General features: G+C 40.2%; 1 protein-coding gene across 1 annotated transcript; it reads left to right on the forward strand.

Moving 5' to 3' along the window:
* Positions 1–11,981: 11,981 nt before the first annotated feature.
* ints1 (integrator complex subunit 1) lies at positions 11,982–55,864 on the forward strand. Its single transcript, XM_034189773.1, is given in 49 exon segments — positions 11,982–12,036; positions 12,128–12,418; positions 12,489–12,685; positions 13,135–13,272; positions 13,407–13,566; positions 13,658–13,763; positions 14,619–14,805; positions 16,177–16,322; positions 16,539–16,680; positions 17,250–17,426; positions 17,511–17,619; positions 17,706–17,826; positions 17,915–17,992; positions 18,070–18,227; positions 19,068–19,164; positions 19,248–19,258; positions 19,261–19,338; positions 19,433–19,493; positions 19,574–19,771; positions 21,588–21,717; positions 21,906–22,085; positions 22,295–22,444; positions 22,516–22,695; positions 22,793–22,897; positions 22,987–23,154; positions 24,492–24,603; positions 24,700–24,858; positions 24,945–25,091; positions 25,197–25,295; positions 25,504–25,628; positions 27,740–27,994; positions 28,075–28,234; positions 28,672–28,803; positions 31,159–31,327; positions 40,965–41,091; positions 41,187–41,302; positions 41,436–41,523; positions 43,613–43,863; positions 45,568–45,697; positions 50,861–50,994; positions 51,089–51,281; positions 51,383–51,507; positions 51,924–52,033; positions 52,171–52,284; positions 52,373–52,443; positions 52,528–52,619; positions 54,369–54,478; positions 54,651–54,838; positions 54,872–55,864. Coding segments are annotated over 48 exon segments (6,558 nt in total). The 3' UTR covers positions 54,767–54,838; positions 54,872–55,864.
* The last annotated feature ends 16,225 nt before the right edge of the window (positions 55,865–72,089 follow it).

Genomic DNA, 72,089 nt, shown 5'->3' on the forward strand with positions numbered 1-72,089 from the left:
TTGGGCAGTTTGGTCCATTCATCTTTGCAGCACCTCTCAAGCTCCATCAGGTTGGATGGGGAGCGTCGGTGCACAGCCTTTCTCAGATCTCTCCAGAGATGTTCAATCAGATTCAGGTCTGGGCTCTCACTGGGCCACTCAAGGACATTCACAGAGTTGTCCTGAAGCCACTACTTTGATATCTTGGCTGTGCGCCTAGGGTCATTATACTGCTGAAAGATGAACCGTCGTCCAGTCTGAGGTCAAGAGCGCTCTGGAGCAGGTTTTCATCCTGGATGACTCTGTACATTGCTGCATTCATCTTTCCCTTAATCCTGACTAGTCTCCCAGTTCCTGCTGCTGAAAAACATCCCCACAGCATGATGCTGCCACCACCATGCTTCACTGTAAGGATGGTGTCTGGTTTCCTCCAAACATGCCACCTGGCATTCACACCAAAGAATTCAATCTGTGTCTTATCAGACCAGATAATTTTGTTTCTCATGGTTTGAGAGTCCTTCAGGTGCATTTTGGCAAACTCCAGGTGGGTTGCCATGTGCCTTTTACTCAGGAGTGGCTTCTGTCTGGCCACTCTACTATACAGTCCTGATTGGTGGATTCCTGTAGAGATGGTTGTCCTTCTGGAAATTTGTCCTCTCTCCACAGATCAATGCTGGTGCTCTGACAGAGTGACCATCGGGTTCTTGGTCACCTCCCTGATGAAGGCCCTTCTCCCCCGATCACTCAATTTAGATGGGAGGCCAGCTCGAGGAAGAGTCCTGGTGGATCTGAACTCCTTACATTTCTGGATGATGGAGGCCACTGTGCTCATTGGGACCTTCAAAGCAGCAGAAATACTTCTGTACCCTTCCCCAGATTGGGTCTCTCGAGATAATCTTGTCTTGGAGGTCTACAGACAATTCCTTTGACTTTATGCTTGGTTTCTGCTCTGCCATGCACTGTCAAACTCAAAGTGTCCGGATGTTTGGTTCCATCATCTCTGTTTGGCATGTTGGACATTTCTCTGTTGTATAAGTTATTGATTTTAGTCATTAGCATTATGACCAAAGCAGATGACCACCCCTCTGAGTCTGGGTTGCTTAAGGTTTAGAGTATTTTTCTTGACTACTCGATCAAAAGAGAAGAACAAACTGGTGGCACCATAACATATCCAGATTCTCAGTGAATAACAGTCCATGAGGACTGGTGACCTACATTCTGTCCAATAACGCAAAGAAGCATGTGAGGCACAGATGTTCTGGTTCCTCAGGTTGACTTGTTGTGGGATCTGACTACTCACATGCAGTTTAGGATTACAGGAAGTATCTGTGACTGAGTAATCTTGCTTCTTTTCATCTCAGACTTGTTGAACTCAGAAATCTGATCTGTCTTAAAGAGGCCACATGTTGTAACCGAAACATTCATTCCAAATGTTCGTAACTGTTTGAGGCTGATAGCAACCATCTATTGAACAATGTATAAAAACAATTAGTGACGAAAGCTTTAAACCCTTTAGGCATATTTAACTAAAAAAGTTGTTAAACAGCTCCGTCAGACTCCTTCAGTTCAGTCGTCATTTCAAAATGAATTGTTTGTACAAATCTGTAGCCTCCCCATATGACATAAGATTTAATTTAGGACTCTGACCCAGCATTCCACTGACTTCACCAAAATGTGTTTCCCATGAAAACACTTTACGTAAGCAACTGCAGAGAAACTTACGTGGTGAAGTTCCAATAGTAGCAGCTGTGACAGGCTGTAGAAAATACAGCAGTACTGTGTAAAATAGTCTTACAGAGATGCCCAAGTAGAAAGATGATCACAATTTAACACAGTAAGCAAAAAGAGAGCAGTCGTCATTAATCATTTCTCTCAAGTATTAGTGGATTCAGTTCCTGCTGAAGCAGTCTCCAGAGAAAGACTAAATCAATGCATCACCCTGGACACACGCTAAAGCTTTGATGGACTGACTTTGAGTTCCTCAAATGTTACAAGAATGAAAACAGCTGACATAAGACTCCCTTTTATTTTTGATCGACATGCACACAATCAGGTTTTTTGGGGGTCCTATTGTTTCGTAGAAGCCATCAATCAATCAATCAATCAATTTTTTTTATATAGCGCCAAATCACAACAAACAGTTGCCCCAAGGCGCTTTATATTGTAAGGCAAGGCCATACAATAATTATGTAAAACCCCAACGGTCAAAACGACCCCCTGTGAGCAAGCACTTGGTTACAGTGGGAAGGAAAAACTCCCTTTTAACAGGAAGAAACCTCCAGCAGAACCAGGCTCAGGGAGGGGCAGTCTTCTGCTGGGACTGGTTGGGGCTGAGGGAGAGAACCAGGAAAAAGACATGCTGTGGAGGGGAGCAGAGATCGATCACTAATGATTAAATGCAGAGTGGTGCATACAGAGCAAAAAGAGAAAGAAACAGTGCATCATGGGAACCCCCCAGCAGTCTACGTCTATAGCAGCATAACTAAGGGATGGTTCAGGGTCACCTGATCCAGCCCTAACTATAAGCTTTAGCAAAAAGGAAAGTTTTAAGCCTAATCTTAAAAGTAGAGAGGATGTCTGTCTCCCTGATCTGAATTGGGAGCTGGTTCCACAGGAGAGGAGCCTGAAAGCTGAAGGCTCTGCCTCCCATTCTACTCTTACAAACCCTAGGAACTACAAGTAAGCCTGCAGTCTGAGAGCGAAGCGCTCTATTGGGGTGATATGGTACTACGAGGTCCCTAAGATAAGATGGGACCTGATTATTCAAAACCTTATAAGTAAGAAGAAGAATTTTAAATTCTATTCTAGAATTAACAGGAAGCCAATGAAGAGAGGCCAATATGGGTGAGATATGCTCTTTCCTTCTAGTCCCCGTCAGTACTCTAGCTGCAGCATTTTGAATTAACTGAAGGCTTTTTAGGGAACTTTTAGGACAACCTGATAATAATGAATTACAATAGTCCAGCCTAGAGGAAATAAATGCATGAATTAGTTTTTCAGCATCACTCTGAGACAAGACCTTTCTGATTTTAGAGATATTGCGTAAATGCAAAAAAGCAGTCCTACATATTTGTTTAATATGCGCTTTGAATGACATATCCTGATCAAAAATGACTCCAAGATTTCTCACAGTATTACTAGAGGTCAGGGTAATGCCATCCAGAGTAAGGATCTGGTTAGACACCATGTTTCTAAGATTTGTGGGGCCAAGTACAATAACTTCAGTTTTATCTGAGTTTAAAAGCAGGAAATTAGAGGTCATCCATGTCTTTATGTCTGTAAGACAATCCTGCAGTTTAGCTAATTGGTGTGTGTCCTCTGGCTTCATGGATAGATAAAGCTGGGTATCATCTGCGTAACAATGAAAATTTAAGCAATACCGTCTAATAATACTGCCTAAGGGAAGCATATATAAAGTGAATAAAATTGGTCCTAGCACAGAACCTTGTGGAACTCCATAATTAACTTTAGTCTGTGAAGAAGATTCCCCATTTACATGAACAAATTGTAATCTATTAGACAAATATGATTCAAACCACCGCAGCGCAGTGCCTTTAATACCTATGGCATCAATACCAGAAGCCATCATTAACGTCACTGTGATTCAAGTACTTTGGAATAGTGAGAACCCTTGACAATCTATCTTGACGTCATCTATCATCTTGACAAGCTATGGCACACAGTCGAAAGCACAGAACACAAGTATAGCACGCGACAAAAAAACAAACTCAACAATTTCATTTTTGCTACCATTTTTACCCAAGGTCACCAAATATGGCTATCGGGTATTACGAAGACTTTTCGTCCATCCATCCATCTGTCTGTCTGTACTCAGCATAAGTCCAGTCCAATTAACTTCAGGGACCATTCTTGGGACACAGACCTTGAACAAGTTTAAAGATGGCTAACCTTGACCTGTTTTAAGAGGTATTATAAGGGGTTAAAAAGTCACATTCTGTTTCAGTCTGTTCCATTTTTTTGTTTTGAGTGGTGGAGGTGACAGCCAATCATCAATGACTAGACTTACTGAAAAGACAATAAAACCCACAGTATTAGATAGATCTGCTGGCACTAATGGCAGCTCCTTGACACCTTTTCTTGTTGTATGTTGCAGTCTTCAAAATAAGGATTATAATGATAATTGTATCATACAGTAAGCTACAGTTGCCTGTTGCAGTTTTACGGCAAAATGTTGAAGTCAGATATAGCAAATACTTTGGCTCAGAAATCAGGTAAAGGGGGTACTGAAGCCAAAAATGTTTGGGAACCACTGCTTCATTGTAAAAAGGTTCTAATGATAGAAATCAGTAACTGACTTACATGTACAATGGCAGCTCTTTCACTCTATCAGAATTCTTCTCAAACAGTACCCTACAAAGTTACTTCATGGTCATCTGATGATTGTTCAATATCTACTCTATTGTGGAGATGCTTACAGAGTTGACATAGTTTAGACTGAAGTATGCTAAGGACAACCTGGTCCTTGGCATAATTTGGTCATATGAGAAGAAACTAGAGTTCTTTGGCCATAGAGATGTTGCTTATGTTTGTAGAAAGAAGGGAGAGGAGTATAACCCAAAGAACACCATCCCCACAGTGAAACACAGCGGTGGGAGTATTATGCTGTGAGGATGCTTCAGTGTGCCTGGAGCTGGGAATCTCCTCAAGGTGGAGGAAATTATAAAGAAAGAAGGATATGTGAAGATTTGGAAAGAAAACCTCAAACAGTCACCAGCAAAGCTGGGTATGGGTCATCGCTTTGTCTTCCAACACGACAACAACCCAAAAGATATGCCACTCCTGGTGAAAAACTACCTTCAGAACACCAAAGTGAACATTATTGACTGGCCTGAACAAAGTCAGGATGTAAATTCCCTTAAAACAGAGGTGATTTCAAACCAGGTGATTTCACTGATTAACTGATTCCACCTGCTCAAAGTGATATTAGTCAGTGAAATCACCTGGTGGAGTGGGTGGTTGCAAAGAAAACCTGCACTCTCTTGGCCCTTTCTGGAATCAGTTTGAGACCTCTGCCTTAAAATTTTGTGAGTGAACTGAATACCAAGGTCCATGCAAGAAGCCCATCAAGTCTGGAGGAGCTTGAGAGATTCACCAAAGAAGAATGGGCTATGATTCCTCAGGAGACATGTCTGAGACTTGTTGAAAACCACAACAAACGACTGCAGGCTGTCGGCAGCACGGTGGATAAGTGGTTAGCACTGTTGCCTCACAACAAGAAGGCCATGGGTTTGATTCCCACCTGTGGTCTTTCTGTGTGGAGTCTGCATGTTCTCCCTGTGATTGCGTGGGTTTCCTCCGGGTGCTCCACTTTCCTCCAACATTTAAAGACATGCAGGTGAATTGGAAACTTTATAATTGCCCAGGTCTCCCTTGTAAAAGAGATCTTGATCTCAGTGGGACTAACCTGATTAAATAAAGATTAAATTAAATCCAGCAAAAATGGACACAGAATTGCTGACTATTAGCATCAGGGAGATTAACAATTTTGATCCTGGTAGTTTTTGTTTTTTATAATTTTGTTTGTGCATGGAAAGTAAAATAATATAAGCATCCAAAATACAACTAGGATGTTTAGAAATGCTGTGTTAAAAAAAGCACTTGGGAAAAGTTTGAAGAAAATGTTACATTACATAAGGAGGTTAATAATTTTGTCCAGTGGCGGCGCCAGGAAGTTTATTTTGGGGGGCTGGGGGGGGGGGGGGGGGGGGGGGGCTGGGGTAAAAGTTGGAGGGGCTCCAAAAATGTCATAGAAATGAACAATATATAGTAAATTGCTTTATGAATACCAAGGTATATGTTTTAGTCACCCATGCTCCTCTAAAATGTGGTATCAATGCACACACATATCACTTCGAATGATTGCAAGTTCAGTAAACTTGCACATCAAATCAAATCAATTCAAATCAATTTTATTTATATAGCGCCAAATCACAACAAACAGTTGCCCCAAGGCGCTTTATATTGTAAGTCAAAAGCCATACAATAATTACAGAAAAACCCCAGCGGTCAAAACGACCCCCTATGAGCAAGCCCTTGGTGACAGTGGGAAGGAAAAACTCCCTTTTAACAGGAAGAAACCTCCAGCAGAACCAGGCTCAGGGAGGGGCAGTCTTCTGCTGGGACTGGTTGGGGCTGAGGGGAGAGAATCAGGAAAAAGACATGCTGTGGAAGAGAGCAGAGATCAATCACTAATGATTAAATGCAGAGTGGTGCATACAGAGCAAAAAGAGAAAGAAACACTCAGTGCATCATGGGAACCCCCCCAGCAGTCTAAATCTATAGCAGCATAACTAAGGGATGGTTCAGGGTCACCTGATCCAGCCCTAACTATAAGCTTTAGCAAAAAGGAAAGTTTTAAGCCTAATCTTAAAAGTAGAGAGGGTGTCTGTCTCCCTGATCTGAATTGGGAGCTGGTTCCACAGGAGAGGAGCCTGAAAGCTGAAGGCTCTGCCTCCCATTCTACTCTTAAAAACCCTAGGAACTACAAGTAAGCCTGCAGTCTGAGAGCGAAGCGCTCTATTGGGGTGATATGGTACTATGAGGTCCCTAAGATAAGATGGGACCTGATTATTCAAAACCTTATAAGTAAGAAGGGAAATTTTAAATTCTATTCTAGAATTAACAGGAAGCCAATGAAGAGAGGCCAATATGGGTGAAATATGCTCTCTCCTTCTAGTCCCCGTCAGTACTCTAGCTGCAGCATTTTGAATTAACTGAAGGCTTTTCAGGGAACTTTTAGGACAACCTGATAATAATGAATTACAGTAGTCCAGCTGAGAGGAAATAAATGCATGAATTAGTTTTTCAGCATCACTCTGAGACAAGACCTTTCTAATTTTAGAGATATTGCGCAAATGCAAAAAAGCAGTCCTACATACTCAACAAAAATATAAACGCAACACTTTTGGTTTTGCTCCCATTTTGTATGAGATGAACTCAAAGATCTAAAACTTTTTCCACATACACAATATCACCATTTCCCTCAAATATTGTTCACAAACCAGACTAAATCTGTGATAGTGAGCACTTCTCCTTTGCTGAGATAATCCATCCCACCTCACAGGTGTGCCATATCAAGATGCTGATTAGACACCATGATTAGTGCAGAGGTGTGCCTTAGACTGTCCACAATAAAAGGCCACTCTGAAAGGTGCAGTTTTATCACACAGCACAATGCCACAGATGTCGCAAGATTTGAGGGAGCGTGCAATTGGCATGCTGACAGCAGGAATGTCAACCAGAGCTGTTGCTCGTGTATTGAATGTTCATTTCTCTACCATAAGCCGTCTCCAAAGGCGTTTCAGAGAATTTGGCAGTACATCCAACCAGCCTCACAACCGCAGACCACGTGTAACCACACCAGCCCAGGACCTCCACATCCAGCATGTTCACCTCCAAGATCGTCTGAGACCAGCCACTCGGACAGCTGCTGAAACAATCGGTTTGCATAACCAAAGAATTTCTGCACAAACTGTCAGAAACCGTCTCAGGGAAGCTCATCTGCATGCTCGTGGTCCTCATCGGGGTCTCGACCTGACTCCAGTTCGTCGTTGCAACGTCGCACAGCCATTGAAGAGGAGTGGACCAACATTCCACAGGCCACAATTGGCAACCTGATCAACTCTATGCGAAGGAGATGTGTTGCACTGCATGAGGCAAATGGTGGTCACACCAGATACTGACTGGTATCCCCCCCAATAAAACAAAACTGCACCTTTCAGAGTGGCCTTTTATTGTGGGCAGTCTAAGGCACACCTGTGCACTAATCATGGTGTCTAATCAGCATCTTGATATGGCACACCTGTGAGGTGGGATGGATTATCTCAGCAAAGGAGAAGTGCTCACTATCACAGATTTAGACTGGTTTGTGAACAATATTTGAGGGAAATGGTGATATTGTGTATGTGGAAAAGGTTTTAGATCTTTGAGTTCATCTCATACAAAATGGGAGCAAAACCAAAAGTGTTGTGTTTATATTTTTGTTGAGTATATTTGATTAATATGCACATTGAATGACATATCCTGATCAAAAATGACTCCAAGATTTCTCACAGTATTACTAGAGGTCAGGGTAATGCCATCCAGGGTAAGGATCTGGTTAGATACCATGTTTCTAAGATTTCAATCAATCAATCAATTTTTTTATATAGCGCCAAATCACAACAAACAGTTGCCCCAAGGCGCTTTATATTGTAAGGCAAGGCCATACAATAATTATGTAAAACCCCAACGGTCAAAACGACCCCCTGTGAGCAAGCACTTGGCTACAGTGGGAAGGAAAAACTCCCTTTTAACAGGAAGAAACCTCCAGCAGAACCAGGCTCAGGGAGGGGCAGTCTTCTGCTGGGACTGGTTGGGGCTGAGGGAGAGAACCAGGAAAAAGACATGCTGTGGAGGGGAGCAGAGATCGATCACTAATGATTTTAATGATAATGATATTGCGTAAATGCAAAAAAGCAGTCCTACATATTTGTTTAATATGCGCTTTGAATGACATATCCTGATCAAAAATGACTCCAAGATTTCTCACAGTATTACTAGAGGTCAGGGTAATGCCATCCAGAGTAAGGATCTGGTTAGACACCATGTTTCTAAGATTTGTGGGGCCAAGTATAATAACTTCAGTTTTATCTGAATTTAAAAGCAGGAAATTAGAGGTCATCCATGTCTTTATGTCTGTAAGACATTCCTGCAGTTTAACTAATTGGTGTGTGTCCTCTGGCTTCATGGATAGATAAAGCTGGGTATCATCTGCGTAACAATGAAAATTTAAGCAATGCTTTCTAATAATACTGCCTAAGGGAAGCATGTATAAAGTGAATAAAATTGGTCCTAGCACAGAACCGTGTGGAACTCCATAATTAACCTTAGTCTGTGAAGAAGACTCCCCATTTACATGAACAAATTGTAATCTATTAGATAAATATGATTCAAACCACCGCAGCGCAGTGCCTTTAATACCTATGGCATGCTCTAATCTCTGTAATAAAATTTTATGGTCAACAGTATCAAAAGCAGCACTGAGGTCTAACAGGACAAGCACAGAGATGAGTCCACTGTCTGAGGCCATAAAAAGATCATTTGTAACCTTCACTAATGCTGTTTCTGTACTATGATGAATTCTAAAACCTGACTGAAACTCTTCAAATAGACCATTCCTCTGCAGATGATCAGTTAGCTGTTTTACAACTACCCTTTCAGGAATTTTTGAGAGAAAAGGAAGGTTGGAGATTGGCCTATAATTAGATAAGATAGCTGGGTCAAGTGATGGCTTTTTAAGTAATTACTGCCACCTTAAAAGCCTGTGGTACATAGCCAACTAATAAAGATAGAGTGATCATATTTAAGATCGAAGCATTAATTAATGGTAGGGCTTCCTTGAGCAGCCTGGTAGGAATGGGGTCTAATAGACATGTTAATGGTTTGGAGGAAGTAACTAATGAAAATAACTCAGACAGAACAATCGGAGAGAAAGAGTCTAACCAAATACCAGCATCACTGAAAGCAGCCAAAGATAACGATATGTCTTTGGGATGGTTCTGAGTAATTTTTTCTCTAATAGTTAAAATTTTATTAGCAAAGAAAGTCATGAAGTCATTACTAGTTAAAGTTAAAGGAATACTCAGCTCAATAGAGCTCTGACTCTTTGTCAGCCTGGCTACAGTGCTGAAAAGAAACCTGGGGTTGTTCTTATTTTCTTCAATTAGTGATGAGTAGTAAGATGTCCTAGCTTTACGGTAGGCACATAGGTATACAAACTGGATTCAATGAAATGGTGCTCAAGACAATGCATGGAATCAACCTTACGTCCTAAATTTTTGGAGTATGGAGTTAAATTTGTCTCATTAATACTTGCAAATGCACAGAGGGTGATTTACAAATATCCTTTGATTTGCATACGTGCTTTGTGATCCACAAACACAAATTTCTGATTTGTAACTTGTGTGTGGGTTTTTACAAATAAATGTTTATTTGCAAAACTGAAAATTCTGTTTGTGAAGGGTGATTCAGCATTGGTGGATCACTGAACACACACATTCATCACTTTGCTCAGTTACACAATATTGAGACATTCTCAGCGCAAAACTGCAGTTGAGATCCACAAATATGTCAGTCGCTATTCACATTATTGGCAGAATTATTGGGGGGCTGAGGGGGTGCTTGGCTCATTATCGGGGGGGCTTAAGTCCCCCACAAGCCCCCTTTGGCGCCGCCACTGATTTTGTCCTCACATATATATATATATATATATATATATATATATATTCTATGTGTTCTATGGTATATATATATATATATATATATATACCATAGAACACAACCTAATGTTCTCCAAAATAAATACATAAATAAATAAATCTACCAGCAAAAATTGTATTTATTTATTTATTTGGTTGTTTAAACATTATAAAATCAGTTTTGGGGCCTTTGTAAAAACTCTGATGAAAGCAGTGCTCTTTTAATTTGCCTGGTTGCTGTTGTTTTTTTTTAGTGCACATACATTGTCTTAGTCAGGACTATGAACTATGCTTTTATCATGGTATAATATTCTGTCAGTGCTGACTGCATTAAATCATTTTTATTTCTCGTTCTGTAACAGAAATCCTTTTCTGTAAAACAGTAACTACAGAACTGTCTGTCTCATAGATCCATATTTTACGGTGACTATATGATTATATTTACCTTCAAGAATAAGACTGTATATGATGTATTTTCATCTGTAATGTATAATTTATTTTGGATGTGATATTTTGCAAATTCATTGGGAGTTTCGTGAAGAACAATGTAACACTGCCCTCTAGTGTTACCTTGGTAAAAAAATGTTCTAGTGTCCCAAAAAGCTTTTTAATGAACAACAAAAAGTTGTATATGTTTGGTCAAATTGAATCCAATTAAATTTTTTTATGACAAAATAATTACTGAAATATGCGTATGCGCATTTAAAAGCGCATGTGACTGTACAGACCTGTTTTCATATTAAATGTTTTTAGATTTCATATATATTGCTTGGGAGTTTGTTAGTTTTATTTATTTATTTTTACTAGTTACTGGGTTTTTATTTTGTTTTGTACGAATGCAGATGATCACGAATCACATTATCTGTGCCATAATTTACATTTACAGACGAGTGTGTCTGTTATTTTTTTTTTTCATTCTGATGCTTTCCAGATATTATTGTGAATGCAATCACTGATAAAGGATTAAAAAAATGTATATATGACCAAGAAAGGATGGGTTTCAAAAGTGAATGGCGAAATAAACAACAACATAAAAGAAACACATAAATACTATGAATATATATAATAATATAAGTATATTAATATAAAGTATGAATTTCGTTCCCTAAATGGACTGCAATTCTATAACTTCAGATCAAAGCTTGGTCCCCTCTGAAGTTGATCTGACAAATCGAAGTGTATTATAGGTACGATGCCAAACAAACAAACAAAAAAATAAACAAATAAATAAACGACCCCCAGCGGCACCAGGTGGCGATGTTGAGTTATCTATCTGTTTCCATGCTACCTTAATTTTGGGAAGAGGAAGAATCTATCATCGCTCAAATCCTTTGCTAACCATAATTTCTGCTATCATGGAATTTTTCAGGCTCTAATTAATTTTACAACACGGATTAAACAGGTGAGCCACGTTAAATGTAACCGTATTTAAGGGTTGGCAATTTAAGCATGTATTTGTGCGATTTACGTAAATACTTGAGCTAAGCCGGCTAGCGTTTGTCTGTTGTTAGCCTAGCCGTACCCAGCGTTAGTTCTTGTTTTATTACTTCTTCAGTTTGAGCATCGTCTTTTCTTCCGTTTCTTTTATTTATAATACCAGTCTTTTTTGTCAGCTAGTTAATTTAACTTAGGCCTGGATTCTGTCTCACCTGTTTTATGTCTTTCCTAACACAGATGTATCAGCTGTATATCACCTGCTCGACCTGACATCCGTCTGGGTTTGACTTTAGACATTTATTCGAGATGAATCGTCCAAAGCCTACAACTCTTAGGCGACCTAGTGCTGCAAAAACATCAGGTATGATGAGACCCACTGTTATCGTTCCTTCATGATATGCTCATAAATAAGAACACAAAAAAAATTTACAGCTGCCTGATCGTTCTGCCAGGTCATCCTCCACCAGGAGATTTCATTGCTCTGGGAACAAAGAACCAAGGAGGGGAGTCCAAAGCCCCTGCTGTCCTCTTGAAGCCAGCATCCACAGGTTTACCTCCTGACCGGAAGCGAGAGAGTTCTTCTACCCTCCCTTCCTCATCAGGTCTGTCCAGCCTTACCAAGAGGCCCAAACTCTCCACCACCCCTCCGGTCAGTGCCTTGGGTCGACTTGCTGATGTTGCAGCTGTGGACAAGAGAGCAATATCACCCTCAATAAAGGAGCCATCAGTGATACCCATTGAAGGTATAGAAGTGAGCTTTGTCTTCTTTTGTAAAGACACAAAGTTGCTTCACATCTCTGTCTCTCATTATAGTCCCACCAGCAGTGCTTTTGGATGAGATTGAGGCTGCAGAGTCAGAGGGAAATGACGATCGCATTGAGGGACTGCTGTGCGGAGCAGTGAAACAGCTGAAAATGAACCGAGCTAAACCTGATATTACGTTGTACCTTAGCCTTATGTTCCTTGCCAAGATCAAGCCCAACGTTTTTGCTACTGAAGGCATTATTGAGGTAAGAGATCTAATGTAGTCATAGTTTTGGAGGAAGCATCATGAAACTGCATTGGCCAGTTAATATGCAAGACTACACATTTAATCAATTTTTTAATTTTTTTTTTTATCAGCAATAACAAGTAAGAATTTTGTCATGTAAGAAAACAGTCATTAAAGCAGCTATAAGATAGAAATGCACAAGTCACTGATTCACTGATGCACATTAAATTCATTAGTTAGTAATTTGTGGTTTGATTTAAATCATTCAATGGTGGTGGTCTTATAGTGCACTTAAAAGGAAACAGTGCCTTTTTCTGTGTTCATACTGCTGTACTTGAGAATTTGAGAACTAAGTGGAATCCTTGATCAGTCAAGGCTTACAGCTGTGCCATTTTTTACATCTGAAATATGCTTTGAATACTGTTGTAGTTTTTGACTGGGTATTGACTACCACCTTTCTCTCCCAAGGCTTTGTGTAGCCTCCTACGGCGAGATGCATCTATCAACTTTAAAGCAAAGGGCAACAGTCTTGTCTCTGTTCTTGCCTGCAACCTGCTGATGGCAGCCTATGAGGAGGATGAGAACTGGCCAGAGATCTTTGTCAAAGTGAGATTTCTCCAAAAGATCTGCTTTTAAAGCCCATTTTTTGGTGTAATGCATTTTGTTTTAGTCCAGTGTGTGTTGCAGGTCCAAGTGTAATTGCTTTTTAAAATTTGTTAATTTTAAAAATGCGTTTTTAGGTTTACATTGAGGACTCCTTGGGGGAACGAATTTGGGTGGACAGTTCCCATTGTAAGAATTTTATTGACAACATTCAGACTGCATTTGGTACAAAGATGCCCCCAAAGAGCATGCTGTTGCAGGTTGACTCTGGCCGCATTGCTGGCGATCACAGTGCAGGTACAGTACAATGAGAATAAACACACACACAGTCAGGGAAATACTTGAAGTTGAAGTTTTGATTACCTTTTTTTAAATGTTTGGTTACCAGGTAGCAGCCCTCATCCTTCAACCCCAGATGAAGATGACAGTCAGACTGAATTGCTGATTGCAGAGGAGAAACTTAGTCCTGAGGATGAAGGGCAGGTGATGCCAAGGTATAAAAAGATATATTAAAATGAGAAGTGGCAGTGCACAGAGCATTGACCAACAGCAGTTGCCAGAATAAGTGGTTTAGATCAAATCTAGCTTGGAATTCATAATACATAGCAGAATGTTGATGTGTAGAATAATGGCTAATGAACAGTGATAAAGGTCAGTTTCTATTTGTACAGGGGTCAAAAGTTAAAGTTGCTCTAATTTTGATAAAACCTGATGCAAATTATTGGTTAAGTTAATAGGATTTTAAAAAGGAATAAATAACCGGAAAACTACTGCATGCACATTTCTGAAATTTGGGTTTCTAATAGATACAAGTGAGGACCAGTGAGCCTCCTCTTTTAGGTCATTATGGCATCTTTTAATTTGCAAGGTGACCATAGCATAAAATAAAGACAGACAGCTCTGTCAAGTTGCCTTGTTGCTAATTGCTGGGTCCTGGGGGGCATAAAGGCCACAATTTCTTGAATTTATTTTGTCCAGTTGCTTATGGCCTCTGAAAATGGAGGGACTATGTATAAAAATAACTAATTCCTAAATAGTTGATGTGATATTTTTGTTGAACCCTTTTGAATTCATTTTAACATTGTGAGTGGTGAACAATTTTAAAAACTGCTGCTGTTCAAATTCTTACAGACCTGACTGTGTTTCATGGTTGAGTAGTTTGGGGCTTCACTCGTTTGCCCATGGACGCTTCGACATTCTTGAGCAACAGGGGATCTAACCAACTTTTCAGTTAATTGTCAACTGACTGTGCCAACAAAGCTGGAGCTACCCCCATGTTACCCCAGCCCTTTGATTCGTATCAAATGATGGAAACGTGTGTCCCTGTTGTCATCTTGTGGAAAAAATAGGTACGAAGAACTGGCAGAAAGCGTGGAAGACTATGTACTGGATGTTTTAAAGGATCAGTTCAACCGCAGGCAGCCAATGGACAACGTTTCCCGAAACCTGTTGCGTCTCCTCACAGCCACGTGCGGCTACAAAGAGGCACGACTCATGGCAGTGCAGAGGCTCGAAATGTGGCTCCAAAACCCAAAGGTGAGCTGTTTATCAAATATCTTGTAAGTACACCCATACCTGCATTGTGTATTTTTACAGACTCTTACTGGCCTTATTTTAGGAGTTTGTTCAGAAATATTGTGCTGTTAATCACAGGATAATTCACATGCGCATTACAATACTCTGTCAGTACTTGACTGTTGGTTTGAGAACTCAGACATTTCTGGGATGACGGTCATTACTAACTTTGTTGTAAATCTGCCATGGAAACGTATCCCAAAATGATTTCCCCTCCAAACGTTAATATTGTTCGTAATCTCATTCCATACCACAGCTCTGAATGGTACATGGACTGCATTTATGTAGCACCTTTCCATCTGCATCAGATGCTCAAAGCACTTTACAATTATGCCTCACATTCACGCACTCACACACCGATGCTAGGGTGCTGTCATGTAAGGTGCTTACTACACACCAGAAGCAACATGGGGATTAAGGACCTTGCTCAAGGGCCCTTAGTGATTTTCCGGTCAGGCTGGGGTTTGACCAGAGGATCCTCTGGTCTCAAGCCAGAGACGCTTCACCACTGGACTATCACCTCCCCAGATCTAAATGTAAATGTTCTGAAAACTATCGCTTACTGTAATCATATTTTTCATTTTGCATCGTTTTGTATTTTTACCACATGTGGACCACCGGCCATTTGTCCGTCTGTCTGTTCATCTACAATATAGAAAGTGCTTTTTTTGCTTCACTACTTGATGGATTTGGATTCTGTGATGGTTTTGTTTGCTTTATCTAAGCACTGGTCATAATTTTTCCTCACAGAATTTTGAAATTTTAAAGGTTAGGAAAATGTGGACTTTTTTGGTGGTGAAAACAAATTCTGCTGCTGCTGCTTCTTCTTATTCAGTTTTTGAGTCTGATGGTTTTGTTGGCTTCATCTAAGAACTGTTCACAATTCTTAAGCTAATTGTTCTCACGGAATTTAAAACTCTTAAATTTTAGGGAAAAATGTGGACTTATTTTGTGATTGAAAACTGTGAAATTTGCTCCTGCTTCTTCACTTTTTGATGAATCTTGATTCCGATTATTTTATTTGCTTAATCTAAGGACTGATCACATCTTTTTTCACCTTGTACTTCAGGTTTCATTCAAAAGTGTATTTGCACATCAGTGTAAATGCTAAAATCACTCTTGGAAAATTTGCAGTTATTGGTGAAGAATTTTATTTACAATGTATAATTTTCTTCATCTGTATAGTGTGGGGAAATAGTTCACAGAGTAAACCCACATGAGCTCTGCATCATTGATGCTCTGCTTTTTGGTGTTGGTAAATGTAAAGTGAATATGAATATTTTAATAATTGCTATTAACGAGTCATAACTAACCCTGTTTTTGTGTGTACAGCTGACTCGACCGGCTCAAGACCTTCTTATGTCTTTATGTATGAACTGCACCACCCACGGAGCGGATGACATGGAAGTGATCTCCAACCTGATCAAGATCCGACTCAAACCGAAAGTCCTCCTGAATCACTACATGCTCTGTGTTCGGTCTGCAGCATCTTTGTTTTGGTCTTACTTTTTATACTTGGTTAATTATGCTATCTCAGTGGTTTGTGTCTGCAGGTTTTCATTGCCAGTGAAAACAGTGCATACAGCGTCCATCAATGCAATTATAGCTGCTGATGTGACCAGTTTTAAGAAAAGCCTCACAGAGCTCGGTTTAAGACCATTGTGCTAACTGTTGCTTTGTATGCGATTCCCCAGAGAACTGCTGAATGCTCACAGAGACAATCTCGGCACTACGGTGAAGCTGGTGATCTTCAATGAGCTGTCCAATGCCAGGAATCCCAATAACATGCAAGTCCTCCACACAGTGCTGCAACACAGTCCAGAGCAAGCTCCAAAGGTAATACTAAGCTTATTTTTTTTTTCAGCGGCACTTGCATTTATCTCTTTATTATTTGCAAGCCTTTTCAATAACTAAACCAATTTCAAATAGCTTGAAGAAAACATGAAATAAAAAAAAAAAACAGCCTTTAAAAACAGACATTTTCTACACTGCTGTGTGGAATATTTTGGGATATTCACAGTAACGCTGGAAACATTATCAATTTACTGGCACAAAGTGAGAGCAAAGTCTGTATGTTACAATCATCTCTGTACTCCTTTCTTATGTTCTTTGAATTTACTTGAAGGATTAATAAGCATAACCACCAGGTAGCAGATTATAGCCGACACCTCTGGCCAACGGCAGGAATGCTGCTGTACCCCCCCCTTGCTTTGTTTGCTATTTAATCTTTTCTGGTAGATTTTTCTGTCTTAAATATCATGACGACAAAAGCTCACTGTGCTTCTCTTCAAAACATTTGAGCATTCTTTATGCATATCCTCCAAAATCATCCATATTAATTTCATTGATATTAAATTTCATTCAACTTTTTTTTTTTTTGTTTTTATGTCCCACTGTTTCTCTAGTTTTTGGCCATGGTGTTCCAGGACCTGCTAACCAATAAGGATGATTACCTCCGTGCATCTCGAGCTCTGCTGAGAGAGATCATCAAACAGACCAAGCACGAGATAAACTTCCAGTCCTTTTGCTTTGGGTTGATGCAGGAGAGGAAGGAGGCCAGCTATGTAGACATGGAGTTCAAAGTAAATTCACACAAAAATCCCCCAGTCACACTTAATTTATTCATCTTTATATACGCTAAAAATATTATAAAATGTCTCCCACAGGAGCGTTTTGTCATCCAGGTGACAGATTTACTAACTGTTTCCATGATGCTGGGCATCACCGCTCAGGTCAAAGAAGCTGGCATTGCTTGGGATAAGGGAGAGAAGAAGAGTGAGTGCAGAGCAGCTGTTTGCATGCTATACTTCTTAAGTGTTTTGTAATATTAACTCGAGCTTAAACATGTGTCATGCGTTCAGATCTCGAGGTCTTGCGGTCATTTCAGAATCAGATCGCTGCCATTCAGCGAGATGCCGTGTGGTGGCTTCACACTGTGGTTCCCACCATCAGCAAAGTTGGTGCAAAAGATTATGTCCACTGGTCAGTATCTGCACAATAATGTAAAATGCCGACTATTCACAGTAAAGTGTGTTATACATAAACTGTCTTATCGCTTCCATGTCTCCAGTCTTCACAAAGTACTTTTCACAGAGCAACCTGAGACCTATTACAAGTGGGACAACTGGCCTCCTGAGAGTGACAGAAAGTCAGTATTTCTCCAGTCATCAGAAATCGAGCAGGCTTTTCTTAAGCAATAACTAATAATGTAACTCCCCCCACAAGTTTCTTTCTGCGCCTCTGCTCTGAGGTGCCTCTGTTGGAGGACACACTGATGCGGATTCTTGTGATTGGGCTGTCACGTGATTTGCCCCTGGGCCCAGCTGATGCCATGGAGCTTGCAGATCACCTGGTTAAGAGAGCTGCTGGAGTTCAGTCTGATGGTATGAAAATCCATTTCAGCAGTAAGTGTTTGTGTTTGTACGGGTTTCTGTCAGAATTTTTTTGGACATTTGGTAAACACACCTGCCTCACACCACATTTCCACACACTGTTTGTGTTCTGTCTGTGACCCGCTGCGTCTGCTATTGGTGTACAGATCAAATCTCTTTTGGATGGATATTGGAACTGAAACAGAAACACAACTGAATGGCCATTCAAATTGTCAGTAATCACATCATCATGCTCTCATCTTAAATATTAAAAGCACGGCACACTTACCCATTCTAGATGTGAACCAAAAAAGAAAAACAAATTGGGGGGAAAAAGAAATTCCACAAAAAGCAGCTTCCCAGCTAGCTTGGGAATGCGCCAGGAAGAGTTAGAGGATTTGGCTGAGGATCGGGAAGTGTGGGATGAGCTGCGTAGTCTACTGCCACCGCAACCCAGACTTGGATAAGTGGCATTATACGTTACACAGCACTTTCTATGCTTGTAGGCCTGTCTGCATGCTTTCTTTTACTCCAAAATCATCTTTTATTTAAGTTGTGTTACTCTCTGCAAACACACTCGCTGGTGCATTTTCTCTCTCTCTCGTCATTCCCCATTCTCATCCACCCATTCCCCAAATGTACTATAGCAAACACATATGCATTGCAAAAGTAGTCTCTGGAAGTCGGCCTCATGATGCTGAGCTGCGTTACATCTCATCAGCACAAAGCAGACAAAGTATATATGCTTGTCATTGCAGTGGCCTGTATGAATCTTTGTGTGATTGCTAAATGCTCCATGATGTGGAATGTAAGGTTCACTTTGGAGCCATTGGCTCAACTGTTTTTAAGCAGATCTGGAGGTTTTGAGAGTGGAAAGGATCCAACTCATTGATGCAGTGCTGAATTTGTGTACATATCACCATCCAGAAAACATTCAGCTGCCTACAGGGTAAATCAAACGTGTCTCACATCTTTTAAATACAGTGATATATGATTTACGGTTCAAAATAACAAATACCTACATTGTTTAAGGTACCAACCACCAATTTGGCGATTTCCACACTGTATTGGAAGGCATGGCTTCTGTTGCTTGTGGTGGCTGCGTTTAATCCGCAGAAAATAGGTAAAAACATCTGTTTTTTTTTGTATTTAATACATACTTATGTGTTCAGTGCCTCTTGACGCTTAATGTAAATACATTGATGTCATTCCTTTAGGATTGGCTGCGTGGGATGGCTATCCTACACTGAAAATGCTGATGGAGATGGTTATGACAAAGTGGGTAAAGGCTGTCACTTACTTTTACCTTGATTTAAGAAGATGAGGCTTAACAGTAACACGTGTCTGTCAAAATGCAGCAACTACACCTACCCTCCCTGCACCATTGCGAATGAAGACACAAAGACTGAGATGATCAGTCGGGAACTGCAGATTTCCCAAAGGGAGAAACAGGAGATACTGGCCTTCGAGAGCCATTTGGCAGCAGCTTCCACAAAACAGACCATCACAGAAAGCAACAGCTTGTTGTTGTCTCAGCTGACCAGTCTGGACCCACAGTACGAGAGCAGTTACTACAATCTTGGAATCATTTCACGTATAACAGATTTATCATAAGGATTCCATTAAGGTTTAGACTGCAGATGTTGCATCTGTGTTCAAGGAGAAAGATTCTACACCACAAGTCCTGATTTATGTGCAGACTTTATATTTGTATTAGTTTTGTTCTCTTTGTAACAACTACTTTGTCTCATTCTGTAGCATAAGCTGTTTAGTGCAGCAGATAACAGAATATTTACAGAGGAATCCTTCAAAAGGTGATACAAGAACCAAAGTCGGCACAAATACTCCTTAGATATTCTTTTGAAAAAACAAAAAAAAAACAAAAACGAATAGCCGCTTCAATTTTCAGTAGGTGGCCTGGTAGGGCTAAACTGGAAGAATTACACAGGGGTCAAAATTTAAAAATGTTCCAATCATATTGAAAGCTCACACACTCATCTGCAACCGCTTAGTCCAATTAAGGGTCACGGGGCGCTGGAACCCATCCCAGCAGGCATAGAGCGTGAGGTGGGGTACACCCAGGACAGGACGCCAGTCTGTCACAGGGCCACATATAGACAAACAAACACAGTCACACCCACTCGCACACCTATGGACAATTTAAAGATTCCAATCCACCTAACCCGCATGTCTTTGGATGTGGGAGAAAACCCATGCAAACACGGGGAGAACATGCAAAGTCCACACAGAAAGGCCACAGGTGGGAATTGAACCCATGACCTCGCTGTGAGGCAACAGTGCTAACCACTAAGCCATCATGCTGCCATATTGAAAGCTATACCACATTATTTGTCTGAACTTAAATATTCCAAAAGGCATAGTTTGGACTGTCTATGACTGAATGTTATGGGGTAAAAACAGCAAGAATGGTGGCAAAGGTCAGTTTCAGTTTGTACAGAGATCAGAAATTAAAGTTGCTACAATTTTGACTAAAGAGGATGCAAATTATTGGTTGAGCTAATAGTTTTTGTAAAGGAATAATTTGTTCCATGTGTCATGCTTAGTTGTCACGTTACGAAGTAACATATGTCACATGCCATAGAATCCAATGGATGTCGACATTGTTTGGCCTTTACCTTGCAGACCAAACATTCAACATAGTCAAAACTATTCCATTTATTAATCCTATTAGCTCAACTAATAATTTGGACCACTTTTTACCAAAATTTGGAGAAACTTTAACTTTTGACCCCTGTACAAACTGAAATTGACTTTTGTCACCATTCTTAATGTTTTTACCCCATAACTCCATAATATTCAGCCATAGATAGTCTGAGGAGTATTTGTGTTTACTTTGGTGCTTGTATCACCTTTTGAAAGATTCCTCTGTAAATATTCTGTTATTTGCTGCACTAAAAAAGGTCAGGGGTATAATTTGGAGTTGCGTCTGGAAGGGCATTCGACGTAAAACTTGTGCCAATTCAACACGCAGATCCAGCTTGGATTTGCTGTGGCGACCCCGAGTGCAAACAACGGAGCAGCCGAAGGGACTTATTATTTGCTGCACTAAAAAGCTTATGCTACAGAATGAGACAAAGTAGTAGTCTGGAATGTTTGTGATCAGTCACATAATGTGATACAGCTTTCAATATGATTGAAACATTTTTTTAAATTTTGACCCCTACCTGGCCGCTTATTGAAATTCAAGTGGCTAGTCGGTTTTTTTCAAGAGGAATGTCTAAGGAGTATTTATGCCGAATTTGTTCCTTGTATCACCATGTGAAGGATCGTTTCAGTTATCTGCTGCGCTGTTTAAGAAAAGTTATCAGTTATGTGGCTGGAAGATGGAATTGTGCTTTTTGTTATTTTTAGGGGTCCTCCTCGCAGACCTCCACCTCAGGTCCAGGAGCAGGTAAAAAGCCTCAACCAGTCTCTGCACTTGGGCCATCTCCTCTGCCGCAGCCGCAACCCAGACTTTCTCCTCAACATAATTCAGAGACAGGTATGGGTGTAAAGATTAAATAATCCATATCTTATCTGGTATAAGAAAATAAACAAGCACATACCTGAACCAAATTGAGTAATTTTGTGTGTGTGTGCATGTGTTCTTCTGTCTTCCAATGAGCATGTGGCCATTTCTTCAACAGAAGCATTTCGAACATTTTATTTATTTATTTTGGTCCTTTACAGGCCTCTTCTCAGTCCATGCCATGGCTGGCTGATTTAGTCCAGTCCAGTGAGGGGTCCTTGGATGTACTTCCAGTGCAGTGCCTGTGTGAATTCCTTTTGCATGATGCTGCAGATGACAGTCTGCAGATAGATGACTATGATGAAGGCGAGAGCAAGGAGCTGAAGGCCAAGAAAAGACAAGTATGTTTGTTTATCAGTGCATCAACTGTTCTAAATTACCACAACTGTGGTAATTTAGACAATTGTCAACCCCCCCCCAAAAAAAAAAAATCCCATTCAGTTCAATGGGAAAGTGTCTCCAAACTTTTGACTGGTAGTGTGTGTATATACTCAAAACAGCAGCAGCCAATTCCAGAGTAATCCTAAATTATTATAATTGTTTCTGTTAGAGACAGCAAAAGCAAAAGCAGCTCCTTGGAAGGCTACAGGATCTTCTTTTAGGTCCTAAAGCTGACGAGCAGACAACCTGTGAAGTCCTGGACTACTTCCTGCGTCGGCTCAGCTCTTCTCAGGTTGCATCAAGAGTCCTAGCAATAAAGGTACTGTATTCGATGCGGAACATACAGGATTCACAGTTCCAGTACACTCATCAAATGTTTTTTGCGTGCAGGGTTTGTCATTGGTGCTGACTGAAGGCGGCCTGAAGGATGGAGAAGAGCGGGATCAGCCCATGGAAGAAGACTCTACAGATGCTGAGCTCCTGCCAGCGTACCAGTGGCTGTTGCAAGACCTTCCAAAGCTACCCTTGTTCGACAGTGTCAGGGGAATGACTTCTACTGCTCTGCAGCAGGTCAGTGTCAGTAAAAAACTTGAACAGTGGCCTCATGAGCAGCTACAGAGTTCTGTTTTGTACACAGTGTGCCTCTTATCTGCCTGCTTTCTCCAAGGCCATTCACATGGAGACCGATCCACAGACGATCAGTGCCTATCTCATTTACCTATCCCAGCATGCACCAGTGGAAGAGCAGGCCTCTCACAATGATTTGGCTCTGGTAATAATGGTAGTTAAGCACTCATCTTTTTATGGTCTTTTTCTTAAGCAGTGCTGTCATGGATGCGGTTTTCTTCTTGCGTTCTGTAGGATGTTGCCCGGTTAATCGTTGAGCGTTCCACCATCATGAACAGCCTGTTTGCCAAACATTCCTGCAGACCCGAGTCAGATGCTGTCCTCTGTGCTTTTCTCACCATCTTTTCTACTTACATCAGGAGGATGAGGAAAACCAAGGAGGGAGAGGACCTCTACAGCTGGGTGAGCACAGGCGAGGGTCACATGACTAACTGTATTACTGTTTGCAGGTGATTTAACTAATAGGTACGCAGGAGACAGCAGGTGGTGACATGGTGTAGACAACCATATGCAAATGACAATTTTGCATACATGTGTTAATGACCATAAGCACAAAACGAAATCCAATCAGCCACTTGCAGGTTTGCAAAAAAATAAGACACACACATTTTAACTCAGTGGTCTCCAAACTATTCCAGAAAGGGCCGAGAGGATGCAGGTTTTCTTTGCAGCCACTAACTTCAGCAGGTGATTTCACTGATTAACATCACTTGGAGCAGGTGGGATGAGTTCATCAGTGAAATCACCTGCTGGAGTCAGTGGCTGCAAAGAAAACCTGCACCCTCTCTGCCCTTTCTGGAATAGTTTGGAGACCACTGCTTTAACTGATTGTTTTGCTGAACATTTACCAAATCAAAAATGTGCTTTGAAAATGGTTTAGCTGCTATTTAATGGGGAGTGCGCTATGTTTGACGCAGGTCCACTTTGAACCCAGGTGCCATGGATACTTTACGAGGTCTGTCAATAAAGTAACGGTCCTTTTTATTTTTTTCAAAAACTATATGGATTTCATTCATATGTTTTTACGTCAGACATGTTTGAACCCTCGTGCGCATGTGTGAGTTTTTCCACGCCTGTCGGTGACATCATTCGCCTGCGAGCATGCCTTGGGAAGGAGTGGTCCTGCCCCCTCGTCGGATTTTCATTGTCTGGAAATGGCGGAATGAAAAGGACTTTTTTTCCATCAGAATTTTTTCAGAAGCTGTTAGAGACTGGCACCTGGAAACCATTCGAAAAATTTATCTGGCTTTTGGTGAAAATTTTACGGGCTTCACAGAGAATAAGGACTGTTACTACAGCTTTAAGGACCCCTTTAAGGACGCTCGGCGCGCCGCGCTCCGAGCTGCGACAACGCGCCACAAGCCACCGGACCATTTCTAAACGGATGGCTCTGTGGATACGAGACCGTCGTGTGCTCTTTCTCTGGTTATCACAAGAGCTGGACATCAGCCATTTTCCGGCAGATTTCACTTTTAACAAGAGATTTTGTCATGGAAAGCTGCGCGAAGGCTTTGCGCGTAAAGACCGATTCGCTTTGGAAGCGAGACAAAGGAACACCTCCGTTTCGGCGTGTCAGAGGACAAGTTTGGACATGCCTATCTCAGCTTTCAATGCTTACCAGTCCAGTAATTATCAGAGAAATTGTGGACATAAGATAAACACCATTATATACTGTAGGTTTTAAAGCATTGTTGGCACCTGATGAATTACTTTTTGACTTGGGCTTTTGTTTTGTGCAGTCAGAATCTCAGGACCAGGTGTTTTTGCGTTGGATTACAGGAGAAACAGCTACAATGCACATCCTTGTAGTCCATGCCATGGTTATCCTACTGACGCTGGGGCCACCCAAGGGTACTCTGATTCACTGTGTTGTTTATTATTAAGGAGGCTGTGAGAGTATGCTGTGTATTATTCATATGGTGACTATAGAAGATATGATTATTACAGGAGAGAGTGATTTCTTCACACTTCTGGACATTTGGTTTCCTGACATGAAACCTCTGCCCACTGCGTTTTTGGTTGACACATCAGAGGAGGCTCTGCTGTTGCCTGATTGGTTGAAATTGAGGATGATAAGATCAGAGGTTTCTCGACTGGTAGATGCAGGTACAACTTTGATAGTAAACAAAGTTCTCGCCATGTAACAAAGGTTTTTGCTCATTTTAATGGTAAAATGATTTTATTCCCCACAGCTTTGCAAGACTTGGAACCTCAGCAGCTTCTTTTGTTTGTGCAGTCCTTTGGTATTCCTGTGTCTAGCATGAGTAAATTGCTGCAGTATCTGGATCAGGCTGTTTCCCATGATCCACAGACACTGGAACAAAACATCATGGACAAGCGTAAGCGTCGCAACAATATGCTGCAACTCTTCCGATTTTTTTTTTTTTTTTAATTAGTGATTTGTTATCCTTGTTTTGTCTCATTTTGTATTTCCTTTGCAATAGATTACATGGCTCACTTGGTTGAGGTGCAGCATGAGCGAGGCGCCACTGGAGGGCACACTTTCCATGCATTACTTAGCTCCTCTTTGCCTCCACGCAGGGGTGTGTCTTCATCCTGCAAGTTTTACTTGACAATATAAAATCTTTTCCATTTAAATATTTTGCTAGCATTTTAAAAGTGCTTTATCGTTTTAGTGTTTGTAGATACTAATGAATAATCATGATTGAGATCATGTATCACACAAACGGTCTCTCTATACAGTGTGCATAAATGAAGTACTCATTGACTGTAATATGTCCCTCCTGACAGATACTACTGATGTCAGTAATGCCAAAGTTACAGTGGAAACCCCCCATAGCTCTTTAAGGATGAGAGCAGCCAATCAAATTCCTGCAATTGGACCAGAAGATGATCTTACTGGACTGATGCTTCAGGTAGGAGCTGTTAGTTGTTGTTCCTTTGGGGTGAGATTTGAGAAGTTCTCTTTCATATCCAAACAAAGTGCTTGACTTTTTTTAAAAAAAATTTTATGTGGTATAAGTTGCACCTTTTTCTGTTATGTGGAACTCACTTTTAAGCACAGCATTTCCCTGGGGGCGAGTTTAACTCTGTGTAGAACATGTCCGCACTGCAGCCTGCACTGTGACTTAATATAAGGACTTTTCCATTCGAAAAATATGCAAGATTGATGAACATGTATTATATTATTTGATTCAAATGAACACAGGCCCACAGTGTTGCAAATGCTACACTGAAAACATGAGTCCATTTGCTCGTTTGTTTTTAAACCAACATTGGTGGTGGCCAAGTGGTTAGTCCACTTGGTTTTACTGTGGAAGGTTCCCGGTTCAAACCCCACCCCTGCCATATTTCTCCATGTAATATGAGTTGCGTCAGGAAGGGCATCCAGTGTAAAACTTGTGCCAATTCAACAAGCAGATCCACGTCGGACCTGCTGTGGTGACACCAGGTGCAAAACAGGGGAGCAGCTGAAGGGACTTACTGTTGCAGTGTACTTTTATTACTGGAGTATATTTTAAGTGACTTGATTCCTGAGAAAGCCAGAAATAAATAGTTGTTGTTGTTGTTGTTATTAATAATCATTTTTTAGAATGAAAGAATATTTTAGAATGATATATTATACAAATAATGAATGTTTATGAGTTCAATGATATGAATATTTCATGAGGTGAAAGATGGAATGTACCATTCAATGAGGTGAAGCCAAATTAAATATTTGTTCCATTGTAAGAATGAAGGGGCAGCACAGTGGTTTAGTGGTTAGCACTGTTGCCTCATAGCAAGAAGGTCATGAGTTTGCTTCCCACCTGTGGCCTTTTCTGAGTGGAATTTGCGTGTTCTCCCCATGTTTGCGTGGGTTCTCTCTGGGTACTCCGGCTTCCTCTCACATTTTAAGACATGCAGGTTAGGTTGATTGGAAACTTTAAATTGTCCGTAGGTGTGCGTGCGGGCGTGAATGTGTTTGTTTGTCTATATGTGGCCCTGCGACAGACTAGCGTCCTGTCCAGGGTGAACCCTGCCTCACGCTCTATGACTGCTGGAATAGACTCCAGCCGCCCGTGACCCTTAATTGGAGTTAGCGGTTGAAGATGAGTGAGAGTGAAAGAATGAAAAAACATTCATTATTTGTTTTATATAACAGCTAAAATAGATCCTTGTCATTTGATATTTTATTAATTTATAAACAACAGAAAAGGGACTTACATTTGGTATTCCACTGGTGTTTTGGTATCAACAGTCCAACATGAACTTTAAATTGGAGTCCAGAATTGTTCTCAGTCAACTTAGAAAAACAGTTAGTCCGTGATGCAGTGCACTGACTTTGTTCTTCCAAAAAAGAGACTTTGTGTAGTTCCTCGGTCCAGCAAAAAATCACGTGACAAATTTATCCAGGTTTTCATCCTAACAGCTCTTCATGCCTCCAGACGGCTTTCAGCATAGTGGATTTGTGTGTGTGTGTGTGTGTGTGTCTTAGAAGAAATAGCAGCATCAATTAACTCCTTCAAATCATTGTCTGTCAGCAAAACAAACTTCGCTATGTTTAGCTAAACACTGCCCCCATAGTGTGAGCGTGCACGGTGTTCAGGGTGTCCAATAACACATTTCATATAGCGCCAAAATTGACGCTACAAAAGAACTATTGCACGGTCAGTGACACAACAGGACATGGTACAAATAATCCATGTCACGTGACATACAACCCACCAATCAAATGACAAGGATCCACTCAGCCGTTAAATATATATAATTACACTGGAGTGTGTGACAGAACCTCCCAAATTAGCAAAAAACTTACATGACTTATACTCCAGAAAATGCGATATTTCTGCAACACAGTATTTCTTTTTTTGTTTCCAGCATCTCCTAATGTTTTTCATTCTATCATAATCACTCTTCATATTCTAGAATATACAGTGTAATTCATATCATTTTATTCCATGCTGAAATGTCAGACACATCATTATAATAAGAATCTCACACTGCGTTTGCATGCTGACTGTGTATGTGGCCTCCACTTCCATAGATATTCCCTTTAAAGTTGGATCCTCGCCGGGCAGGCCCACCTCCCAGCCAGTTGTCCATGGCCTTGCAGCAGGCCCTGGCTAAAGAACTGATGCGAGCCAAACAGGGTAGCATTCAGCAGGGTGGGTTGGCATATCGCCTCTTACAGGCCATAGCAGCTCTCCTCACCTCGACCCACGCAGGGCCTGTTGTCATGTCAATGCACCGCAGTCATGCTTTGTCCTGTCCTCTCATGAGACAACTTCACCTCTACCAGGTTTTGCATCCCTAACATTCACATTAATTCTCTTTGTTGATTTATTAGATTCAAATATTTTTCTTCTGTCTGCTTCCTAGCGTCTCGTGTCCCAGGACATCGCTTTCTCGTCATTGTTCCTCAAGGTCATTGTTGAGGTGCTAATTTGGTTAGATAACCCGACTGTGGAGGCAGGACCACTAAAGACACTTCTGAAATCCTACGCTGGCCAGAACTCTCATAAACACAGGCTCACTGACAGTAAGCACCAAGCATCTTTGTCTCTTCAGAGTCAGATTTGTGTGTGTGTCCCCCACTGCTGTCAACATAGTATTCAGGATATAATGTGTGTCTGTGTGTGGACACATTATTGTGAACACAAGAAGTCACTAACAGTCCATGGTAGACACGTCATGTTTACCTAATGGTCAGTTGATGATGTGTTTAGATTTGGCATGATTTATGTGCACATTAATGAGGACAAAGTATTCTCTCTTAATTAATATATATATTTATGTTAATGTGCCTAAAGGTTTTACACAGTTCTGTCAATGATAGGCAGAGAAATATCACAACATGCCTAGATTAAAACCTTTAAAATGCAAATACAGCCTGTAATGTGTTGACTTGGTATTACACAATTCAAGTGGCTCTTGTTTTCGTTTAATAAAACTGTGATATGTGTCTCTGTCATGCAGTACATTCCGGTTTCCTCCACATGGCTGAGGCTCTGGCATACTGCAGAGACACTGAAGTGCCAGTAAGAACCGTTATTGCAATGCTGAAGGCTGGGGAGAGATGTAACGCAGATGCTGAGCTCATTGGAAAAGGTGATTACAGCAGTGTGTTTAGGTTTTGTTTGTTGTCAGCTAATTCAATATATTTTATATTTACTGTCATGAAAGAAATGTTGGACCTAATGATTGGGAATAAGTGATAAGACTTTTGGAGAGATGTGCATCCCAGGATTGTGTTTAACATTCAGAGATTCTGGCTTTAAAATTTGAACAATGTTTTTCAGTGATGAAAGTTTTTCTTACTTGTGCGAAGCGCCTTGATTCAGCTTTGTTGTGATTTGGCGCTATATAAATTAAATGAATTGAATTGAATTCCAGCAATTACTAACCTTGCAGGTTTGAAGCATACAGCAATTTATTAAGGACATTTTTAACCAAACAATGTTATTGTCATCCAGTTTTGTTTTGTGCCAAACATGACATTTTGTTTCAAAAGCTAAATTTTGGTTTCACCAGACAATGTAATAAGTCTGTTTTGGATGATTTTAAAGTCTGTTGTGTACTTTTGGCCAATTCAACCCTGGATTTTGTCTTAGTGGTTTTCTCTGACTTGATCATAAAATTATGACTGGTGATGCTGTTGGACAGCTTACCCTTAGCAGAATCACAGTTATTATTAACCCTCTGGGGTGATGCTGTCGTATATGACGGCTAAGACCAAGCTTTACTAAATTATAAATAACTTTTTAATGATACGAGATAGAAACTTAACTTTTCAGCAAAAAAAAAAAAAAAAAAAAAAAGTAACTCAGCGGACTTTCAAGCAGGACTTTCAAGCAGATGGAGAGTCTCTGATGACAATCTCACATGCTCAAACAAAGAGTGTGTAATTATCAGGATTGCTCCACTAGTTTACATGTGAATGTTACTGGATAACTCTGTTGCTTTCTCGGCGTAAAGTAAAGAGGGCCACTCCTCAGACTGTAAGGAGCCAAAGTGGGCCAAAGTGTGAATGAAAGCTGCTTTAGGAGCAGCACAGAACACTCCAAAACACAGTAGAAGTTTGTGATGTAACCTTTGTGTAATAGCAGACAGAAATTTCTTTGAGATGAGACAAACAAAACGCATAGACCATTTTGTATATATTGTTCAAAATGTGCATTTTTGTTTATTGTTTGAACCTTTTTGTTGTACAGTCTTTCACACAAGACCTCAAATTACCTTTATAAAGTGTCAAAACAGTTGTTTATTATAGTTTGCTGTGTGTTTTGAATAATTGTGTGTGGAAAATGATTTCCCGCTTTATTGTTTCCTTTTATTTCTGATTATAAACCTTTATTACACTTATAAAACACAACAAAATCATATACAAGTATATTATGAAAGCACAGTTTGTCCTGAAAAAAAGAGACATAAAACTTGATTGTGGGATGCAGGGAGAGCTGTTAACAGCAATAATAAAACATTTATGCCAGGCGAGTGAACTATCCAAAAAATGCCCTTGGACCCCAGAGGGTTAACTGATTCAGCTGAGCACCAAAGGATTTTCCAGGGTCTTGTAAATGTTCTTTTATCCATCCAATGATTTATACCTTTCAGTCATTTTTCACGAAGTTGCACCATTTGACCTCATGGTGTAGGCTTGGCCACAAGCTCAGCTCATCATATGTTGGACCATCTAGTCACATATTTACATATTTGAGTGACATAAAATAAATTTAAACCTCTTAACTAAACACAGTTGATCCCCATTTTCAGTAATTGTGACTTATAAAGCCAAGTGATGATTTGGTTGTTATATTAAAAGTGGTGAATAAATAATAATTATTATTTTTATTTAATTTTACCATGATACAAGTTTTCAGTCTGAGATTAACCTTCTCAGCCACAGCCAGTTTTTAGCTGGGTTTTTTTTTTCCCCCTTTTGACCTTTTTACTTACTGTGGACTCAATTTTCATTGCGCCTGCAAGTCTTGCACCTCTTTTCTTTTTCTGTCCATCTCTCACCTCCAGTGATTTTCAGGTTTTTTTTTGTTTGTTTGTTTGTTTTTGAAAGGGAATCTGGATGGACCAAACAATTACATTTGGTCATCTTTCTGATTGAATTGTTCTGTGCACATTTAAAAAATTAATGACAGTAACTTCTGATTTTATGTTTCTGGCTGTGATAAATGGTGTAATTTGTTAATGACCATAAAAGCATTAAATTGTTTAAGAAATGAGTTTGAGTTATTATTATTATTGTTGTTGTTGCCATAAAACATTAAAATGTCAAAAGTCCAGTTAGTGGTTGGGGGGTGGGGGTGTGTGTAGTATTGAGTTTTATTTTAATAGATGCTGTAAGTTAAGTGTATTGTTGTCCTCTTTGTGTACTGCTACTAAAGCAGAAGAGCTGTTTCCTCATTTATTTGACACATTTAATGGTTATTGTTTGTTTGTTTTGTTTAGTGTTACAGGGACTGATAGAGGTGAAGTCACCGTATTTGGAGGAACTGCTGTCTCTGTTGATGACTGTTGGTACACAAAATGGTTCGGCTGGCCCTGTTACCATGGTGATTTCCCTCTTGCTTAAGGAAAGTGAAGAGCGACCTGTCAAAAAGGAAACAGATTCAAACAAGTAAGCATTGCAGTTTCTTTTTTTCTTATATTTGAAACATTTGTACATGACAAGACTAAACAACAAGCTGGCTTTAACAACAACAGTTAACAGTGTTTACTAGCAGTAGAATAAGCTGTTGAATTTGCTTAAATTTTGTTCAGAAAAGTTAAATTGGTTTTTACAGATTTACATGCTGTGAATTTAGAGAATATTTACTGTCACTTCTGATGGTACATTCAGAAAATGAGAGGGTGCAGGAGTGCCAGTAGTACGTACTTGTGATGAATATTCTTTTCATTCTGAGAAAAGAAAGTGTTGTAGTGAGTCAGGGCTGCAGCTATTGAACATTTTTGGAATCGAGTATTCTATCGATTATTTTAGCGATTAATCGAGTAATCGGATAAAAAAGTACTTTTGTATTTTTAAACAATATCAGTAGTGGCAGGGCTCTCCCTAAGCAGTGGCACAATGTCGCTGTGCCATCATGCAGATTTTTAAATTTAGGATGTCTCTCTCTGTTTTCCCAGGTAATTATTTATTTTTCCACATTATTAAGAGGTTTGGAGCTTTGCCAAACCTTTGCCCAGGCAGTCTGTGAAATCTTCAGTCTGCGGACAGGACATTCTTTTTTTTTTTCTTATTGCACATTTCATTTTCACTTTTTATTGCTGTGATTTATTCAGTGTTTAGTGTATATTTCTACATGCCGTACAGAGCAGCTCAAACCAAAGTCAAATTCCTTGTTTTCTGTGGATACTTGGCGAATAACAAAGCCTTTGAAAAAACGGCTGTGGAGTGCAACCTTTCCACCACAGCTGCACTGATAAATTAACTCTACAGCCTGTTGATAAAAACTCTTATCAAATCTGAATATAGGATTTTTTTTTTTTTTGAAACGTTAAACATGATTAATTTAAAGTGTGCTTCATCTGCGGAGGTGGAGAGCAGCCAGTGGAGCAAACCACGTTTAAAAAAAATATATATATAAACACACTGCTTCACTTTAAATTCATAATAAGTCAGTTTCAGATGATCAGCACAGACCCTTTCTCTTAAAAGGCTTTATTTTACTCAGCATGTAGCTTTGTAAACTTGTAGCATCGCCTGCTACATTGATTAGCGCTTACATTAGTTATGGGCATGCTCTATGGTCTTCTTCTAGTTTTTTTGTGGGAGCGTTACAGTGCCACCTACAGGCCTGGCATATGTACTACAGCTTTAAACGAAGCTTCGAGGTAAAGAATTTGCCTCAAACATTTTTTTGTAATCAATTTATTCAAATTACTCGATCGATCGTTTCAGCCCTAGAGTCATGTGTTATCTATACTGTAATAGCCAAGTGGCCTCTGTGTGCGTGCATGTGTATGGCTTTGATTACTGAGAAACTAGGAAGAACTGACATTTGCCGTTTGGTATGCTTATGGGTTTTGGGTCAGTGATGAATGCTGAAAAACGGAAAGTTGATACGACTAATATTTCTGAAGAAATTAGCGATATTAGCTAACAACAGTGAACAATGGATGTTGTACAGCAATGCACCGTGAGAGTTCGGGGTTTTGGGGTTTTAAATGTAGTTATTGTGGTTTATGTTAGTTTAATAGTGTTGTTAGTGTTACTGATTTATTGTGTTTTTGGAGTTCAATTGATTTAGTCAGTTTAGTTAAGTATGAAGTTACTGTTATCATGACTGAGTTAAGTGTCATGTTGCCGTTACCATGAGTGAAAACTGTACTGCGTTTGATGTCTTCCGCCACCGTCTCTGTTTGTGGGTGTGTAAAAATAAAAGCACCTGCTTGTGGCAGAATGCAGAAAAGACAAAAAGCTCTGTGTGCATATAACTTTTATCACAGACCGACTGTGGAGAGCTGACATTTGCCATTTGGTATGCTTATGTATTTTCAGTCAAGGATGAATGCCGCCAAAATGGAATGTTGATAGGACTAATATTTTTGGAGAAACTACGGACATGAGCTAACAACCCTAAGGGCCCCTTCACACATAGTGTGAATATGTACAACTCAGGGCAACTCCCGTCGGAACAGCTCATATGAGCGCACCAAGAAACATTGCGCCGACGGGCAGGCATGCACGATGCTGGTGCGGTGGTTCGTGCATGCGGGAACACAGTGCCAGTGCTGTGAAGAAAAAATAAATTATATAGCAGTTACAGGCTCTCCAGCAGTGGCCACTAGTGTTCCCTTTTACTTTTTATTAAGAGTTTTAGACAAATATCATGTTATATCAGAAATACACACAAGTTTATATATGTATACATCTATTTCTCATTATCGAAACAGTGAATCTCTCTACCGTAACCTGTCCTGAAGTGTTGCGGTGTATGATAATGCTGTTGCGTAGTATGAGTGACCTTGAACTTTCCTGCCCTCTTACAAGGCACTATGAGGCCTAGCTAAACTTTACCTAGCTGTTTATATTTAGACCAGTGGTGTCCAAACTATTCCAGAAAGGGCCGAAAAGGTGCAGGTTTTCCTTGCAGCCACTGACTTCAGCAGGTAATGAACTCATCCCACCTGCTCAAAGTGATCTTAATCACTGAAATCACCTGCTGGAGTCAGTGGCTGCAAAGAAAACCTGCACCCTCTCGGCCCTTTCTGGAATAGTTTGGACACCACTGATTTAGACCATGATGATGTAAATATTAATCAAGAATTTTTAAAAACTTAAAATTTTAAATGTTAAAAACTTAGTGTTAAACTTAATGTTAAAAACTTGGTAATGAGACATGAAAAGTCGTGTAGGCACTCTAACAAATGAACTTTCAAATTTTATCTGGAAAGAAATAAAATGAGGTGCTTACCTGGTGCCCATCTTGTGTGTCACTGGAAATTATGTACCCCCACTCAGAATTCCTTGATTATAAAAGTTCCTTGTGGACTTAAATGATCATTAAAAATTGTTGCGGAGGATGAGAAAATTGGTGGTGGACAAAGTTCTTTTCCTTAAAATTTTCACTTTTTTTTTTACAAATAAATACCAATACCATGTTTATTTACTGTAACTATTTGTAGTATAACATGCACTGAAAGTTTATCATGTTTATTTTTATTAAGTATTAAAATTAGTATTTTGAAGAACCTAAATTCAGTAATGGACTCATTGTGGTAATGAGAATTATCCTATTAAATGTGAAAAAAACAACAAAAAATATTTTAATGATGTTCACTTTAAATCATGTGCAACATAGCCTATAATATGTTTATAATTGTATCCTTATAATTGGGATAGCATTTACTTTATTTGTCAAAATGCTTCATGCCACCTAGTAAGTCTGATTTCATGAGAATCACCTATATATGTGTGTGTGTGTGTGTGTGTGTGTGTGTATATATATATATATATATATATATATATATATATATATATATATATATATATATATATATATATATATATATATATATATATATATATATATATATATATATAAAAAAAATCAGTGGCGGCTGGTGAAAAACAGTCTTGGTGGGGCTGCTGTGCCAATAGATTCCCTTGCCTTGTCCAGTACAGGCATTCAAGTGAACAGTCAGAAAATTACTACAATTCCACAATAATCATTTCATGTCCTTCTCAAAATCAGCAGTTTTACAGATAAAGTTAACCATTTACAGCTATATTAGGCCCCATTTCTACTTTGGAAAAGAACAGTATCAAATGCAACACTCAAGTTCTTGAGCAAAGAACATTTCACCATTTGACACCAATTACACACATAGTACACCAAACTGTACTGAACTGCCATTATCTTCAGACAAACCGATCCTGGGTTCACAATGACACCGACCTTAACAAAATAGGAAATATCACCAAATTTACACTCTTTAAAAACGTGGAAAAATTCTTCAATTGACAAAAGAACATTATGTACATATTACAATGTTCACACCACCTTCAGAGAGAGAGAGAGAGAGAGAGAGAGAGAGAGAGAGAGAGAGAGAGAGAGAGAGAGAGAGAGAGAGAGAGAGAGAGAGAGAGAGAGAGAGAGAGAGAGAGAGAGAATTGTGTGTGTGTGAGAGAGAGAGAGAGAGAGAGAGAGAGAGAGAATTGTGTGGGTGTGAGAGAGAGAGAGAGAGAGAGAGAGAGAGAATTGTGTGGGTGTGTGAGAGAGAGAGAGAGAGAAAATGAAGGTAATATTTTGCATGAACATTACTGAGTGGAATGGAGGCAAAAAAGAAGCTTGAAAAACTTAAATTAAATAACTTGACTAACTAATAACACCAAAACATTTAAATTAAATTGGTTAAAATTAATTAACAGTGTAGAGGACAAAGCAAATTAAGTATACAAAACCACTTAATTAAATGCGTTGCTAAACTTGGGTTTGTCTGACTGTAAGTGTCTTGTGTGATCACAGTGGCTGAGTTAGAATTTCTTTAAAAAACATGCAAATTGCTATTTTAGGGTTTTGTTTTATTTTGTTTTTAAACTGAGCAAATAATTTGTTTTAGAGTGTGGAATACTCCAAAGAATATTTCACTTCTGTGGACTGATCCTCATAATGTGTAAAGTGAAATCAAAATACCAGCAAGGCTGCAGCTTTGAACACTGTTACAAACAGCCCCGGCCTCCCCTATTACCATTATAACTGGTCTGCTGTCCCAATAAAGATCACAGCTTTGACCCCCTAAAACAAATAAAAAAAACATCACTCATTCGTTTTATCTTAAATTTTCATCCTCGTTTCCACACCAGGAGCAACATTCAGGAATAAATCCGAGCAGCTCGTCAGCTCACCTGAAGAGGTGGATGCGCTCCTTTCCACCCGCGTAGATCAGCAGCCTCCATGACGTGTGCGTGCTGACAGTGTGAATGAAGCCTGACACGGTTTATAACGAGTCAGACAAACGTCTCTCCTCCAACCGGGATGTGCAATTGTCATTAAACCACGAGAAAGATCTGATGTACGCACCTCCATGCGCCTCCAAAAGGATCCCCGCGAAACTTTGGTGCCATTGATTTGATGAGTTTTGTCCCGTTTTAAACCTCCGAAGAGTTCTTCAACTTACTCCAGCAAAACACACGGAGACAAAATAAAAATAAATAAATATAACCCAAATGTCGTCGTCGCTCTTCCTGACTGACTGACAGCTGCAGCGTCACGTATATTACTGACTGTAATCTAACGTTCCTGCATTTTTGTAGCAAGGGCTAAAATTCCAGTGCCCCAAAGCCATTAATTTTGGCAATGTTGATTTGCCAAATATTTATTCATTTTCCCTAGTAACTACATACGATTGGTTATTTCGCTGCACTTCAAGGGCGCTTTGAATGGCGCCCAAGACGAGGAACGTACGTTTTCTAACTCCTGTCGGTGGAAATGCACTGTTGAATGAGAGTCAGTTGGAGGAAGTGTTGTTTTAATCATTCATATTACATGTAGGCACATACAAGTAAGTAAAACTGACATTGATAATACTTTTTAAATATATATATATATATATGACTTTTCCTCTCCACATCTAGGAGGGCAGCGCCCGAGCACCCCCTATGGGCCGGCCGCCACTATCAATTTTATTTATATAGCGCCAAATCACAACAAACAGTTGCCCCAAGGCGCTTTATATTGTAAGGCAAGGCCATACAATAATTACGGAAAAAAACAAGACAAGACTAAGAGTCAAGCTTTCAAATGAATTAAAGCTCTGTCTGGGTTTTTGATTAATTAATAAGCTGGAATGGAAGATTGCTGCTAATCCTCCGCCTCGGCCCGTGCTACGAGCATTCTGGCAGTTAGTGTGACTCGGGGGTGTTGACTCATTTAAACTAACATATTCATCCTGCTGTAACCAGGTTTCTGTAAGGCAGAATAAATCAATATGTTGATCAATTATTATATAATTTACTAACAGGGACTTAGAAGAGAGAGACCTAATGTTTAATAGACCACATTTAACTCTTTTAGTCTGTGGTGCAGTTGAAGGTGCTATATTATTTTTATTTTTGAATTTTTATGCTTAAATAGATTTTTGCTGGTTGTTGGTGGTCTGGGAGCAGGCACCGTCTCTACGGGGATGGGGTAATGAGGGGATGGCAGGGGGAGAGAAGCTGCAGAGAGGTGTGTAAGACTACAACTCTGCTTCCTGGTCCAAACCCTGCATAGTCACGGTTTGGAGGATTTAAGAAAATTGGCCAGATTTCTAGACATGAGAGCTGCTCCATCCAAAGTGGGATGGATGCCGTCTCTCCTAACAAGACCAGGTTTTCCCCAGAAGCTTTGCCAATTATCTATGAAGCCCACCTCATTTTTTGGACACCACTCAGACAGCCAGCAATTCAAGGAGAACATGCGGCTAAACATGTCACTCCCGGTCCGATTGGGGAGGGGCCCAGAGAAAACTACAGAGTCCGACATTGTTTTTACAAAGTTACACACCGATTCAATGTTAATTTTAGTGACCTCCGATTGGCGTAACCGGGTGTCATTACTGCTGATGTGAATTACAGTCTTACCAAATTGACGCTTAGCCTTAGCCAGCAGTTTCAAATTTCCTTCAATGTCGCGTGCTCTGGCCCCCAGAAGACATTTGACTATGGTTGCTGGTGTCACTAACTTCACATTTCGCAAAACAGAGTCGCCAATAACCAGAGTTTGATCCTCGGCGGGTGTGTCGCCGAGTGGGGAAAAACGGTTAGAAATGTGAACGGGTTGGCGGTGTACACGGGGCTTCTGTTTAGGGCTACGCTTCCTCCTCACAGTCACCCAGTCGGCCTGCTTTCCTGGCTGCTCAGGATCTGCTGGAAGGGAACTAACGGCGGCTAAGCTACCTTGGTCCGCACCGACTACAGCTGTAGAATTTTCCACGGTGCGGAGCCGAGTCTCCAATTCGCCCAGCCTGGCCTCCAAAGCTACGAATAAGCTACACTTATTACAAGTACCATTACTGCTAAAGGAGGCCGGGGAATAACTAAACATTTCACACCCAGAGCAGAAAAGTGCGGGAGAGACAGGAGAAGCCGCCTTGCTAAACCGGCTAAGAGCTAGTAGCTGCGCTAATCTAGCGGATTCCTAAAAACACACAAAGTGAATAATGTGTAAATAATTTAGAGGTGATTCAGCAGAGGGAGTGCTTTAGTTAAGGCACGTGAAGATTACACTGTGAAACAAATCGTTATCTAGATCAATCTAACTATGCAGATTAAACAGCTAACAGATACAGCAAAACACCGCTGTGCTCCGGAACAGGAAGCGATACAATACCGCAGTGAGAGCCAACCACCAGTAGAGGCCATATATGTATGTATGTATGTATGTATATATATATATATATATGTGTGTGTGTGTGTGTTGCAACGGTTTCGTGCACGCGGGAACACAGTGCGAACAGCAGTGCAATGTTTCACCACATAGCACTGCTGTGAAAATTAAAAAAAAAGAAAAATACGTGTCACCCACGGCATTCGAACCCGCGCTTTCCAAAAGCTCTGATTGTCAGTCAGAAACTTTACCACTGAGCTACCATCACTGGCCTGTGAAAGGTGCAGGAAACTGCCTGATATCAGGAAGGACATGGACATATTAAAAAAAATAATAAAATAAAACCACACACCATACTGCAATATATTGAATCCCTCTTATCAAGCGGGCAATACAAATATCATCCATCTGTTCCCTTGTAGATGACCCATGGTCACAGACGTACAGTCATGAAATGGCATGAATGAGAAGCAGTTCACTCGGCTCATCATGTCCACATCTGCTGGCACGTGTCCAGCCGGCCAGCGCGCGTGTCCTGCCCAACACAAGTGTCTTGTGGACGGCGCACTGCAGATCTAACACCACGTCATGTAGAACAGAGCTCACATGGGTGACGTGACAGTCAGATCGTCCATTGCGTGTTATGATCTGACGCTCCGTTTCAACCTGGGGCAGCCTGTCACTGGGCTGCAGCAAGCAAGTGTGTGCATGCTGCAGCCCGTCGCCATAACAGTATATGTTTTTATTTATGTCCACGTGATGACAGCAAGCAGACACACGCATCATTGGGCAGTTGTTAGTCCATGTGCATCCAAACACAGTATGTGTTGATCAGCTGGGATGTCCAGAACCACAGATCTCAACAGGTGCTTCTGTCAGTGGCCACACCTCCTGTCAGTTCAACACACAGACCAAAGCCACACTCGTGGGACACTTAGAAAAATTTCACTGCCAGCATGACAGTGATAGTCTGCTGACTCTTTTCGTGATGATAGTGTGAGTGGCCACATATTTTCTAAGTGTTAGATGTTCGTGCGTGTCACCTGGAATTTGGCCGATACCTGCCGCAAGAGGGCTTGATTTGTTCGCACAGTGCACACTCTTTCAGCTGCTAGTGTGTGCAAATAGTGGTAGCAACAGGTGTACAAGACATTGGAAGCAGCTATGATTTTACATGTTTTGCATACGATTCCTGCTGGTGTGGTTGATTACTGCGACCACACCAGCACGATTCCTACGAATTTGGTCAATTGCTATGCGCATTTCAACCAAATTTGCACTATGTATGAAGGGGCCCTAACCAATGGAGGTTGCTAATTACATTCTGGACTCACACGGCAGTCCAGCGAGGGGCAGTAAACCATTTATGTATTTAAAGCGTGTGTGCATTCCTGATTTTATTTAGTAAGTTCAATGTAAATACATAATATAATTATAAATACGTTAAAAATACATGGATGACACAAGAAAGTGAAAGCACTTATTTCCATTGTGGTCCATTTAAAAATGAAATGACAAAATAGAAGTAATAATAAAATAATGATAATTATAATAGTGTGGATATGATAACAAGCACCTAAACAATTTCTAAATACATTAAGACAGTAAATTAACATTTAAAAAATTACACAATTAACAGGACATAAAATTGAGTTCTTCTAAAAAAAATTGTTGAGGCCTAAGGTTCTAAAAACCATTTTGGACTCACATACCATTCCATCTCATTATAGAAACTTTGCATAATTTATTACCACCCTTGAAAAATGTCAGCTACCTATTTTATAAACACTACCCAATCTAGAGCCCATGGATCCCCACAGGCAACACACTAGTTATTTTAATATTACACTAAAACTGGATACAGGACCAAAAACATTACCCCATGTGGTACAGTGGGACGGTGCAATAATTTCACACTCTGGTAATCATTTTCAAACTGCTGCACAGACAGTCTGTCACGTCAACAACAAAATTTCACTGGAGGGCGTTGCTGCATTAATTCTTCAAATTGAGTGCAAAATTTATTAATTGTTCCATTTGTTTTTTCACAGATACCTTGAACCAATAGAAGTTTATTTCACTGGTGGCCACTTAAATTCTTCCAAATGTGCAATGGAACTTAACATATACAAAACTGGTGGTGGGTCCCTCAGTCTGTGAGACCTCCTCCACAGCAATCAAACAGATTGGTGACACACATGTTTTTTGGTTGGGACCACTAGAGGGCGCTGTAGAAATGGTGACAGTTGTACAGCAAAAGCTGAAAGCATTTGAATTGCTTTTGTTTTACATCATGTGGTACTTTATGATGGAGTCAAGCTTTTTCATGCCCAAAATAATTTTTTCTTCCTTCACCCTGCTTGTGCAACAGTGAGGTTTAGAGCAGTGTGAGTTTAGAAGATGTTCATGCTTGGAGTAACGTTTCACTATTACCTTTACTAGCAGCTCTGAAGTGACAAAGTCAGGACTCAGCTCTGGTTTGCTTGTTGATTGGCTGGAACATCTTGACCCGGAGGTTACTTCAGTGTGCCCAGACCTTCAACGGAAACTGCTGTTTGCTCTGAATAAGGTGAAATGATCATTGGTTATATATGACATACATTCTTCTCCTGCTTCATCAGTTTGTAACTATTTGCTTGATTGTGTTTCATTCTTGTATTTCAGGCACGAAGCACCCCAGCCTACAGACCTTATCTCTTAGCCCTGCTTACCCATCAGTCGAACTGGTCCATCCTCCTGCAGTGTATCAGTGCTCTTCTCAACAAGCGCAGAGACCACAAGTACATTATTCCACTGACATTTTTAGTTAGTCTTTATGTGTCATTAATACTATTTTTCTGGTTGATATTTATTTGCAGTGCCATACTTCATAGTGTGCGAATTTATTAAAAGTGTGTATTTTTTTTTTTCCAGATTAGATCCATCTTTAGCCTTGGATTTCCTTTGGGCTTGTAGCCACATCCCTCGTATCTGGCAGGGTCGTGACCAGAAGATGCCTCAAGTAAGTTCAAGAGCCAGTATGCAGTGTGCTAAGTTTTCATTCATTCATTAATTTATTTATTGATCAAAAATTGAAAGTGATTCAAACTGGGAAAAGATATTAGATTCAAATAAAAATAATTGTCATCCATTATGATTACTGACATAAAAGCTTTGTTCACCTTATCATAAAATGCTACATGCTGATGATTTAATTTTTTTTATTATTCTAATTTAAACATTGGTTTTGGGACAACAGGGTAGATATAAGTTATCTGAAGATCTTACATTGGTCTGTAGGAAACCAAAATTACATTTGATTATGATCTTGTTGAAATAGATTAAGCAATAAACTGTGTTTGGAAAACACAGTCATTTGTATTGAGAGTAGGTTGAAGCAAGCCGGGAAAGGTGGAGGTACACTCTGGAGAACAGGAGAATGAAAGTCAGTAGGAGCAAGACAGAGTGCATGTGTGTGAATGAGAGGGAACATGGCAGAATAGTGCAGTTGTCATAATGGTTGATGAATTTAAATACTTGGGTCGGCTGTTCTAAGGAATTGAAAGTGTGGTAGAGGTGAAGACAGTGTAGTGAGGGTGGTTTAGGTGGAGAATAGTGACAGGAGTGGTTTGTGATAGAAGGGTATCAGCAAGAGTGAAAGGTAAAGTATACAAAAGTTGTCACTAACCCTGCCCCTGGAGACAGGAGGCGGAACTGCAGATGTTGTGATTTTCTTCGGGAGTGAGGAATGAACATATGAGAGGAAGAGTGCAGGTTGTATGATTTGGAAACAAAGTCAGAGACGAGATTTAGATGGTTTAGGTACATACAAAGGAAAGACACAAGGTAAACCGGGAGAAGGATGCTGAGGATGGAGCTTCCAAGCAGGAGAAGAGGGAGGCTAAAGAGGAGGTGCACAGATGTGTTCAGGGAGGATATGCAGATGGTTGGTGTGACAGAGGGAGATCCCAAGGGGCAGCTGAAAGAAGAGGAAAGAATTTATAGCTGTGTCGTCATTGGTCTGCCTGCCATCACTCATGGTTTAGCTATGAGCCAGTATTAGCCATGGTGTATGTAACGGTACAATTCACAGCAATGTACAGTCAGTCTCTCAAGTCACTTATTTGTATCCTGAATTTGCCATAAACCTGATTACATGTAGGTGGATTTGATAATGTGAAAGCCAAAAATTATCTAGTTATAGCATAAGAGGCTTGGAACTTTGGTGTATTTAAGTTGTACTTATTTGTATCTATCAGGATGTGTTGGAGCTTCCACATTGTAGCTGTGTGTGTGTGTGTGTGTGTGTATGTATGTATGTGTGTGTGTATATGTTGCTCACTCAGCTCATGCTGACGTTAGCAGTGTCACCACCTTGACATCACACCAACACCAAATTACCACCAAGCCAATTGTAAGCATTATCATATAAAGACCGTAACTTTAAGATAGAATAAGGAAAAGAGTGCTGTAACACAATGACAGAATTTACTGATTATGAAATGGATTAAATGTAGTATGTCATTTAGAAGGACCTTGGAACATGTTGAAGTTTAATGTATCATAGTAAACGCATACACACAATACTGAGATTGTATTCTGTACACTTATTTAAATATTTGTATATAGTAGTACCTTTTACACTCTTATTTTTTGTAGCAACTAATGACACATGCAGTGCTTAATTGAATTGAATGTTGCAGTTTTTCCAATAATTGCTCGCAGGAAAGACTAATGATTTATATTATTATTATTATATTATTAATTATAGCAAAGTTTATTGACTGTGATCATAATAAAGTATATTTTATGACCTAAAATCCTTAAGTTTTATTTTTTGATACATTTTATATACTTTATTAATTTAATTGGATAAATGTACTAAAATACATATATTTTTAGTATTGTCTCTTTTTTTTGAAAATTTCAGTTAAGAGTGGATTTATCCACAGGGATGGCACAAGTGCATATTGTAGTATGGTACAAATAACTAAAACTTGGTTGCAAGGTTATGGTTGTGGTTGGTAATCATAAAATTAATCTGTCATGCAAATAATGGTTAATTTCAGTGTTAAAGTTAATTCCTCTCAAATATGTTTGTTTCTTTGCAGAAGAAAACTGAAAAGCTTGTGCTGCGGCTAAATTCGGAAGAGCTGATCAGCTTGGTGGATCTGATCTTGGCAGAGTCGGACCTCAGCAGTCATGACACGTCCCACGATGACAAAAGCTCTATGTACCAAGCCTCCTGTTTACTCATCCAGTCACGGCTGCCTCTCCTTCACTCCTACTGCAGTGGAGATCTAGAAAGCATCAAGAAAGTCTCAGAGTACCTCATCAGTTGCACAAAGAAATGGGAGGACAAGTAAGGCCTGTGTTTCCTAATATCCTGTGTGGGGGGAATCAGTTAGAAATTCTCACACAAGCTTTTTCTTTTTTCCTGTCATTTTTCTGTTAGTGAAGATGTGTCCTCATTGCATTATGTCATATCCAAAAACTTCGCACCACGACACTTTGCATTGTTCTTCGTAATTAGTCAAAATTCTGAAACTCGTTATTTCCTGTTATGACGTACCAATAAACTTGGGGTAAATCGCACTACATTTTCCTTCTCGATGCAGATGAACTTTTCAGGCTTCTATTGTCAACCACAGTGGTGTGCAGCCCAGGAAAAGCTCGATAATTAAGTCTAGTGGTGTGAAATTAAAACCAGTAGAAGTCATCTGTACTACAGTCGCTTTAAAAACTTGCTGTATTATAATGAAGCCAAGAGGATTAATGCTGAGGCTCGAAACTTGCCTGTGTTGTAAAGTCCTGTTCTGACTTAGCTGTCAGAGATCAGAGTGCAACTCTTTGTAGAGGCAAACCCTCCATTCATGCATATGTCTCTCTTTATTAAACCGCTTTAATGAGGAATATTTGGCCAAGGTCTAGCAAAATTAGCTGCCGAATTACAGTATTTTAAGTGCAGCTAAGCTGTCTGGTAAAATTCTTGTGAAAATACGGTAGGATAAAACACACTGAAAGTAAACATTGCAGCCTTGTGTTGAATAAACACATAGATTAGATGTTGAGCATTCTTCTGGCAGAAAGTCACTGTTGGATTTATTGAGATTACACACCAACTATTGAACAGGAAGCAGACTCTTTGCAGTCAAGGTCATGGTAATTTTCTTAAAGTATTGCTGTAACAAACTATACGCTTATGTGTATCATCTGAGCCTGTAAGAGGATTTCATGAAAGTGCAGGGACTTAAAGACAAATATCCACAAATTATGTTCTATATTTGTATTAATGTACATTAAATATTGTCACTTAGAGACAGAAACAATACAGGAAGGTTTTATATTGCTGTGTAATCTGGAATCTCTCATACACATTGCTAGTAATTACTTTAAAAACCTGAAGAAAGTGAATTTGACAATTATTATGGTAAAATTCTAGAATTGAACAAGTCTGTCAGTTAAACATAGTCTTGTGGAAAGGAGTTTTTTTGGTTTATAAAAATGTTGAACTGTAAAAATGCATTAGTAGTAGTAGTAGTAGTAGTAATAATAATAAAAGTAAAGAAAACATGGGATTTAAGCTGCTGTTTTTCCTTTATCTGACTTAGTGTAACATCATATACTGGAGCTCCTTGCAAAATTTTTATTGTACTGGCATGAGTGGTAAATGTCCACCAGGCGGAGATATCACTCCATTTTAAGAACCTTGGGACACTGCGACGACCAACCTGTTGCTCATAGTAATAGATATGGAAATACTTGTGAGCCCTGGCATTAGTAAGTTTGTGAACGGCTATTTTAGAAGTTAGAGAGGTGGGCTTGTGACCAGAGGACCCTGTCAGTCCAGACAATTTCAAACATCCCTTGCAAGGTCCTTAATCCCCAATTTGTTCCTAGGGTTCAGTAGGGCACCTTACATGGCAGTACCCTGACACTGGTATTCCAGTATGTGAATACATTATTGTAAAGCACTTTGTTTTTTAAGTGAAAGGTATGTTCCTGCAGTCAAACTCATGACCACAAACTGAATACTATAACATGTTTTCAAAAATGTGTTTTTCAGTGCTATGCGCGAGCGATGCCAGAACCTGCTGCTTCAGATCTATTTGCACTTCCCCGAGGTCATCCAGCACATCACACTGCCCGACGGCACCTTCAGCAGTGGGGGGGCTGCAGACGGCAGCAGCTGCAAGGTAAGAAACTTGCGTCTTTAAAGTAGTTCCATCCAAATGCGTTTAGATCCACTGCAACTTGAATTTTGGTGTCATTCTACAATGATTTAGTTAGTAATTAAATTGATGGTGTCTTGTTGTGAATCAAGCAATATATATATATATATATATATATATATATATATATATATATATATATATATATATATATATATATATATATATATATATATATATATATATTAATACAGAGTAAAGATAAAAAAAAGCTTTTTTCAAAAGCTTAAGTGTTGAAAACTGGACCCTTTCCCTCCTAAAAAATGCGTTACAGTAGTTCAGTTTCTATTCCAGAATTGGTTGTAATTCAGCACATACGGTCTTAAGTGAGCATCATGAACTGCTCATAATACGGAAATTTGGGATCTGACACGATTTCACAAAATACACCAACAGTCATCTAAGATCAAATTCACATCTAATACAATCTATTTTTTTTTCTGTTTGATATGGTATGTTGTCAGTGTGACACCGTGAGAAAATTGGCAACTGTAACATGTGAAAGTGCTGTTCTGCATCTAGAATTGGATTGAGGGCTGCATTTATATTTTTCTTTTTTATGATTAATTTGAGAATAAAATATGGCTTTGTGCTGCTCCTTTAGTATAGATGTAGGTTTAGCTGTGGGTTACATGAGCAGCCAAACATTTTACATACTAAAGTCTGTTAGTGGTGACCAGAGCAGGTTTATGCTTTTAAAAAGTTTCAGTGAAGTTTTAATCATTTTAACCTGGTGCTGAGGTACTGCTCAATTTATTACAATTCTTTGTAATTATTAGCCAAATGACTACATTTCCCTGAGGGATTTGAATTGTTTTGAATTGTTAACCACATGTGTGTAACCAGTTAAAACTAATTTGACAGGCTGTAAAGGGACATATTAGTCATGCAAAATATCAATTTTTTTTATTTTATTTGGTGATATTGGCTTAGTTTGGTTACTCAGGACTGTGAAAATTCCACGGATCCGCGGGATTCCGCGGATTTCATCATGGTTGCTAAAGCGTTTTGTTTTTTTTACGACATCATGCAAGTTTTATAAGTCCGCGGACACTGATCTGTGTTACAGATACAAATCAGTTTCCTCAGATCCGCGGAGTTTTGAGGAGAAAAATGCCACACAAAGCCTGGCTGTTGCGACAGTTGTCGTAAAGCGGGACTGGTTGGTTGCTGCGGTGACACTGTGTGGTTCCTGTGCAAAGCTTAGCTAAACGTAGCATGTGAACATCAAACTTTTAGAACTTTCAAGTTTTTAAAAGAAGAATTTTGCAGCATGTCTGTGTCACGGAGCGACATCAGACAGAGAGAAGATGGCGTGAAAGACAGTTTGAAAAAGTGTGATAAGGACAAGAATCCATGGAATTGTTGCTGGCTTCATCAATCAATCAATCAATTTTTTTTTTATATAGCGCCAAATCACAACAAACAGTTGCCCCAAGGCGCTTTATATTGTAAGGCAAGGCCATACAATAATTATGTAAAACCCCAACGGTCAAAACGACCCCCTGTGAGCAAGCACTTGGCTACAGTGGGAAGGAAAAACTCCCTTTTAACAGGAAGAAACCTCCAGCAGAACCAGGCTCAGGGAGGGGCAGTCTTCTGCTGGGACTGGTTGGGGCTGAGGGAGAGAACCAGGAAAAAGACATGCTGTGGAGGGGAGCAGAGATCGATCACTAATGATTAAATGCAGAGTGGTGCATACAGAGCAAAAAGAGAAAGAAACAGTGCATCATGGGATCCCCCCAGCAGTCTACGTCTATAGCAGCATAACTAAGGGATGGTTCAGGGTCACCTGATCCAGCCCTAACTATAAGCTTTAGCAAAAAGGAAAGTTTTAAGCCTAATCTTAAAAGTAGAGAGGGTGTCTGTCTCCCTGATCTGAATTGGGAGCTGGTTCCACAGGAGAGGAGCCTGAAAGCTGAAGGCTCTGCCTCCCATTCTACTCTTACAAACCCTAGGAACTACAAGTAAGCCTGCAGTCTGAGAGCAAAGCGCTCTATTGGGGTGATATGGTACTACGAGGTCCCTAAGGTAAGATGGGACCTGATTATTCAAAACCTTATAAGTAAGAAGAAGAATTTTAAATTCTATTCTAGAATTAACAGGAAGCCAATGAAGAGAGGCCAATATGGGTGAGATATGCTCTCTCCTTCTAGTCCCCGTTAGTACTCTAGCTGCAGCATTTTGAATTAACTGAAGGCTTTTCAGGGAACTTTTAGGACAACCTGATAATAATGAATTACAATAGTCCAGCCTAGAGGAAATAAATGAATGAATTAGTTTTTCAGCATCACTCTGAGACAAGACCTTTCTAATTTTAGAGATATTGCGTAAATGCAAAAAAGCAGTCCTACATATTTGTTTAATATGCGCTTTGAATGACATATCCTGATCAAAAATGACTCCAAGATTTCTCACAGTATTACTAGAGGTCAGGGTAATGCCATCCAGAGTAAGGATCTGGTTAGACACCATGTTTCTAAGATTTGTGGGGCCAAGTACAATAACTTCAGTTTTATCTGAGTTTAAAAGCAGGAAATTAGAGGTCATCCATGTCTTTATGTCTGTAAGACAATCCTGCAGTTTAGCTAATTGGTGTGTGTCCTCTGGCTTCATGGATAGATAAAGCTGGGTATCATCTGCGTAACAATGAAGATTTAAGCAATACCGTCTAATAATACTGCCTAAGGGAAGCATGTATAAAGTGAATAAAATTGGTCCTAGCACAGAACCTTGTGGAACTCCATAATTAACTTTAGTCTGTGAAGAAGATTCCCCATTTACATGAACAAATTGTAATCTATTAGACAAATATGATTCAAACCACCGCAGCGCAGTGCCTTTAATACCTATGGCATGCTCTAATCTCTGTAATAAAATTTTATGGTCAACAGTATCAAAAGCAGCACTGAGGCCTAACAGAACAAGCACAGAGATGAGCCCACTGTCCGAGGCCATAAGGGGATCATTTGCAACCTTAACTAATGCTGTTTCTGTACTATGATGAATTCTAAAACCTGACTGAAACTCTTCAAATAGACCATTCCTCTGCAGATGATCAGTTAGCTGTTTTACAACTACCCTTTCAAGAATTTTTGAGAGAAAAGGAAGGTTGGAGATTGGCCTATAATTAGCTAAGATAGCTGGGTGAAGTGATGGCTTTTTAAGTAATGGTTTAATTACTGCCACCTTAAAAGCCTGTGGTACATAGCCAACTAACAAAGATAGATTGATCATATTTAAGATCGAAGCATTAAATAATGGTAGGGCTTCCTTGAGCAGCCTGGTAGGAATGGGGTCTAATAAACATGTTGATGGTTTGGATGAAGTAACTAATGAAAATAACTCAGACAGAACAATCGGAGAGAAAGAGTCTAACCAAATACCGGCATCACTGAAAGCAGCCAAAGATAACGATACGTCTTTGGGATGGTTATGAGTAATTTTTTCTCTAATAGTTAAAATTTTGTTAGCAAAGAAAGTCATGAAGTCATTACTAGTTAAAGTTAATGGAATACTCAGCTCAATAGAGCTCTGACTCTTTGTCAGCCTGGCTACAGTGCTGAAAAGAAACCTGGGGTTGTTCTTATTTTCTTCAATTAGTGATGAGTAGAAAGATGTCCTAGCTTTACGGAGGGCTTTTTTATAGAGCAACATACTCTTTTTCCAGGCTAAGTGAAGATCTTCTAAATTAGTGAGACGCCATTTCCTCTCCAACTTACGGGTTATCTGCTTTAAGCTACGAGTTTGTGAGTTATACCACGGAGTCGGGCACTTCTGATTTAAAGCTCTCTTTTTCAGAGGAGCTACAGCATCCAAAGTTGTCTTCAATGAGGATGTAAAACTATTGACGAGATACTCTATCTCACTTACAGAGTTTAGGTAGCTACTCTGCACTGTGTTGGTATATGGCATTAGAGAACATAAAGAAGGAATCATATCCTTAAACCTAGTTACAGCGCTTTCTGAAAGACTTCTAGTGTAATGAAACTTATTCCCCACTGCTGGGTAGTCCATCAGAGTAAATGTAAATGTTATTAAGAAATGATCAGACAGAAGGGAGTTTTCAGGGAATACTGTTAAGTCTTCTATTTCCATACCATAAGTCAGAACAAGATCTAAGATATGATTAAAGTGGTGGGTGGACTCATTTACATTTTGAGCAAAGCCAATAGAGTCTAATAATAGATTAAATGCAGTGTTGAGGCTGTCATTCTCAGCATCTGTGTGGATGTTAAAATCGCCCACTATAATTATCTTATCTGAGCTAAGCACTAAGTCAGACAAAAGGTCTGAAAATTCACAGAGAAACTCACAGTAACGACCAGGTGGACGATGGATAATAACAAATAAAACTGGTTTTTGGGACTTCCAATTTGGATGGACAAGACTAAGAGTCAAGCTTTCAAATGAATTAAAGCTCTGTCTGGGTTTTTGATTAATTAATAAGCTGGAATGGAAGATTGCTGCTAATCCTCCTCCTCGGCCCGTGCTACGAGCATTCTGACAGTTAGTGTGACTCGGGGGTGTTGACTCATTTAAACTAACATATTCATCCTGCTGTAACCAGGTTTCTGTAAGGCAGAATAAATCAATATGTTGATCAATTATTATACCAACAGGGACTTAGAAGAGAGAGACCTAATGTTTAATAGACCACATTTAACTGTTTTAGTCTGTGATGCAGTTGAAGGTGCTATATTATTTTTTCTTTTTGAATTTTTATGCTTAAATAGATTTTTGCTGGTTATTGGTGGTCTGGGAGCAGACACCGTCTCTACGGGGATGGGGTAATGAGGGGATGGCAGGGGGAGAGAAGCTGCAGAGAGGTGTGTAAGACTACAACACACCTGAAAGATAAACGGGAAACGGCCCCCCAGACCCCCTGCGAATTTTCCTCGGATTTCACAATTTTCATTCCACAGCCCTGGTTACTAAAGCAGCTTTATGAAAGCTCATAGGTTCATATCCTGCATGAGGCAGGATGTGTTAGTTGTTCAAATAGGTCACTATACAGGAGGCTGTCAACAAATTTTAAAAAAGCAAAGGTAATGTTGCAAATGCAGCAGTGAGTTTGGCAGAATATTCTAAGAATTAACACCTTTTTAAAAAATGTTAATTTGTTAGCTTGACGTCTTGGTCCATCGCCTGGTCACACTGCTTGCTGATGTCGGAGATTCAAAGTCAGCCGAAAGCCGCGCATCTGATGCTAACCTCGCCTGTAGGAAGCTGGCTGTGTCACACCCCGTCCTTCTGCTCAGGTAAATAACAAATACCCTTGTAGCATTCACTAACATTAGCTTCATAATTCCCAGAAGCACACTACGTTTTTGCCTTTTTTTGTTTTGTTTGCAGACACCTGCCTATGATCTCTGGTCTCCTACATGGCCGCATTCACTTAAACTCACATGAGTTCCAGCAGCAGAACCACCTCACTTTCTTCACAAACGTGCTTGCCATCCTGGAGCTGCTGCAGCCGCTTGTTTTCCACAGTAACCACCAGAGGGCGCTTCAAGATTGCCTTTTGTCCTTCATGAAGGTTCTTCAGGTATTTTCACTATTTCTTCTCCAGAGGAATTAAGGTTGAGTTTCGTAATAGCAGTTTTTGAAGAGGCGCTCGTGTGCATTTGTGTTTCATGCTTCTTTCAGAACATTCAAAGGAGTCGTTCTCTGTTGGTCTTCATCAATAAGTTTCTACAGTTCACACAGAAGTACATCACTCACGATGCAGCAGCAGCAATCCCTTATCTACAGAAGCACTCTGACATCTTACAGTAAGTGTGGCAGAGCAACAATATTTGGCTTTTAAAAAGCAAACCTCAAATTAGTTCTTATTGCATTTAGTGCTGCAACTAATGGTTATTTTTATATTAAATGAATGTTATTTTCTTTATTAATCATTTAGTTGTTTGGCCTATAAAATGTGAGAAAACAGTGACAAGTTGACTAGTGTTTTCCAAAGCCCAAGATCACATCCTTAAATGTTTTGTTTTATCCACAACTCAAAAAAATTCATCTTACTGTCAGATGTGATGAAAGAAACTAGCACTGAAACCACAAAAATGTACACATTTAAGAAGCTAAAATCAAAGATTTTTTTGGACATTTTTTCCTCATAAAAAAAGTTGATGACTAATGTAGTAGTTGGTTAATCGTTGCAGCTCTAACTGTATTTATTTCTCCTGCCCAGGGGCCTGTGCTCGGAAAACCCAGACCTGGTCCAGCTCAAATCTTTGCTGGCTGGACTCACATTGCCAGTTAAGAACTCTTCTGCAGAAATGGCTGCTGACGACAGAGACGGTGAGCTTTTATTCTCGTATACTTAACAGAACGCTCTTTTGTTGAGATGCATCTGTTCTTATAGTCAGAATTTTGATGTTATAATCTTAAAATAAAAACACCTACAAATGTTTAACGAAATGTTTACTCATTGCCAGAGGATTTGCCGGCTGGTTCACTGCCCCTCGTCAACATATCGGCCTCCGTTTCACTGACGGCAGCCGACATGACAATGTACTTGAAAAAGATGTCAAGAGGAGGAGCGGTTGAAGGTAACGAACACACTGCTGAAGCAGCTTCACTTGTTCCATGAGCTCGAATGGCAGTGAGTAATGCAGTCTTTCTTGCTCACGGCATTAGATGTGCTGGAAGTGTTGACAGAAGTGGATGAGAAGTCGAGGAGGAGCCCAGAGATCATCCAGTACTTCATTGTGAGTCACAGGCAGCAGATAAATAAATACATAACAAGGTCAAGTGTCGTATGTCTGTGTGTAATACAGTGTTACTGTTTGTAGAACGATCTGCAGAGGATGATGGCTTCCTCCGAAGAGCTGTTTCGGAACATGGCCTTCAGCCTGGCGCTGCGCTGTATCCAGAACAATCCCTGGTAAATTTATAGCTCATCTCCAATGTTTAAAAAAATCTACAGAAGGCAGGTTGGAGAAATTGATTATTTTCATAATCAAACATTCTTTCTTACGATACTTTGAGTGGTCTAAATGGGACACAGTGCTCTCCATTATATTCCAAAAAGTTGTTGAAACTTGGAAGAATATGCTAGCGAAGTTTGTTTCTGCCATCTTATGATGGTTAAACTGCATTTAACTCCTTTTAAATAAATAGTGACAGACCTGAATCTCAATCTGAAATCTGTCCTTTGGTATCAGTCATGCCCTGTGCTGGTAACAGCCTGGGTCCATGTACAGCAAAAACATAGATGAGTGGGTGTGTTAGTGGGTTACACTTTCCTAGCCTGCTTCTATAAGCAATAACTCCAAAATAATAAGTACTGTCATCAACACAAAATATATACTTCAACAAATATCTCCTAATTTATCTCCCAAAGTGAAAATGATAACACAAAGCCAACTGAAATTAGCAGCAGAGATTGCTTGTTCAATTCAATTAATTTATATAGCGCCAAATCACAACAGAATTACCCAAGGCATGTCATGTGGCTAAGGTCTAATGTAGCCAACCGCCCTGAGCAAGCACATAGGCAACAGTGGTAAGGAAAGCTTCCCTCTGGTGTTTAGTTTAATTAAATGTATTTATTTTTGAGGAAGAAACTTCAAGCCGTGGACATGCTGCATGAGTGTGGCTACTTGTTTTACCTGCGTAAGATGGTGGCCACACCAGACATCTTCTGCCATAGCTATCCAACGGTAGTAACAATAATAGAAATAAATTTGTAGCACTTTAAACAGAAGAAAAATTGGCAAACTGCTGAAAAACAAAACAGTTAAAATTTAGTCACCAAGTGTAATTAAACCATAAAACTAATGGTCGGTAAGAGTAAATAAATATGTTTTAAGACTGGTTTTAAAAGAGGCCATAGAAGTTGAACTTCTAATACCAGCAGGCGGGCTATTCCACAAAGCAGATGCATGGCACAGAAAGGCTCTAAAGCCTGCTTACTTCTTTTTAACCCTTTGGATACAGAGAAAGTCTGCATCAAGCAACCGCAGGGCACGAGGAGGCACATAAGGCTCAACAAGTTCAGCAACATAGTTGGGTGCACGACCATTTAGAGCCTTATCGCTCAGCAAGAAAACCTGGAAATTTGCTGTTGCAGTCACAGGGAGCCAGTGAAGGGACAGTGGAACAGGTGTGAAGTGATTGAACCTCCTGGTTTTCATCAGAACTGTAGCTGCAGTATTCTGTACCATATGTAAACATCTTATGAAATGAATATTGCAAAAGCAGGAATCAGAGTTTCAGAATCTGCCACAAACAGGGTATGTCTAATTAGTGGAATAGTACACGCATGATGTTTGTGCTGTATGGTGATACACTCCTTATGTTTATAGCTGGCACAGGTTATCTGTTCATGTTGGTGTCCACTGCACTTTCCTCTGCACAGGTACAAAATGATATATGTAATTATTTGAACGAGAAAATCTGTTTTAAGATTTTTATTGCACAATTTACTTGAGTTCTCTTATGTATCATTTCAGCTGTCCTTCAGAGATCGATTTTTTTTTTTCTTTTTTTAAAAAGGCCATTAATTGGTCAGTCTTAATACATGTAAACAAATACGACCCATAACAACAGAGAATGTTGTAAATGAACGTGAATCACTTGTACATGCGTCTGTATGCCAACTAAACAGTCGTGTATTTTGTCTGTATCTCAGCCTGGCAACAGACTTCTTGCCTACTTTCATGTACTGCATGGGCATTGGCAACTTTGACGTGGTCCAGACGGCTCTCAGGAATCTTCCAGAATACGTGCTTCTCTGTCAAGGTAGGACGCCGCTCTGTAGTCTCGGAAGATGTTTTATCGGACTGGTATTCTAGTCACATGACCACAAAATCTAAATGTTATTTAATGAAGTACTCATTGTGTGTATTTTAATTTGATATTTTTAAAAAATCAAAGTTGTAAATTGTAACGTGTTCTCTGCTCTCCTCTTCAGAACATGCAGACATTTTGCTTCACAAGGCGTTTTTAGTGGGTATCTATGGACAATTTGACACCAGTTCGGTGATCTCAGAATCTATGAAGGCTCTTCACATGGAAGCAACAACTTAACAACTAAGCAGACAACATAGATTTTTTTTTTTTTTTTTTTTTTTAATGTTCCCAGCATTCCAGAGCTCGATTGGTTGGTTCAAACTGTGCTGTGTTTTTCTTCACGGTCAGTGCTTCAGAGTAAAGAATCTCCTGTGATGACGTTGCATGCTTCTGGATAATTGTGCAGCTTAAAAAAAGTCTCAAAATGTCCTCTATATCAGCTGAAAATACAACATTTAAAGCAGTGCAATTGTTGATTTGATAATACGTTATAGTTGCTGCTTCTATAATTCATGTAAATACAACTTTTTCATGTAATGAAAAAGTGATAACACAACACAGTTAGATTCCCATAGCACATTTATTTAAATATCACTCAACGTATTTTTAAAATGTTGCGTTTTCAGCTATTTTAGTGATTTTTTTTTTTTTTTTTTCCCCTTTTCCCTGCTATCTTTTGAATACCTTGGGCAACAGGTTACGCTGTTTCATTCCGTTAGGTTTGGTATTTGGGGAAAATGGTTTTGGCATCATAGTTTTAATAGTTTAAGTATGAAATGGCAACAGCTTTATAGTGCATTTGTAATGGGTGTTAATAAATATCTATGGATGAACACGTTTAAGGCGTTACATTACAACATGTTGGCTGTCCTAATGACCGTTGGGCTGTCATTTATCTCTTAGATCAGCATAATGGTTATCAAATACTATTATCATTGGGAATTGCCTCAGATTAATCAATTGGCAGTTAAACCCTGAAAATATTTTCATTTTTTAAACATTAAGACTAAGAAGCTAAAACAGCAACTATTACGCAAATACAACCTTAACTATGTTATAGTACCTTTTGAAACTAAAGTCGCATTGGTTTAAAGGGGCTGCTCCTAATGGATAAGTGCAAAAATAAGCTCCAAAATCCCAGTTTTCTTCTCAACGGCATTGTTTTTGTTTTTGATGTGAATTAACAAAAATGTCTTATGTGGCTAGAATTGTCCCTTTGGCAGGCTGTTCTTCTCTTGGCAAAAGTTTCACCTTTTAAAATGCACAGTGTTTTATTAGCTGAACACCATCTGTGAGTTATGTTGGTGAGTGAATAAAACAGCTTTTGGAAGTTGATTTTTCTTTTCGTTGTCCCCCCCAAAATATAAAATCTTTGATCACAGTGTAAAGAATGCAATTACACTACCACCGGTGCAAGCCGCTGTCCCTTGCAGACAAATCGACAGGTCTTTTGATGCAGGGACTCACAGAGAGGAGGTTAATTACATTTAACTATACATTTCAGTGAATCACAAATTGTTTTTTCCCGCTGCTTAATACTGAACAGAGTTGAGTATAGAATTTGTATGAAAAGAATTTCCACAAGGACAGTTCTTATATTTCATGTTAATATTTTACCACCTGGGAAATGATGGATGGGGAAAACTATAAATGGGCCAAATCCTTCTGTCATTTAATTCCGACTGGATATTGATAACAGTGGAAATAGCTGTCACAGGAAGTCTTTTTTTCTTCTTCTTCACTGGGGTGTAGCAGACAAATTAAAGGTGGAATGTCTGTGTGGATATAGAAACTTTTGTTGTTTTGCCCAGTGCCACTGACGTCATCTGAAAAACTCTTGATGCGGTTAAAAGCGCAAGTTTGACAATGTGCAGGCGTGCCAGTAAATCAGGAAAATGGACAATTCTATTTATAATAAATTACAAGTGGTGGTAATTGTTTGATCACGCCAAAAGGTGCTTCACAGACATGATGCGGGTACGGCCACTTTAACGTCCATCAGTGGTGTTTCGTTACACTGGAGCACATTAAGATGAAGCTGCAGTGGAAGTGATGTTGAAACATGTCCACACTGGTGGGTCAGGCAAACGTGTCATACACAAATGGACTGGAGCAGCTGAAAACTGTCTCAAATTCGAAAACTTTTTTCATTATTTTATTTAACTATGTTAATGTTATAGTGCAACAAATGCTGCAACAAAAATTTAGAATAATGGTGCAGGATACAAAAACATCTTTAAGTGGGTGAAGATGTCAAACCTAAAGTAAAATATTGTAAATGCATTATGTTCCTTTGCTTGAACAGTCATAATGTCACCCATTGTTGAATTAAAAAAAGGAAAGTACAATAATGCAGCTGGACCCCTTTCTTTCTTTTTTATTTTTGGAAGGTAGAAAGAAATGTTTCCATAATGTTGCACCAGGACCGAAGGCTGCCGAATGCCAAGATGCTCACATCTACCCCAAGATGATGCATTATTGGTTGAAAAGTTATCCTTGTCAACAAGATTTTATCACACTTAAATGAAGTTATTCTTGATCATATAGTGCCATGACTTTATATTGTTTCTTGTGTGCAGTGTCATCATATATTTATTGATGCTTTACAAAAATTCACAACAGATTTGTACCTAAGATGATATAATCAACATTTTAAAGTGATCTTACACTGCTGTACAAATAAAAATGATGAAAAGCTGCTAAATATCTAGTTTTCATAATTACAGACATGAAGGTTTTCCAGACTTGAGTAGATTTCCAGGTTTAGAGTGCAAAGCCAGCTTTACCTGATACTGTTACATTGTCATGGTGCATTCTAGGATTCTAAGATGCCTCAAATTTTTTCAGTTTTTCATATTTCATCAAATACAAAAACAAGAACTGTAAGTAGATTTACAACTTAGTGAATTGTATTCCAGTTATAGGTGTGTGTGTGTGTGTGTGATTGGTTGCTCTGGTTTAGCTTGAGGTTAAGACAGTTGATCCTGCATGGATTTGCATGCTGATTTGGAGCAACTTTTACACCAGATGCTCTTCCTGATGCAGTGTATGTAAGGAGACTGGTGCATGACTGGGCTTTGAATGTCAAGAACTTCCAAACTAGTTACACGGCTTGTTCCAATATCCTTGTCAAGCTTTCCATTGTAAATTTTGAACAAGTGCTGCATGCACTTTGAAATGCATAGCCTGAAGAATATTGACATCATGCCTCTCACATCAGTGGTGTCTGATCACTCACTTATGTTTACAGTTTCGCTGCCATGTTTAGTGGAACAACAACCTTATATATCATTACGGCGATGCATCAGCTCCTCAACTAAGACTAAACTCGAAGCTAGACTGCCTGATGTCTTAAGCCCCGTTTACACATAGACGGTAACAGCTCCCGGAAGCGTCCCGGAAGAGTTTTTGGCCGTCTTAAGGATCACACGCCGTTGTTAACGCTGACACTAGGGGGCGTGGCTTAGTTCCGGCTTTACCGGGAATCGTCGAAAAATTATTCAACATGTCGAATAATTACAGGAGCGCTCCCGGAGAATTCGTGTGACGACGGAGACTACGCGAACAACGGCGTTTGATATTTTTAATCGCCGTTTCATCCTGCCCCTTCCTGTAGTGCCGCAGTTTACACCGCCGTAATTGGCGGCCGGCATTGTATCCCTAATCAACGGCGTGTAAAACGGTGATAGAACCCACATCGGCGTCATCAAGGGCGTTTTAACCGGCGACAGAGGCAGACAAAACGGCGGCGCTAGCGGACAATACGCCGTTCTAAACGCCACCTCCCGGTTAATGGCGTTCCAAACGGCCGATAGGTGGCGGTCAATATAAAAACGCTAGCACGCTGCATGCAGGCCTCTCACTCGCGGCCAGCTCCAGATATTTTTGCAGAGAAGCTCCAGTATGCCGCCTAAAAGAAAATTGGCAGCGGCAAGGACTTACCGAGAGGTCTGGTTCAGAAGCTGAGGGTAGCCCTGTGGTGGAGACGGAGCAACACGTTGAGGAGGGTAAAAGGAAGGAGAAGAAAAGGCTGAGTATGATCTCCCTCCCCCTGCAGTGACAGAGGCTTCAGCCTATTATACTCTGGGGGCGGTGCCTATATGCAAAAGTTCCTGGAGTAACGCAGGATTTACCTGGATAAATCCAGCGGCACACAGGGCATTATCGGCGGCACCGCCGTTCTCACGTGCGTCTTAACCTGCGATTGTAAAGGATAGAACTGGATATTGTGCCAAATGCCTTAACCCAACCACTACACCCTGCTATTGAGGTGGGCGCCACTACTGAGGTATTACCTAGATTTACAGAATTTGATAGTATCTCACTAGGCATGCTGACAAAAGTCGTAATGTCAACAAAAAGCACAACCTGTTTATTTGATCCTATACCAACAAAACTGTTTAAGGACCTGTGGCCCACTCTTGGGCCGACTGTGCTGGAAATGATTAATCTTTCATTAACTTCTGGATCTGTTCCTAAATGTTTCAAATCTGCAGTGATTAAACCATTACTTAAGAAACCTAATCTTGACCCTAGTGTATTGACAAACTATCGGCCAATATCAAATCTATAATTTTTCTCTAAAATTCTGGAAAAAGTGGTGTCACGGCAGTTCGTAGACTATCTTACTGAGAATAATCTCTTTGAGCCACTGCAGTCTGCTTTTAGAAAATATTCCACAGAGACGGCTCTCACTAAAGTGGTGAATGATCATCTGCTTCTGCGCGTTCTCACTGTGTTTTGTGCAGTAACACTACCTTTAACCTTAGTGACATGAAATTTGTGGTTCCACAGGGGTCTGTCTTTGGCCCCCTGCTTTTCTCCCTTTATATAGCAGCCCTTGGGCACATATTGCGGTGTTTTGGGATTACCTTTCACTGCTATGCAGATGATACTCAGTTATACATGCTGATAACTGCTGGTAATCTCGTTCACATAAAATCCTTAGAAGATTGCCTTGCAGCAGTGAGAAGTTGGATGTCTAGAAACTTCCTACTTTTAAACTCTGATAAGACTGAAATGATGGTTCTTGGTCCAGTGAGACATCGGCATCAATTTGACCAGTTAACGCTCAGCCTCAGCTCGTGTGTCATACATCACACTGACAAAGTGAGGAACTTTGGGGTAATTTTTGATCCTTCGTTGTCCTTTGGCCTCCAAATTAGAAATATTACTAGGACTGCTTTCCTCCACGTGCGAAATATAGCGAAGATTTGTCCCATCCTGTCTATGGCTGATACTGAGACCCTGATCCATGCATTTATCTCTTCTAGATTGGACTACTACAATGTTCTATTTTCTGGTTTACCGCAGTTTAGCATTAGGGGTCTCCAATTGGTTAAAAATGCTGCAGCCAGACTTTTGGCATGAAGCAGAAAGTTCGACCACATTACACCCATTTTGGCATCCCTTCACTGGCTTCCTGTCCCAGTGAGATCAGATTTTAAGGTTCTGCTACTAACATAAAATTATTCATGGACTGGCACCTCCCTACCTAGCTGACGTAATTAAACCTTACGTACCGGCCTGGGCTTTACGTTCTCAGGGTGCAGGACTACGTTGTGTCCCTAAGGTGAATAAGAAGTCTGCAGGTCACAGAGCTTTCTCTCATCGTGCCCCTGTTCTGTGGAATGATCTCCCTGCGTCAATAAAACAGTCAGATTCTGTGGAGATTTTCAAGTCCAGACTTAAGACACACTTATTTTCCTTTTCATATGGCTAGCATACTGGTACAGTTTTGTTTTACGCTTTTTACTCTTTTAATTCATTTATTAGTAATTGGAGCGGGCTGCAGCCTCAACTTTACCTAAATTCTGGGTCTTTTAGTGAGGTTTAGGGCTAGTGGCTGGAGATCATCTTAGTATTTCTCTGTTTTTCTTGTTGTTTAAAGCTGGCAAATTATACAGTATTTTTTGTCTTTCTGATGCCTGATTCTGTTTTTTCTCTCTGTTTAAGGTGCAGCTCCATCCACAGATGGGAGTTGTGTTCGTGTTAGCAATCCTCCTGTCCTGTGCGCCAACAGCAATTCTTGCATATTCGTCTGTGAATTGTTCTGTAATTTATGTTTGTAGCATGGCCCAAGCAGAGGGTCACCCCTTTGAGTCGGGTCTGCTTGAGGTTTCTTCCTCAGAGGGAGTTTTTCCTTACCACTATTGCTCTGGGGGTTAGTAAGGTTAGACCTTACCTGTGTGAAGCGCTTTGAGGCAACTCTATTGTGATTTAGCGCTATATAAATTAAAATAAATTGAAGAATCTGCCGCTGCTCCTCCACGTCGAAAGGAGTCAGTTGCGGTGGCTCGGGCATCTTTTCCGGATGCCCCCTGGACGCCTCGCTGGAGAGGTGTTCCGGGCACATCCCACTGGGAGGAGGCCCCGGGGAAGACCCAGGACACGCTGGAGGGACCACATCTCTCGGCTGGCTTGGGAACGCCTTGGGGTTCCCTCGGAGGAGCTGGGGGAGGTGTGGATAGAAATGGATAGAAGAATAACCAGAATGGCAAAGGCTCACCCATTGATCAGCTCCAGGATGATCAAAGACAGTCTGGAGTTACCCGTAAGTGCTGTGACAGTTAAAAGATGCCTGTGTGAAGCTAATTTATTTGCAAGATCCCCCGCAAAGTCCCTCTGTTAAATAAAAGACGTGCAGAAGAGGTTACAATTTGCCAAAGAACACATCAACTGGCCTAAAGAGAAATGGAGGAATATTTTCTCGACTGAGTAAAACTGTTCTTTTTGGGTCCAAGGGCCGCAGACAGTTTGTGAGATGACCCCAAACTCTGAATTCAAGCCACATTTCACAGTGAAGACAGTGAAGCATGGTGGTGCAAGCATCATGATATGGGCATGTTTCTCCTACTATGGTTTTGGGCCTATACGAGGGTAGGCTGAAAAGTTCTAAGCCTCCCCATGAAGGAGTAATGCATTAACTGCATTATAGTGAGCCTTAGAACTTTTCAGCCTACCCTGGTATATTGCATACCAGGTATCACGGATCAGTTTGGATATGTCAAAAATACTTGAAGAGGTCATGCCCTTGAAACGGGTGTTTCAACAAGGCAATGACCCCAAGCACACTAGTAACTGAGCACAATCTTGGTTCCAAACCAACAAAATTAATGCCTTGCAGATGTGAAGAAATCATGAAAAATTGTGGTTATACAATTAAATACTACTTTAATGATTCACAGGATTGCTAAAAAAAGCAGTTTGAACATAATAGTTTTGAATTTGTAGCGTCAACAGCAGATGCTACTATTATTGTGAACACCCCCTTTTCTACTTTTTTTTACTAATAGCCCAATTTCATAGCCTTGAGTGTGCATATCATGAATGCTTGGTCTTGTTGGATTTGTGAGAATCTATTGACTCTACTGGTACCTTGTTTCCCATATAACAATAAGAAATATACTCAAAACCTGGATTAATCTTTTAATCACATAGCACTATTATTCTGAACACTACTGTATGATTTATAATGTAACCTGAGTCTCTTTGTCCTAAATGGTTAAAAAAAAAAAATCCAGTTCAACATGCACGTTCCAAGAAAGGACAAAAGAAAGTAAGAATAAGAGTGACAACTACAGTAAGAATACAATCTGAAATAAAATGACTACTTTCATACCAAAACAAGTCAAGAAAACAAATAAAACCATAATTGAACACACAAATATATCTAACAATAGTGACTTTGGTTTGGTTATCCAGTGTTGTAAGAAATGTTTGCTCTTTCCATGGTACTTTTACATGAGTTCCTGTAAGAACATTGCCAGCTGCAAGCAGTTTCAGTCTTATGTTGGTTAGTCATCCTCAGATTTGTGTGTGACAGAGGCCAGCAGGAGTCACTGTGCACATGGTAGTCAATAGGCCTCACTCTTCCGACAGCCAAAAGGATTCATTCAGGAGTCCGGGTTCTGGCCAACTAGACAGAGTGTCCGCCTCCCATGCCGGAGATCGTGAGTTCGCATCCTGAGGGTAGCGAGTGAGAGGAGTCGGTCACAACACAGAAGCAGAGAGAGTGTCATGCACACTTGCACATTTGAAACATAGGGACTGGTCCTGCACATTAGTGCATACACCACACTGCAGACCCACCTTGGTCCAGCATGGCAACAGCTGGTTCATCTGCCCCTATTAAAAGTAACCATTTATCTGCTACAATCAGGTGAAACATGGTCCTTGGTCTTCAACACTCAGGCACCTATACGCTGGATCACGCCCAGAGAAACGTGCCACGTGGCCAAAGTGTCATAGCTGACGTTCTCTCAACGCCAGTCATACTCCTCATATAGTCTCACTAAGCACCCATTCATTTGACTTAAAGATATTCCAGTGGTACTCAAGGATTCCCTGAAGAGATCTCGCGACAAAGACATCTCAAATCTGTGAGATCACAAATGATATTTTCATGCTGAACTTGATATCACGTGTCAAGGTAATGCACACACAAGCTGTCCTTTGTGTTTACACACTATCTAGTTACCTGAGATGGTAAGCAGTAGTAACAGCTTAATGAAAGTAGGCCTGAGATGTTTGCAAACTTCTGTAAGAACTGGTTTAATGCTAAAAAATAGCTCATTCGAAATGGTAAATGGACTGCTTGTATATAGCATTTTTCCATCTGCATCAGATGCCCAAGCGCTTTACGATTATGCCTCACATTCACTCATTCACACAAACACCAATGCCAGGGTGCTGCCATGCAAGGCACTCACTGCACACCGGGAGCAACTAGGGGATTGAGGACCTTGCCCAAGGACCGTTAGTGATTTTCCGGTTAGGCTGGGGTTTGAACCGAGGATCCTCTGGGCTCCAGCCCAACACTTCACTAGACCATCACCTCCCCGATTCTCTTCATATTGGAATATTCTTTAAAACAATCTGCCCTTTTATGATCAACATGTTCATGTAGAGCAGGTAGGTAGCTCTGTACAGGAGGTGCACTACCAATATGTACAGCTGGGTTTGATTCCTGATGTGACTCAATTTAATTTGTTCCGGAGTAAATGTCTTGACAAACCAGCAAACAAATGCAGGCTATTGCATAATACATAACTTCCTCAGCAGAGGTAATGCAGCTAACGCCTAACTATCACGCTTCTAGTACCTGCTGTTGTCGGTGGCCCGTGCCTTAATTGCACCTGTATGGTGTCCAATAACTAGCCGAAAGCTGCTTATGGTCATCCATCAACTTACTGCACAAATCTTTGCAGCCTGGGTTTTTGGTCAGGCGCCAACATCTCATTGGTTGGGTAGCAGTGAGGCAGAACAGAGATGAGTGACGGCTAACGAGGAAGCAGTCTCACTAGGCATGCTGACAAAAGTCGTAATGTCAACAAAAAGCACAACCTGTTTATTTGATCCTATACCAACAAAACTGTTTAAGGACCTGTGGCCCACTCTTGGGCCGACTGTGCTGGAAATGATTAATCTTTCATTAACTTCTGGATCTGTTCCTAAATGTTTCAAATCTGCAGTGATTAAACCATTACTTAAGAAACCTAATCTTGACCCTAGTGTATTGACAAACTATCGGCCAATATCAAATCTATAATTTTTCTCTAAAATTCTGGAAAAAGTGGTGTCACGGCAGTTCGTAGACTATCTTACTGAGAATAATCTCTTTGAGCCACTGCAGTCTGCTTTTAGAAAATATTCCACAGAGACGGCTCTCACTAAAGTGGTGAATGATCTTCTGCTTCTGCGCGTTCTCACTGTGTTTTGTGCAGTAACACTACCTTTAACCTTAGTGACATGAAATTTGTGGTTCCACAGGGGTCTGTCTTTGGCCCCCTGCTTTTCTCCCTTTATATAGCACCCCTTGGGCACATATTGCGGTGTTTTGGGATTACCTTTCACTGCTATGCAGATGATACTCAGTTATACATGCTGATAACTGCTGGTAATCTCGTTCACATAAAATCCTTAGAAGATTGCCTTGCAGCAGTGAGAAGTTGGATGTCTAGAAACTTCCTACTTTTAAACTCTGATAAGACTGAAATGATGGTTCTTGGTCCAGTGAGACATCGGCATCAATTTGACCAGTTAACGCTCAGCCTCAGCTCGTGTGTCATACATCACACTGACAAAGTGAGGAACTTTGGGGTAATTTTTGATCCTTCGTTGTCCTTTGGCCTCCAAATTAGAAATATTACTAGGACTGCTTTCCTCCACGTGCGAAATATAGCGAAGATTTGTCCCATCCTGTCTATGGCTGATGCTGAGACCCTGATCCATGCATTTATCTCTTCTAGATTGGACTACTACAATGTTCTATTTTCTGGTTTACCGCAGTTTAGCATTAGGGGTCTCCAATTGGTTAAAAATGCTGCAGCCAGACTTTTGGCATGAAGCAGAAAGTTCGACCACATTACACCCATTTTGGCATCCCTTCACTGGCTTCCTGTCCCAGTGAGATCAGATTTTAAGGTTCTGCTACTAACATAAAATTATTCATGGACTGGCACCTCCCTACCTAGCTGACGTAATTAAACCTTACGTACCGGCCTGGGCTTTACGTTCTCAGGGTGCAGGACTACGTTGTGTCCCTAAGGTGAATAAGAAGTCTGCAGGTCACAGAGCTTTCTCTCATCATGCCCCTGTTCTGTGGAATGATCTCCCTGCGTCAATAAAACAGTCAGATTCTGTGGAGATTTTCAAGTCCAGACTTAAGACGCACTTATTTTCCTTTTCATATGGCTAGCATACTGGTACAGTTTTGTTTTACGCTTTTTACTCTTTTAATTCATTTATTAGTAATTGGAGCGGGCTGCAGCCTCAACTTTACCTAAATTCTGGGTCTTTTAGTGAGGTTTAGGGCTAGTGGCTGGAGATCATCTTAGTATTTCTCTGTTTTTCTTGTTGTTTAAAGCTGGCAAATTATACCGTATTTTTTGTCTTTCTGATGCCTGATTCTGTTTTTTCTCTCTGTTTAAGGTGCAGCTCCATCCACAGATGGGAGTTGTGTTCGTGTTAGCAATCCTCCTGTCCTGTGCGCCAACAGCAATTCTTGCATATTCGTCTGTGAATTGTTCTGTAATTTATGTTTGTAGCATGGCCCAAGCAGAGGGTCACCCCTTTGAGTCGGGTCTGCTTGAGGTTTCTTCCTCAGAGGGAGTTTTTCCTTACCACTATTGCTCTGGGGGTTAGTAAGGTTAGACCTTACCTGTGTGAAGCGCTTTGAGGCAACTCTATTGTGATTTAGCACTATATAAATTAAAATAAATTGAAGAATCTGCCGCTGCTCCTCCACGTCGAAAGGAGTCAGTTGCGGTGGCTCGGGCATCTTTTCCGGATGCCCCCTGGACGCCTCGCTGGAGAGGTGTTCCGGGCACATCCCACTGGGAGGAGGCCCCGGGGAAGACCCAGGACACGCTGGAGGGACCACATCTCTCGGCTGGCTTGGGAACGCCTTGGGGTTCCCTCGGAGGAGCTGGGGGAGGTGTGGATAGAAATGGATAGAAGAATAACCACAATGGCAAAGGCTCACCCATTGATCAGCTCCAGGATGATCAAAGACGGTCTGGAGTTACCCGTAAGTGCTGTGACAGTTAAAAGATGCCTGTGTGAAGCTAATTTATTTGCAAGATCCCCCGCAAAGTCCCTCTGTTAAATAAAAGACGTGCAGAAGAGGTTACAATTTGCCAAAGAACACATCAACTGGCCTAAAGAGAAATGGAGGAATATTTTCTCGACTGAGTAAAACTGTTCTTTTTGGGTCCAAGGGCCGCAGACAGTTTGTGAGATGACCCCCAAACTCTGAATTCAAGCCACATTTCACAGTGAAGACAGTGAAGCATGGTGGTGCAAGCATCATGATATGGGCATGTTTCTCCTACTATGGTTTTGGGCCTATACGAGGGTAGGCTGAAAAGTTCTAAGGCTTCCCATGAAGGAGTAATGCATTAACTGCATTATAGTGAGCCTTAGAACTTTTCAGCCTACCCTGGTATATTGCATACCAGGTATCACGGATCAGTTTGGATATGTCAAAATACTTGAAGAGGTCATGCCCTTGAAACGGGTGTTTCAACAAGGCAATGACCCCAAGCACACTAGTAACTGAGCACAATCTTGGTTCCAAACCAACAAAATTAATGCCTTGCAGATGTGAAGAAATCATGAAAAATTGTGGTTATACAATTAAATACTACTTTAATGATTCATAGGATTGCTAAAAAAAAGCAGTTTGAACATAATAGTTTTGAATTTGTAGCGTCAACAGCAGATGCTACTATTATTGTGAACACCCCCTTTTCTACTTTTTTTTTACTAATAGCCCAATTTCATAGACTTGAGTGTGCAAATCATGAATGCTTGGTCTTGTTGGATTTGTGAGAATCTATTGACTCTACTGGTACCTTGTTTCCCATATAACAATAAGAAATATACTCAAAACCTGGATTAATCTTTTAATCACATAGCACTATTATTCTGAACACTACTGTATGATTTATAATGTAACCTGAGTCTCTTTGTCCTAAATGGTTAAAAAAAAAAATCCAGTTCAACATGCACGTTCCAAGAAAGGACAAAAGAAAGTAAGAATAAGAGTGACAACTACAGTAAGAATACAATCTGAAATAAAATGACTACTTTCATACCAAAACAAGTCAAGAAAACAAATAAAACCATAATTGAACACACAAATATATCTAACAATAGTGACTTTGGTTTGGTTATCCAGTGTTGTAAGAAATGTTTGCTCTTTCCATGGTACTTTTACATGAGTTCCTGTAAGAACATTGCCAGCTGCAAGCAGTTTCAGTCTTATGTTGGTTAGTCATCCTCAGATTTGTGTGTGACAGAGGCCAGCAGGAGTCACTGTGCACATGGTAGTCAATAGGCCTCCCTCTTCCGACAGCCAAAAGGATTCATTCAGGAGTCCGGGTTCTGGCCAACTAGACAGAGTGTCCGCCTCCCATGCCGGAGATCGTGAGTTCGCATCCTGAGGGTAGCGAGTGAGAGGAGTCGGTCACAACACAGAAGCAGAGAGAGTGTCATGCACACTTGCACATTTGAAACATAGGGACTGGTCCTGCACATTAGTGCATACACCACACTGCAGACCCACCTTGGTCCAGCATGGCAACAGCTGGTTCATCTGCCCCTATTAAAAGTAACCATTTATCTGCTACAATCAGGTGAAACATGGTCCTTGGTCTTCAACACTCAGGCACCTATACGCTGGATCACGCCCAGAGAAACGTGCCGCGTGGCCAAAGTGTCATAGCTGACGTTCTCTCAACGCCAGTCATACTCCTCATATAGTCTCACTAAGCACCCATTCATTTGACTTAAAGATATTCCAGTGGTACTCAAGGATTCCCTGAAGAGATCTCGCGACAAAGACATCTCAAATCTGTGAGATCACAAATGATATTTTCATGCTGAACTTGATATCACGTGTCAAGGTAATGCACACACAAGCTGTCCTTTGTGTTTACACACTATCTAGTTACCTGAGATGGTAAGCAGTAGTAACAGCTTAATGAAAGTAGGCCTGAGATGTTTGCAAACTTCTGTAAGAACTGGTTTAATGCTAAAAAATAGCTCATTCGAAATGGTAAATGGACTGCTTGTATATAGCATTTTTCCATCTGCATCAGATGCCCAAGCGCTTTACGATTATGCCTCACATTCACTCATTCACACAAACACCAATGCCAGGGTGCTGCCATGCAAGGCACTCACTGCACACCGGGAGCAACTAGGGGATTGAGGACCTTGCCCAAGGACCGTTAGTGATTTTCCGGTTAGGCTGGGGTTTGAACCGAGGATCCTCTGGGCTCCAGCCCAACACTTCACTAGACCATCACCTCCCCGATTCTCTTCATATTGGAATATTCTTTAAAACAATCTGCCCTTTTATGATCAACATGTTCATGTAGAGCAGGTAGGTAGCTCTGTACAGGAGGTGCACTACCAATATGTACAGCTGGGTTTGATTCCTGATGTGACTCAATTTAATTTGTTCCGGAGTAAATGTCTTGACAAACCAGCAAACAAATGCAGGCTATTGCATAATACATAACTTCCTCAGCAGAGGTAATGCAGCTAACGCCTAACTATCACGCTTCTAGTACCTGCTGTTGTCGGTGGCCCGTGCCTTAATTGCACCTGTATGGTGTCCAATAACTAGCCGAAAGCTGCTTATGGTCATCCATCAACTTACTGCACAAATCTTTGCAGCCTGGGTTTTTGGTCAGGCGCCAACATCTCATTGGTTGGGTAGCAGTGAGGCAGAACAGAGATGAGTGACGGCTAACGAGGAAGCAGTGGGAGGAGAGCCAGTTACGAACACTTTGATGGACCACTGACAAGGCATCAACTGCCACCTTTATTCATTAGACCAGTCTGGATGTCTTCAAATGCAGCTATGCCCTCATTTGTCCATGCAACACATTTTAGTAATTTAATACCGGCAGCACAACTTCGATACATCTTTGTCAAAACTTTGACCCGAAGAGAAGGCACATGATTGCCCAAAATGGACAGCGAACAAGCAGGAATGTGACCAGTGGAGGATTTGTGGTATCTCTCTGTCTGCTACAGGTGGGGCCCTGATATGCCACTACCTGCCCATGCACATCTGTCTGCTCTTCGTCTTCCTCTCAATGGCACCTATGGCTTAGATCATCTCCTCTTCCTCCACGCTTGACTTGCTCTTGGCTTGCGTGGAAAAAATGTGGACTGTCTCTCTCTCTTGCCTCTTTTCAACCTGGCACTTTGATGTCTCAAGTGTGATTGCTCTCAGATTGTGGTTGCTTTCCCTTGAAGGGTTTGACATGAAAAGCAGTCTGGCCTCTCAGGTTTATCCCACAACCAGTGATCCGGGACTAAAACAATCAACCTGCCCCCTGTGGGATACTATTACCAGGGAGAGTGAGGCACCACATATAGGGGCTTCCTCAGCCATGAAATACACTTTTCTTCAAAGTTACAAATGCATTTTAAGTGTGTTGATTGAATTATATCCATTCTTAAGGTCATTAACCCCTAGTATTCAGAGGAATATGGACTGACTGTTTTGGAATGCATGCTCTCATTGTGGCATAAAATTGAGCCCATCAATGTTTAAGTCCTGCTGATTTTTACTTCTCTTTAGAACACTCTTTGCACAAATTACAAAGAAAAATGCTAAAGGTTAAGTTGGTAGAAACCAATTCGCTTCATAAAAATGTTGTCTGAAACACGCCGTTTGCAGCAATATAGAAACAATATTCTGCACACACTGCTGGCAACAAACACATTTGGACAATTGTCTTACCAAAACCAGTACCTCCCATGGCTCCACAAGAGGGAAAAAGAAATACTAAATTGTCTGCTGTGATCTGGTGATCCAGTAACATCATGTTTATGTCCATTTAGATATTGGCCTCAGACTTTAAATACTTTTTGTGTCTGAGGTATAATCATAATACGATGGCATTTTAGGGACAGATTGTTTTGTTTGTTTTTTTTAGACTTTGAGAATAAAGTCGTAAATTTATGAGAAAAAACTCATACCAGCCATTTCGGTAGCTATTAATTGCCAGAACTACAGGCAGTGGTTCCTCCTTGCGGAGCAACCTCCTTGTGTCTTTGTGGTTCCTCCTGCAGAACAGACACATTTTCTTGCAAATTCTTTTCAATGTTCTGATACTAATGATAATGTGCTGCAGATGGGCCAAAAGATAAAGTATGTCAGGAGGTGCTGGCGTCATGGTTTAGACGTTGGCCTGTGATGCCAGTGATCCAGGTTCGAATCTTGATTGCAGCCATGCTACCAACTGGCACTTTCAACAAGAGTGGTGGGGAGGACTGAGAGACGTGCCGTGGATCCTCTTGGAAACAACCTTCGGGCTTTTGTCAGCTACCCATGTTAAAAAAGAACCTCTATCTCTTTCTGTAGCAGGATGAAAGTCCCGGGTTCTGATTAACATCCTGCTACAGAAAGAGATAGAGGTTCTTTTTAATTATTGCCAGGGGTTGTAGCTTAGCTAACGGGGATTTCCCCTTTGGCTGACCTGGTAGAGGAATGGTCTTTAGTGCAAGCCGTTTGGGTTCGATCCCACTGCTGTCCCGGCCACAAAGGTCCTGTGATCACATTTCCTTTATTTGTAAAATCTGTACTGAATTACAACTTAAAGCACTCCACAGATCTCATTTTGAGATGGAGTTTTCTCTCATAAAAAAATATGACTTTATTCTCGGCATTTTACAAGTTTTTTTCTCGTAAAATTACGAATTTATTCTTGTAATATGATGAGTTTTTTCTCATAAACTTATGACTTTATTCCTGTAATATTACAAGTTTTTTCTCATAATATTACAAGTTTTTTTCCTCATAAAATTGAGTTTTTTTTCTCGTAAAATTACAATTTTATTCTCGTAATATTACGACTTTATCTCGAAGTCTTAATAAAAACCTCAGTGTGGCCCTAAAGTGCCGTTGTATCATAGAATTCTCAGTAAGGCTTTATACTTATCTAGGAGACATCAATCAATAGGTTGTTTGTGCATTTCTGTTCCAGTATAGAGGTATGCTAGAGGTGGGCCCAGGTCAGCTAATCAGCTAACTGCTAATTAGCAAAGCTAACTTTTTCATCTGTGGTTTAGCTTTTCAGCAAACCAGAATCTTTGCGACTGTTTGGCTTTCACTAACTGTAGTTTCACTAACTTTAAGTCGACTGATGTTTGATTAAATAACGTTCTAATGGTCAAAAATGTTTGGAAAGCCTAAAATCATACTGTTGGAGCTTATACTCCATAAGAAAAACTGAAAAAGCATCGCCTTGAGGAGATGGAGGAGCAGTAGGGTAAGTCAGAGTAAATGCTTTAATTATTCATTCATCGAGTTTCTATAAAGGCTTATTCCAATTAAGCGTCAAGCTGGTGCCAATCCCTGCAGCCACTGAGCAAGAGCCAGGGCTAACTCTGGACAGGCCGCCAGCTCACAGGGCATGCAGTAATTTGATTATTAAAATTATTTTCCATGTGCATTTTTATTTCTTAATATTTCTTATTCGTTTAATACTTTTTGTACTGTGAATAAACTGTATATTGAAAGTAAAGTACACTTCAATTACGTATATCTTGAGCAGTGTTGTCCATTTAGCAACTCTGTCACTAGATTTAGCAACTTTTTGACCTTCCCTAGTGACTAAAAATCATATCTGGTGACTAGTGGCAAATTTTGTAACTTTTTATTCCACACAAGCTTACAAATGGTTGAGTATAACAAAATTACAAAAACAACAAAATTACCACTATAGTCCCCACCCATCTTCCTGACCCTGACTCCACCAAAAAACAAAACAAACACACAAGATAGAAAACATAAACAACAACAACAAACTCACTACCACCATATGAAAATTAGAAATGATTAAATTGTCACGCAATCACGTGGCTTTTAGCAACATTTCAGAGAGCTAATAGTGACTTCCGGTGATATTGCTGTTCTTTTTCTTTCATTCTTTTTTGGACATCAGCTATTTTTCAAGGTTTAAGAATAAAAAAAAAATCAAAGTTGTTTCAGTGGTTTATCAGTTATGCATTAACTTTTAGGCTCCCTGTGTTC

The sequence above is a fragment of the Thalassophryne amazonica genome, chromosome 16 (assembly GCF_902500255.1).
Source record: "Thalassophryne amazonica chromosome 16, fThaAma1.1, whole genome shotgun sequence".
Taxonomy (NCBI): Eukaryota; Metazoa; Chordata; class Actinopteri; order Batrachoidiformes; family Batrachoididae; genus Thalassophryne; species Thalassophryne amazonica.